Raw genomic sequence first — 72,089 nt, forward strand, 5'->3', positions numbered from 1 at the left:
CGCACCCTGTAATGTAGGTAAAAAAAATCTGTTCTATAAATGTACAGTAAAAAATTGGGATAACCCTGGATATTTCTTCTAGTTCCGCCACTAAGTACGGAACAGTACTGAGCAGTTTTGTTACATGTACCTATTTTTTGCGATTTTTTAGGCTGGTAGTTTCGGTACTGGTACGCTACCAAGCTGGTCCCTAGTTGACACCTCTTATGTGCTTAACAACCTTGTACTTGACATCTCTGATTGAGCTGAATACTTGGGTAGTTATCGTCATTTACAATGGCGATGACCCCCATTGTGAATGTTGATAAAAATAAGTCTCCCGTTGTGATTAAGGGTGTATTTCGAGCCTTTTTTTACTAACAATTCAACAAATATTGACATGTAATGAGAATATTTGATCAAATATAGTGAATACTCGAACATAAGAGCATTCATATCCTGTGTGTCAAATTCTGTTAGAGGCCCTTCATATTATACATAGTGGTTATGAGGGGTTGTGAGTGGAAAAAAGAGAAAATATTATTATTCATATGTAAATATGGAAAAACATTGTTCTCCCCTATAAATTTTTTAATATTTTTAGAATGTGGTTGTGAGTAGAGAAAAAGTAATGATAAAAGGTATAAAAAATGTATTATTTAATTGAAAATGAAAGAGAAAATTAGTGATTTCTAGTGTAATTAGAGAGATGAAGATGATGGATAGGATGTGAATGCTCTAAAAGCAAGTTGGTGAATACTAATTTTGAAAAACACTATGTACACCCTAATCTATCAACACCAGATAAAGGTACAATGCAAAGGGGCTTTCGTCAACGTGATGGTTTGTGCATTTATCCTCGAAGATGATGGTGGATGAAAATATACCAATATCTGGTGGGCGGTGGTGATGTTGAGGAGAGGGGTGAGCATGAATGGACCTACCATATAGGGTGTGGGGTCACCCGATCTCATGATATTTTATTATTATATATCTAATGTATATTATGGTTTTCTAGACTGACCCCCAAAATGTATGAACTTACCTATAAAAGATGATGTTGCATTAAGTTATAGACAAAGTCTTCATTATTTATGGTTTAAGGGTTAGAGTTTATCTAATGTATATCATGGTTTTCTGACCGACCCCGAGATTTATGAACTTACCTATAAAAGATCAAGTTATAGATGATGTATTTGAAAAACAAAGTTATCGACAAAGTTTTCATTATATACGTGATCCAACCTCGCTCAAACCGAAAAATTCAGATATCTATTAAAAAAACTACCACTGTGAAAATCAAGAAGACGAATTTTCTACATAGACTTTGAATTTGAATTTTGAATGAAGGTTTGAGAACAAAATAACATGTAATGTATTGAAGGTTAGAACGCATGGTTGTAAAAATATTGATTAGTCGCCGATTAATCACTAATCAGAGGTTCACCGATTAATGGCCGATCAATCTCAAGACGGTCAATAGCCATCCTATTCTGGTCAAATTTTGGCCAGATCCCGGCCAAATTTTGACCAAACCTTATAAATTTCCGCCAATTACTTAAAAAATGGGTCAATCAGGGGTTAAACATGCCTACTTAAAAAAATACATATAAAATGTGTGTATATATAACTAAAAAATACATATAAAAATCTCAATCCGATTAATTCGGATTAATCCATATTAATCTCAGATTAATCGATAACCGATACCCCACCTAGAGGTGCACAAGTTAGTGTATACTAATTTTGAAAAACACTACATACACTTTAATCTATCAACACTAAATGTTCATTGAATAAAGGTACAATGCAAAAGGGCTTTCGTCAACGTGATGATTTGTGCATTTATCCTCGAAGATGATGTTGGATGAAAATATACCAATATCCGGTGGTGATGTTGAGGAGAGGGGTGAGCATGGACATGCCTACCATATAGGATGTAGGGTTAACCGATCTCACGATATTTTATTATTATATATCTAAGAGTAAATTGTCATTTTTGTCCCTGAGGTTTGTCCCAAATTGTCATTTTAGTCAAAATATTTTTTTCTCCTCTAGGTCCCTGAGTTTTGCATTTTATTGCCATTTTGATCACATTGCCTAACTCCGTCTAAAAACCTCAATTAAGTAAAGGGAATTTTTGTCACTTACATATTTTTTAATTTTTCTATTTATTAATTTAAAAACCAACTAATTAAAAACATAAACAATAAAACATAAAACAATCTACATATAAAGACACATCATTTACTCCCCCCCCCCACCCTCTATCTCTCTGCATCACCAACCCACCACCATCAACACCTGCCACCGCCACCATCCACCGCCTGCCACATCTCTCTCTCTCCCTTTCTCTCTCTCTCTCTCTCTCTCTCTCTTTCTCTCTCTCTCTCTCTCTCTCTCTCTATATATATATATATATATATATATATATATACAACCCCCACAAAACCACCACCTGTTACCGCCTAGTTCTGTCACTTGTGTGGTACCCCACCACGACAGTCCTTGTGTGGTACCCCACCACGACCACCACCATTCCCACCACATCTGCCGGAAATCATCCACGCAAATTCGGCGGTGGCATGAAGGTTCAATTTCCAGTCAAATCACAACTTCACTAACGAAATTGATTCAATCAAAGAAATAACTAAACAAAACCTAATCAATCAAACTAAAAATCAACAAATAATAAACAATGATAACCGTGAGAAGGAATGTAGAAATTGACGTAACCGTAGCCTAGGGATTTGTGCGAGAACCGGTCTCTGCAAACACGAACTGAACTCACTGATCCGATCATGGAGAGAAGTTGAAAGAGGTCATTGTCGGTGATGTGAATGAATCGAGCGGTGAGTCGGTCAGACTTGGTACAATGGAGATCTTGGATTGTGATTTGGGGTGAGGTCTTGGATGGAAATGGTTTGTTCGTTATGCAAGTGATGGAAATGGGGCGAAGTCTTGGTGGAGACAGATGTTGAAATGGTTTTTGGGATGGTGATGCAGGTGTCTTATAATAAAAAAAAAATAATAATAATAATAATAAATAATAATAATTATAATAAATTATTTTTTTCTTTTATTTTTAATATAAAATAAGATTTGAACTAAAATAGCAAGTTGAAAAGTTTACAACGAAGATGCCAAAAATACCCATAGTTAAAACTGAGTTTTTAGACGGAGTTAGGCAATGTGATCAAAATGGCAACTCAGGGACCCAAAGGAGAAAAAAAACTATTTGAACTAAAATGACAATTTGGGACAAATCTTAGGTGCTAAAATGGCATTTTACTCTTTATGCTTTATGCTTTTTAATTAGTGTGTTTTTAAATTAACAAATAGAAAAATCAAAAAAAATATGTAAGTGACAAAAATGCCCTTTACTTAACTGGGTTTTTTGGATGGAGTTAGGCAATGTGATTAAAATAGCAAAAAACATTATATATATATATATATATATATATATATATATATATATATATATATATATATATATATATATAACTCAAGGACCCAAAGAAGAAAAAAAAACTATCTGGACTAAAATGAAAATTTAGGATAAAACTCAGGGACTAAAATGACAATTTACTCTATATCTAATGTACATCATGGTTTTCTAGACTAACCCCCAAAATAATGAACTTACCTATAAAAGATCAAGTTATCGATGTTGCATTTCAAAAACAAAGTTATAGACAAAGTTTTCATTATTTAGGGTTTTGAGTTTAGAGTTTATCTAATGTATATTATGGTTTTTTGACTGACCCAAAGATTTATGAACTTACCTATAAAAGATCAAGTTATAGATGATGTATTTGAAAAACTAAGCTATAGACAAAGTTTTCATTATTTACGTGATCCAACCTCGCTCAAACTGAAAAATTCAGACATATATTAAAAAAAAAAACAACCACCGTGAAAACGTAGAAGACGAATTTTCTATATAGATTTTGAATTTGAATTTTGATTGAAGGTTTGACAACAAAATAACATGTAATTAATTGAAGGTTAGACGCATGGTTGTAAAAATCTCGATTAATCGCCGATCAATCACTAATAGGAGGTACACTGATTAATGGCTGATTAATCTCTAGGCGGTCATTAGTCATCCTATTCTGGTCAAATTTTTTGGCCAGATCCTGGCCAAATTTTGACCCAACCTTATAAATTTCCGCCAATTACTTAAAAAATGAGTCAATCAGGGGTTAAAACATATCTACTTAAAAAATTACATATAAAATGTGTTTGTATATATAACTAAAAAATACATATAAAAATCTCAATCCGATTAATTCTGATTAATCTGGATTAATTGATAGTCGATACCCCACCTAGAGGTGCACAAATCGGGTTTTTTGGAATACCTGGTTCCAGGTATGGAACCGGGTTCGGGTACGACCGGGTTCTTAATTTTCGGGTATTGAGAATACCCAGGTTGGGTTCGGGTCCGGGTTCTGGCCAGGAATTCCATACCCTATGTACCTGGGTTCGGGTCGGGTTTTATAATACCCAAGTATTATAATACCCTATTTTCGGGTTTAGGTCGGGTTTGGGTATGGCTCGGGTAGGGTTTGGTTATGGCTCGGGTATTGAAAAACCCGCATAGGGTATTGATAAAACCCGATCGGGTATTTGAAAACCCAGTTAGCGAAATAAGCAACAAAATATGTGTAGCGAATTTTGTGGGCATTTTTTTCCAACATTTTGTTTTTTTCTCTTAAATATGATGAACATATTTTAAAACCTGTTCCTGGTATTTTAAAACCTGGTTACGGGTATTCGTTAAACCCGGGTATACCTAAAACCCGGGTAGAATACGGGTACGAAAAAACCTGGTTATGAGTTCGGGTTCTAATGACATTATGCATACCCGGTCCCTCGTGTCCGGGTTTTAAAAACCCGGTTATTACAATACCCGGTTCTGGGTTCGGATCCGGGTTTGGATTTTTTGTGCACCACTAACCCCGTCGACCGACTAACTCCTAAGGCTATAGGGTGTGGTCATGACCCTCATGCCCACCATAATCCTCCACATATGCACCATGTCATCCATTTTTAATTCATCATTTATAACCACTACCCTAAGGGTGTGGTTATGACCCAAACCACTATCCCCTTTATTTTTTAATTTATTTTTGTCTTAAATTTTTCAAATGGGAGGGTCATGGCAATTATGGTTTAATCCATGAGAATCACTGTTAATTAAAAGAGAGGATAGTATACCATTTAATTAACGATCTTATGTGGAAATAATGTTTTAATACCCACATCCCATATCCTAATGCTTTTTACAACTTTACTTACACGATAAAATAACATGTTACTCAAAAACTTTACAGATAATGAAATTAATAAAAGCCACACAAACAAAAAATTTAGAGAAACTGAAATGGGTAAATGAATGCATCGTTTACCGCCATCGATTTACTCTTCCACGCCTCTTTCTTCTTCTTCTCTCACAAGCAAACCCTTGATTATTTGATACTTATTAAACACCAAACTAAACTAAATGGAACGAGCTTCTGAAGAAGAAGCAGAAGCAGAAGCGATCAGGGTTTCTTATTTCATCCCCAAATTCATCTCCGGTGCTGTTTCCGGTGCCCTCACCGGTCTCTTCGCTCTCGGTAATTCACCACGAATTAATTGTTTTACAACATATAGATTGATTGATTTGATCTCCTGGGCTGCTGCAGCTGGGGCGTTTACGGGTGCCATAACTGGTGCTATAGCAGGTAGAGCTTCTGACAGTGGTGTTGTTCGTGGTGCTGGGATAGGTGCCATTGCTGGGGCTGTTTTATCTGTCGAGGTTTTGCAGGCTTCACGTGCTTATTGGTGTCAACACCCCTCTGCCACAACAAACTCATCTATGGTTTTTGTTTTTTATTATATATATATATACACACACACATATAGGGTTAGGTTCATTTGTGCACAACCCCTTGATTTAGAACACTAGTGAACTAATCGGCCTTTGATTATCAATTCACAAGTGTAAATCAATGGTCAGGATTTTGATGATGAAAATACACTAGTATATTTTACGAGCTGATGATGTAAATCAATGGCGAGGATTTGTTCACTCAGTTCACAAATACACTAGTGTTCACTCTAGAACCCCACCCTGTATATATATTAATAAAAAGTTTATATATTTCATGAATCGTGAATTTATGTGTCTTGCAGGCAGATTTTATGGAGGAGCTTCTTCGTGGAAGATTTGCGGAAGAACGGTTTCCTCCTGAACTTTTAACCGCTTATCATTGGCAGGTAGATATAACGCCACTGACAATATTATTCAGACACCACCATAGTTGTCGATTGCAAGCGTAGCGATCGCTGTAGCGCGCTACGTGGCGTATAGGTCCAGGCTAGCTATTAGAGTTGTGAGTGACGATAGATAGCGATAATAGCGACAGTTTATTATTATTATTACTTTTTTTTTCCGTTCTGTCATACTAAGGGGGGTGGTGTCTCTTTAGCAGCAGCTATAGCGAATGATGTAATAATGATAATATGTTACTAAACTTTTGTAGCTTATAATTTCCGACATGATTGAAGGTGAATGTTTCTGACTTGCATCCTGTCGAGGTACTTGATTGGAACGAAGAAGTAACGTACACAGGGTTGTCAAAGGATTCGCTAAGACGCTTGCCATGTCATCAATTTTCCCATGAAACTAAACTGTTTCAAAACATATTTTGCACAATTTGTTTACAGGTTCATGTTGCTCCGAAAACTTTACATGAGTTAGTTTTCATTCTTGTATTTGTTCACTAACAGAAGGTGTTTCTGTATGTCAGGATATTGAAGTAGGTGAAATTGCGCGGTGCTTGCCACGCTGTCGACACTCGTTTCACCAGACTTGTGTGGATACGTGGCTAACTCGACATGGGTCGTGCCCCATTTGCAGACAACATGTATAAGTTTTGCTAGAGGTCAGAGTGAATATGTATAAATATCCAGGTGTATACAGTGTGTAAATGTGTTGCATGTTGTAAATAGTTTGCTGTAACATAGTGCTTGTTATTACAATCTGTATATTTGAAATAAAATGTGTAACTGGATCTTGATTGAGCTAATAACTAATACTTCTTTGATACATTTTTAACATTACTCGTTGAGGCACTCATGACCGACTTACGAGACATTCAAACATTGAACTCGTCGCATTGATCCTGGCATGCCGCCTAAGCTCGAGCTTGGCTCTTTTAAGTTAAAGAGTCCCAAACTCAAACTTGTCTTTTCTTGAGCTTTTCCTCTAAATCTCTAGCTTAACTTGTAAGTGCAATTTCAAGCTTGAGCTTGACTTGTATGTCACTTATTAATTATTTTATTTATTTACATATGTAATTAGCTTCTAATTTTAATCCAATACATATTTTATTTATTGACAAAAAATTCTAATATATGTATATAGTTATGTTATCATAATCATGGGTGAGGATCCTAAGAGAACCACTTGTTATTTGAGAACTTGAAGAGAACCATTATCAACCAAGTAATATATATGAATTTTTTTTGTCAATTATTTATTAAAAGGTTATTATTGTAAAAATATAAAAAAAACAAAAAATATATATGCAGATTGGCGATATACATATATGTAGCATCGAATGTACACATGTGTAGATAAATATATGTAATTTACGATGTACCTACATGCGTTGATCTACGTATATTCTTTCACTTTTTTCTTTTCATGGTTGAGGAGTAGAACTCAGCTACGGGGAAAATTCTAGGTTTCGCATGGTCTTTTTTCTAATTTAATTTGCTTGCCTTTTAATAATAGCAGGTTCACTCAAGATTCTGAGTCTAGTCAAGCCGCATATATGAAAGCTCGAACTCAAGTTCGCTTACTAAATGAGCTTCAATTTAGGTCCAAGCTCAAATCCAGCTCATTTAAGCTCGCTTAAGTTCAAGCTTTTAACGAGTTGCTTTTAAGTAGCATAAGCACGACTCGATACAATGTGTTTGCAATGTAGCTCAGAAGGGAGTTTAATATACACCTCTAGTCTAAGCATATATTTACTAAATAAAAAAAAATAAATATCAACGATACCCGTAACACTATAGATATTTACCACTTACCTTTTAATTCAATAAAATTTATTAAATATAGTGTGGTCTATTTATGGCTGTCGATTATTACGTTAATATTCACATTAAGGTTATATTACAAAGTGCTTTCATAGCTCAGTTGGTTAGAGCACCCGTTTAGTAAGCGGGAGGTCTTGAGTTCGACTCTCAATGAAAGCATTTTTATTATATTCAACTTGTGGTATTCTCACTATTCTGTTTTTTCGACTCTCAATAAAAGCATTTTCATAAATTTTTATATTTGACTTGTGGGATTCAGTTTTTTCAACCGTCAAACTCGTTATTTAAGTTGGTTGACTGAAGGATACAAATTTTTCAACAAATTTAATAAATTTGTTGGAGAAATATCTTTAAAAGTTAAATCAATCGTCATATAACATTATTACTAGTAAAGTCATATAATATTAGTAAAAGCTTTGTATGGTTGGTCTGCTATGAAGATTGTTATAAATTAGTAAAGCCTTTGTATGGTTGGCCTGCTATGAAGATTGTTATAAAATTATTACCATATTATCATACTATAATTTAGTAACATTGTAAGGCTATGAGGTGTGGATGGAGCCCTTCTTGGGCTTTATCATGCCAAGTAGGATCCATGTCATCGTCATGTGAGCAAGAGGGCTTTATCATGCCCCTCTTTAATTTGGAAGGTGTGGATGGAGCCCCGTGCAATGATTAACTAATTATTTATTTAAATATTTATTTTTTAAATTAAATGGCAATTTTAATAACTACAAAATTAAAAATAAAAACATAATTTCATTAAAAAAAACACTACAAAGTCATTAAGAAAAACATAACATATTAGAAAAAAAAAGACAACATACTTAAAAAAACTACATATATTTGACCCGAATTTGTGCCTTGTGAGCCTCCAAAACGGATTGGTCGGATCCCATGGGTTGTTTGTGTTGTTGGGAAGTTTTAAAAAATATGAAGAGAATTGTATAAAAAGTGAGGTAGAAAGTGAGAGGAATGATTTAAAAAGGGCCCCCTTGTTCCCACACCCCCTATATCTTATTTTCACATCCCTAGTGTATACGGGCCGTATACAAAATATACGGCCCGTATAGAATGTTTTTGAATAGGAAAATGCGCAGAGAATGTTTTTTTATTTTACTATATACGGCCCGTATATAGTTATACGAGCCGTATACATGTTTATATGATTTGTAAAACGTATACGGCTCAATGGAATTATTTTGGTAGGTTTTTGATGTTACCAAATGTATACAGGCCGTATAACTGTATACGGGCCGTATATAAGGATGTTTTTTCAAGAGTATCACGTTTTTTTCCAGTAAAAACACCATCATTCTAGGGTTTCTAAACTCTTCATCACCTTTAACAACGTTGATCGGAACACGCCACTTAAATCGGAGCACAAGTAGAGTAACGTTACCGATCAGTCCGTTGATCGAGTAACTAGCAGAAGAACCCGACACAAACAAGTTCTCCACAGTATGTTATTCAGATCTCTATTCGGTCATCTTTCCAAACTACAACACACGATAACTTTAAACTTTATAGTGTGTGATTTGACCAGGAAATGATCGGAGGTGATTGCTACTTTTAATAAGTTGTCATAGTTGTCAAATTCGAATTCAACAAATCTTTTCCTTTTCCTTCAATTTCTAGAACATTCTCCGTAACATGAAGACGTGTCGGGTTCTTCTACTAGTGGTATTTTAATGAAGTATTGAAGATTGAATGTGCAAACCCAACCGTTTTTTACTACGGAAACGGTGGCTATGCGAAATACAAACCGCAACCGTTTTTTATTACGGAAACGGTGGCTATGCGAAATACAAACCGCAATCTTTTGTGACTATGGGAAACACAAGTTTTCTTTTTGAGCTTGATGGATGTCTGTTATCTCAGTTGAGGCGGGCATTGTTTAAATCTAAATATAACTAGATGTTACATGTAACTTCATTAAACCAAGAACAAAGCCCATTTCGAAACACATGTGTTCGTATCAGCGTTGTTTATCACCCTGTGTGAGCATTGGAAACCCGACAAACAGTCTTGACAACTGTGACAGCTTATCTATCTGTGTGTGTCACATCCATCCTGTTATAGCAATCGATATGATTAATTTTACAGATTTTTTTTCTAATTAGCGTTGTTAACTACCAAAAGAATGCATACACAGATAGTTCTAGTGGACGAAGCAAAGAGACCGTTGTGTATTTGAATCAGGTTCTCAAACAAACACTACTAAAGATGAGTTGGTGATAAATACCGGAGCTGTTATCTCGGTTGTTCAGTACTTTCGTGATAATAAAACAAGTAGGCATTGATTTTGCCAAGATTGAAGGAAAGAATCTGGCCATAAGCGTTGTGGATTCTCAACGTTATTCGAATGTAAGTGGATCGAGTGATACGCTTATCTATTCTGGTCAAGGTGGGCATGGTTTGTTCGGGAGTAAATCACCACCCAAAGATCAACAACTTGTGAGTGGGAATATGGCTATGAAGACGTGTCGGGTTCTGCTAGTTATTCGGAATGTTTTGAATCATCACAGAAGACGTGTCGGGTTCTGCTAGTTATTCGGAATGTTTCGAATCATAACAGAAGACGAATGCGGTTTGCATATTCAATCTTCATTGCTTCATTAAAATTACAACACACGATAAAATGCTTAGAAAATTGCATCAACTCTCCTATATCAACATACTCTTCTCCAGACGCTTAGCTGTTATGAATGACAACTTGAGGGGTCTAGTTAACTTTTTGATTCAGATTCAGGAAGCAGATGATTTGTTAAAAAACATGGTCAACGTAGTAAAATGTGAGCTTTTACACCAACCATATCAAACTTGGACATCAGACGTAAATCTTGATTCAGATCTCTATTCGGTCATCTTTCCAAACTACAACACACGATAAGTTTACACTTTATATAGTGTGTGATTTGACCGGTTGTATTCAGTTATTTCTGTTGATCCACAAATTCCAACAAATATTTCACTCCAGTACTTAAAACTTGAGCGCAGGAATCAATTCAAAACCCTCACCCTCAAAATCAACCAGAAAACCAAAGGAAAAAGGGCAGATAATGGCTGATGGTTCTTCGTTGAGGAAACCAAACATAGACGTAGATGATAGGCCTGGTAACCGGAAGAGAAAAAACCCCACTGACGTCGTCGACGATTATGAACGGATTATTGGCCATTATTCGACCGAGTAATCAATTGTATTTTTATAGTTGCTTCTCTTGTTAAGTTTCTGAACCAACCGAAATCCACAAATTCGAACAGTTTCTTCGTAGATTCCGTCCGGTTTCCAAACTCTTTCACTCAAAGTTAATATTCACTGTGGTGGATGCAAGCATAAAGTTAGAAAAATACTCAAGAAGATTGAAGGGTACACAACTGAAGGTTCAGTGCACGAAAAGTTTCTTACGAACGATATGTATCAACAACTTGTGAGTGGGAATATGGCTATGAAGAATAGTATGGATAAGCAATCACCGGTACGGGTTTTGGTGTTTTGGTAGGTTGAAAGAGGTGAATGGTCCTTGTTTTTCCATGTATGTGACAAAACAAGGATCGTTCTAATCATCACAGAAGACGTGTCGGGTTCTTCTGCTAGTTATTCGGAATGTTTCGAATCATCACAGAAGACGTGTCGAGTTCTTCTGCTAGTACTTCCGAGATCTGAACCAACAGAAATCAACAATTTCCAATAAATTGTCAGATCAGGAAGCTCAACTTGAACGGACGATATGTATCTTCTATCATGCGACGAACACAATTCTTGCAAGTTAAATCGACAATCAACATATACAGGTGCAAGAGAATGGCGAGTTATTTTCAGTTATTTCTGTTGATCCACAAATTCCATTGTTTAAATCAGAATCAGGTTCTCAAGACAAGGATCGTTCTAATAGATTAAAGAGAATAAACCATTTTTTACCATTTTTTACCCATAGTATACGAGCTGTATAACAATATACGGCCCGTATACGATCATCGTATACATTGTATACGATCGGTAAAATTTTTTTTACCGAGAGTATACGGCCGTATAAACCGTATACGGCCCATATACATGTGGTAAAAAATGGTAAAAACCTCTTTAATCTATTAGAACGATCCAATAAACGAAGAACAAAGCCTATTTTCAAAACACAGGTTCATACAGTGCTGTAATAGGTTGTGGTTCAGCCAAAATGACATCTAGCATTACTAACGTTTCAAGTAAGTGTCTAAAAATCTAAAAATTCAGGTTTACCTTGTTAGTTTCTCAAATAAACACTACAAAATCATCTGCTTCCTGAATCTGAATCTGAATGTTAACTTTGAGTCATAAACCCTTAATCCCAACGTTTCTCTAAAAAAAATTTGTTTCTTTCCTTTTCATGAGGTAAAACCGGTTTCAACATATGTATCTTGCTCAACTCTTGTGGGCCCGTATCGAAATCAGGCGTTGGAAGGATTGTAGTAGTAGGACATTGGTACCACTGTATACAGGTTCGTGCATTGTTTAAATCAGACTCAGGTTCTCAAGACAAGGATCGTTCTAATAGATTAAAGAGAATAAACCCTCGTTTCTTCATCTTCATCTTTAAGAACAATGATGAACAGATGATGTTTTTTTTTCGTAGAACATGGTGGATTGCAGTGGTTTGGGTCTAGGGTTGTCAGAGAGAGAAAGGAGGGGAGGGCCTGTATTAGAAACCATCCTATGTCTTTTACCAACCGAAATACTTCATTTGTCGAGAAACCATACTGTCAAGAAACTAACATCTTTTAATTCTTCATTTGTCAGATAATACTTCATTTGTCGAGAAACCATACTATCAAGAAACTAACATCTTTTAATACTTCATTTGTAACCGTAAGGATGATGCAAATTTGTACGTAAAGATCTCTACACAAACTCTTCTACATCTTTTAACCAATTGTCCATCACTTAAGACCTTGAAAAATTTGTTGAAATCTAAGAAAAGAGTAACTAACAGAAGACGTGTCGGGTTCTTCCAACAGATTATGTATGTGCTTGTGCTGTAGAAACCGGTGATGAATTTGTGTATCTAAATCAGGTTCTCTGCCTTAGATCGGTCATTCCTTGTGATATATGAACGTTGTATTCTTGTCTTTCAGAAGAGTTGGTATTGAACCAAGAATACATCAAAGATTCTAAACCCTACTTGGAAACAAACCAACAAAATCCTGATAGTCTTCTAGCAGAACCCGACACGTCTTCTATGATGATTCGAAACATTCACGAACCACAATGGACTCAGACTCATACTACTCACCCTCCCCTGAGGAAAAGTTTTCCCGACGACTCAAGAAAAAGGATTGTATAATAGTATACAACCATTTTTTCTTTTCCTTCAATTTCAAGAACATTCTCCCTGTGTATGTGATTGTGTTGTAGAAACCGGTGATGAATTTGTATACACAACTGAACGTTCATTACTGTTCTGAAATTGGAGAACCGTTGTGTATTTGCTTACTCTGGAATTGGAGAACCGTTGTTTATATTGAATCGGGTTGTAAACCCTACTTGGAAACCGGTGTATGTGCTTGTGCTGTAGAAACCGGTGGTGAATTTGCGTACACAACTGAAGGTTCAGTGCACGAAAAGTTTCTTACGAAATGTACGTGACAAAACAAGGATGTTGGGAATTAAACGCATGTACGTGACAAAACAAGGATTGTTCTAATAGATTAAAGAGAATAAACCAAGTACAAAATCATCTGCTTTCTGAATCTGAATCTGAATGTTAACTTTGACTCATAAACCCTTGAATCCCAACGCTTCTGTCACAACCCCCGATCCCTAGTTCCCGGGAACGGGCGGCCGCGAGCCAGTTTCGGTGGTATCATGTTTAATTTATCCAATTTGGCAGCGGAAATTTTCATCAGGACCGTAGTTAGGAAATATTAAATCAGAGTAAACCACCATATTTTTTAATATTATACACATGGGTAAAACCCAAGTTTTTATTACAACTGATTTACAGGGATAAATCCCACTTTATTGAAATAAACGCTTTCTTTTATTTAGGTAACTTTTATAGCCACTTTTCCAAGCCTTCAGTGTTGTCCAGCTGGCTTCTAATTGGCTTTCACATTGTGTTACCTGAAACGCGTTTAAACAAGTTTTTGCCAGTGGGAAATACTGGTGAGTGAACCTCAGTTTAATTAAGAAATGTTAATTTAATTTAAACAGTATTGAGGGCGATTACAATGTTTATATCTACCCAATTACTCATTCAGTACTGTCAATCCTGACTTATGGGTCATATTACACATTGGCTAACTCTTCGTCCAATGGTAACGTTACTCACATTTTGTATACAAAACCCCAACATACCGGCAGTAATCGTAGAATTACAAAGACTCAATCACTGCTAAATTGCATTGTAAAAAGGTTAAGGTTTTGTAAAAACTGTTAACAAAAAGGAGATTACTCACATTGCTATTTTAGGGTTTTCAGTAGTGAATTCCTGGGAATAATCTATAATTTACACAAATGCACGTGTGTTAGTATAATAACCCATTTTAACATTAGTAATACCCTCCCCGAGACGGCATTCCAACGACTACGTCGGGCAGAACCACGACAGCCGTTACGGAACCCTAGATCAATCGGGCAGCGTATCTAATACGTCTCCGGGGGTTATAATACTTACATCGTAGCAGAACTTCGCTATTTTAGGGGGTATAATGCCTGGGTATAGTAACGCCACTACAGAAATTTAGTGAGAAAGAAAGAAAGTGAACGAACAGACTGAAGGCCCGTTGCGTTCTATTTATAGTGCTGAAAGACTTCCAGGCGGCCCGCGTAAAGTAAGGCTAAGCCTTACGCGGCCCGTGTCAACATGCGGTCAACGTATAGCTTGGTCCGGTCATCTACTAGGTTCGACACGATGCTGACACGTGTCAGCTCAGAACTGTGCCACCATTTGGGACACTCGCGGCCCGCGTAAACTTAAACGAGATCATACACGGCCCGCATGAACTAATGATTTCAGCGGAGTCCATTTACACCTTAGTGCGGCCCGCGTTAAGTTGAGGTGAGGTCATACGCGGCCCGCCTCAACTTAAGATTTAGGGTTTTTAATTTATTTTATATGTTATATTGTATTTTGGGCTCGGTTTTCACATACGGGGTGCATATAAAAACATATTGAGACATTTTAAATATATTAGGGTGTCAAAATTATTATGAGGGTGTCGGTTTATATTTGGGTTGTTATAGCTTCTCTAAAAGAGCCTGTATTAGAAACCATCCTATGTCTTTTACCAACCGAAGTGGCAGCAAGGACAGATAATACTTCATTTGTCGAGAAACCATACTGTCAAGAAACTAACATCTTTTAATACTTCATTTCTCGAGAAACCATACTGTCAAGAAACTAACATCTTTTAATACTTCCACAATGGACTCAGACTCATACTACTCACCCTCCCCTGAGGAAAAGTTTTCCCGACGACTCAAGATAAAGCAGTTGGTTTGTGTTCATATCAGCGTTGTTTATCACCCCGTGTGAGCATTGGAAGCCCGACCACTAGCAGAAGAACCCGACACGTCTTCTATGATGATTCGAAACATTCACGAACAACAATGGACTCAGACTCATTGTTGCGAATTTGGTTTCTTCGGTACAGGCTGATGAAACCGAAGACTTAGACTCCTTACAACTCTCATCAAATGCCTCACCCTTCCTTTTATTCTGTAAATATTAAATAAAGAATAACACCATGTCCGTAATCCCGCGTTGATAGCTTCCGTTTTATTACAGTCATACGACACGTTTTTTTGTTCTTCAATCTTTGTTACTTGTTAATGTTTTATTTTTTTCTACTTTTAGAAAGGTTTGAGCACCTCACGACTGTAAAATGTCTCGTGTGATTAACACCTTAAATCCCTTAAATACTTTGAGAAAAATCTAATTTTCGAAGAATTCGGGCCGTATAAAGGTATACGGCCCGTATACACGTTCGTATACATTGTATACGACCAGGCAAATTATTTACACATGGTGTATACGGGCCGTATACTGTTATACGGCCCGTTTAGAATTTAAAGAACTAACAAAGTCTGTGCCAGCAGACTTTGTCAGTTTTTTTAATTCCATACGAGCCGTATAACAGTATACGGCTCGTATACACCATGTGTAAATAAGTTTTTGGCATGTGTTAATATTAGGACCCTTTAAAAAGTGAGGTAGAAAGTGGGTATTTATAGTGTTAATTTATAAATAAAATAAAAAGTAATTTTTTTTAATTTTTGACCGTTTTCAACGGTCCAAAACATTAAAGCACCTCGGTCAATGCGCGTTGCAGCTCGTTACCATCTTGGCGATGGTTCTATAGCACCCCGGCATAGCGCCGGGGGTGTGGACGATGGCGGGGGTGGGGCGCTATAGTGTGCCAGCTGGGTTGGGTGGCGCCCCCACACCCTCCAGCCTAAGGCTATATAGTGTTGTAATACATGCATAGGGAGTTTCAAAAAATTAAATTGATTTTTCAATTTAAACCCAAAAGGTTTTCATCTTTTCTGTTTTTACTCATTTGTTTTTTTTACCCAAAACTTTTTTATTTTTTGGCAATTTAACCACAACATTTTTTTATTTTCAACTTTGGTCACCATACCTTTCATCTTTCATCTTTTCTATTTTTACCCATTTGTTTTTTTTTACCTAAAGCTTTTTATTTTTTGGCAATTTAACCACAACATTTTTTTATTTTCAACTTTGGTCACTATACCTTTCATCTTTCGCAAGGATTTCTTTTTACGTTTCCTTTTAAATTTTGCGAGTTAACACGCTCATACTATAATTTAGTAACAATGTAAGGCTATATAGTGTTGTAATCCATGCATAGGGAGTTTTTAAAAAAAAATAAATTGATTTTTCACTACAAACCCAAAAGGTTTTTATCTTTTCTACTTTAACCCATCTGTTTTTTTTTTTTGACGTAAAGCTTTTCATTTTTGGCAATTTAACCACAACATTTTTTTTTATTTTAAACTTTGGTCACCAAACTTTTCATCTTTCGCAAGGATTTCTTTTTACGCTTCCTTTTAAATTTTGCGAGTTAACAAGCTACAACGTACGTGTGGAGTTCAACGTTTTTTTTTGTCTGGATACGTCGAACACGTGTTTTTATATGATTAGCGCATCGCATAACGTTTGGACTAATCAATTTGATGTTTACGAAGTACCCGCGCCGCAACGTGCGCGGGTGTTATTCCTATTTTATTACAAATACATTGATAGGTATTTTTTTATTACAAATACATTGATAGGTCATTTTGAAATTGAACTTATATGTTTTAATATGGTGTAGATATTTTTTTCGAACGATGAGCTTCATGTATAAAGTTATCACACTCTTTAAATCGGAGAGATTCGTATTGACTACTCTGACCAGACTATGTTGTCTTAACCGGGTCTACGCCGGCTTCAAAGTTTGATTTTTTTTTTGGCGTTCCCCCCGGAAACCATACCACCGACTACCACTTGACAGTCGTTGTGCCACCACAAGAGCAAAACTCTCTGGCGTGACACACGATGGGACGAAAACCCGGTTGGACTCAAGAATTGAACTGCAATCTCACACAAGGCCTACTGCAAATCATTTATTGCCTGTATCCACCATAATATGACACAAGTGAGAATTGAACTTTAGTTTCTATTGGAAAATCCAAACCTCTTACCACTAAGCCACAAGTGGGGAGACATGGTGTAAATATTTATATAATCGTTTGTGAATATACCACAATACAACATAATATGATAAAGAAAAAGATTGATACAAAACAAGCAAAAATACTACATGAGAAGAAAAAATATTTTGCCATTTTGGTCATTGGGTAAGATGTTTTAGAAATATTAAAATCATTTTAATACTCCAATAAAAAACCTATTAGTAGTGGGATTATGTTTTGATAGTGGTGATTAAAGTAATGCCTCAAATGTTCCATTAATCCATTCTACGAATTTATCCCATTGTTGTAATGGACAATAACTTAACACGTAACTCTAACTCAAGTAAGCTATTTTTCGTTTGGTATTTTAAAAAGGCAAATGCATGAAATGAGGACCAATAGCATGTGGTTATTGTATAAAAGAATATTTTTCTTTAATAAAAAATACATTTTTATTTCATCTTTTTAAGACAATGACATATTGCATAATATGTGCCGTGTACCATAAAGTCACAATGGTGTACCAATAATGAATAGAGGGAATATGATATCATAGAGGAAAGGCTAATGGTGCTCTATGCCACCAAGTGCTATGAAAATTCCTACTTTACTAATCAACCTATAAAGACTATAGAATTAAATACTCACAAGAGGACATGTATGTATTATATATAAGTTATATACAATATACAATGTTTTGAAAATCAAAACTATTTTTAATTAGAAGACCCGGTCTTATTAAACCGGTCAACCAGTAAAGGGAGAAGACGATATTGGTTGGTTTCCACAAGTATTGACCACTATTGATAGATTTGTCCTATTCACCGCCATGTCCATTAACTTATAACTAACACCGAATTATATAATATAATACTTTGCACCCCCTTGGAGGGATTATCATTTCTTTTCCTTTATAATTGTTTACATATATCATGTTGGATGATCTACTATGTTAAACACATTATCAACCCTTTTGAGCCCCACCAAGTTAGATTAATATAAACAAAAGCCAATATATTTGGTCACTCCACACTTGCCAAATTCTGATTGGGCCATCTTGTTATTTGCCACAAACCTATGGAAAGTTGATTGGTGTGTATTCCTAGCCAAAGATACTATACATTATATATAATTTACACAAACATATATAGTATATTATTATTATATAACAATGCTACATGATAGGTATGATTGGAAATGAAAGGCTTGGAGAGACATTAGGGTGATTAGGGTGGGCAGGGTGTAATCGGTACCCTTTTTGGGTATAGGTACCTGATCGAGTACACCATCACCGACTTCTCAGGTCTTTAAATCGACGAACCAATTCGGGTGATGATTACCAAAGAACGGAGTGTGATTGTGTTTGAATGCAACCACTACCCGCGGGGAGAGCGGGTTCCGCCCCTTCTACCAGCATCGGGAGTGGGTTCCGGTAAGGTGTCATTCCCAGATTTGGTGGTGAACGGATTGACACGGAGAAGTGAAAGAACTGAAGCGATATTAAGATCGTATGAGGGGTGAAAGTGTAATTTTGTGAAAATACATTGTTGTCAGTAGTTTGTTGGATCTGGAAGTGATGTTTTTTATATGTTTTAGAGTAAATTATAATTTTCCTCCTTGTGGTTTAGGTAACTTTTCACTTTGCCTTCTTATTTAAAAAATAATTTGTGTTGCGCCATGAAACTTGTATTTCCTTGCAATTTGACACCGTATGTTTTATTTTCCATCACTTTTGTTAACTTTCCGTCTATGATGAGTGTGAAATGATTTTTATACCATTTTTTTCTTGCAATATGCGCCTGATGTGTGCGTATATATCAAGGTTGGAGAACTCGCTAGTCGCTAGCGGGTCGGTGAGGTAGGGACTAGCGACTACTCGGGATTACTTGGGATTAATCGGGATTAATCGGATCGGACTTTTTATGTATAATTTTAAGTTTTTATACATATATACATATATTTATATACATAATTTTTTTTAAGTGGACAAGTTTTGACCGGAATCTGGGAGGTTTTGGCCGGAATATGTGTTTTTTTTCCGATTTTTCTGATTTTTTTCGATTTTTTCAGATTTTTTCCGTTTTTTTTGTTTTTTCCCGATTTTTTCCGATTTTTCCCAACCGACTAGTCGCGATTAGGGCCGACTAGCGATTTTTTTACTGATTAGCTGAAAATTACTCAGTTGATGGGCGACTAGCGACTAGTTAGCGATTAATCGCCGGCTAGTCGCGATTTTTGCAACCATGGTATATATACATAATTTTACAGTGAATTTTCCACACAAACTCAATTTTAATATTTATAAAAATGATTTATACCTTAAGATCAGAACACACACAAAAGGACAAGTGTACCCTATCATACGTGTAGTAAAGTATAGGTAAGAACCAGATGTCGATCCATGGATGCGGGCGGATGTATAAGTACTAAACCATTGTCACTAGTTTACCTATAAAAAGGTAGGTGAATGAAGTTTTTAATTAAATTAATCTAAAACTATATTTAAACATAAAAGACTCCAAATACAAAAATATATATTATCTTGTTTCGCAAACAACCTAAGCATGTTAACTAAGTCGGAAATGTCACAAAGACACTTAATCAATCTTCCAATTATATAGACAATTAGTATCCCTTTCGAGAATCCTAACATGACAATCATTCGGAAAGTTAATGTAGTAAACACACTTTAACCACCTAAAATCATTCATTAGCGAGCTATTGATATATTTTCATGCAAATCTTCTAAAGATAAGTTAGTCGTCCGTTAAGAGTTTTCTAGCCTCACTTAATCAAAGAAAGCAATACCGGATCACAATACAACCACCGAGACAAGCATAAAGTAGATCATATCACAAACTATTCCATTTTACAAACCATGAACATAAATCTACTAGTTGTGTACCATAGTCAGTAGCTAGATATGGATAAGGGGGCATGGCATACATATGGTGAGCTACAACAATGGTTAAAGAGCCTAACATAGTTAGGTTAAGAGATAATTAAGCATGCCACGATGTTGTTAGGATCTCATATAGGCCTTTATGGCCCTGGCCCGTAAAGGGACCTTTATGAGCTTCTAAAATATCTTTTAGACCATGACCAATGCCCCAGTTGGTCCTATACATGTGACCCGCTATAAGAAAAAGAATTGCAATAGCTAAATGATGGTGTGCAGTATCGGTTAGCTATAGATCTCCAGTTACGAGGTCTAATCCTCCACGAAAAGTAAGAAAGTCAGCATATTTGACCAATTCAAGGTGAAAAACGGGGTTACTCACTAAGATAGCAATTTCAACCAAAATCTCTAAACAAAGATCATAAACCATGTCAAGAACTTGTAATAACACAATCTAACCCGTTAGGATCCATACGTGTAAGAAAGTACTCTTGATTAACATTATATTTTTCTTTTATTAAACCAATACCCATTTCTAGTTTCATGGTGTAAACATATTAACAAGTTAATAGCCTACTAATAAGTGCTTAATCAAGGGTTTTTAAACATATCTCAACCAAATATTCATTAATAATCAAGAATTCAACAACAATGAAACATGTTTGCCATATGATCATCAAGATTTAAACATGAAAAGTACCAAAGTTTCATACAATCAAGATTAACATACCAATGTTTGTTCATAAAACAACTAGTGTTTTTGCCCTAAGGCTACAATAATACATAATACATCAGCTCAATGCTTGAAATGTGACCAAAAATATGGAATGAACAAGGATTCAAACCATAAGCAAGCAAGGATTTGATGGAATGGATGATGATTAGGCTTCTTTGCATCTTGAAGGCTTGAATTTGACCCAGGCGAGCTGTTTTCGGAGCCTAGAAGTCGTCCAGAAGATAGCAAAAATATCAAATAATTGATCAGAATGCATCTACTCCGTTTTATAGGGTTTTTAAAAGTGCACGCCCGTGCACTGACAAGTGTAATCATGACGTCAGCTGCAGGGTATGGGTCAGGCAAGTGGCTGATTGGGCAGCAAAGTCAAATCACGCGCATGGCCGTGCACTTCATGTGCACGGCCATGCGTATCTGGGAATATGACTGCTGGCTAATCGCACAGGGAGTGCTTCCGAGGAATAGAGGGTGCACGGGGGTGCGTTTGTGGCGCACGATCGTCCATGCTTGAGAAACCAACTGCACTGTCGGTGCTTCCGCTCGTCTTGAGTCTGCACGGTCGTGCACGTGGATCGCACGGCCGTGCGTGACCTGTATCTTCAGTAGAGTATGCAGTTTCCATCCAAAATGCTCGGAAACTCCTCGTTTTCTCCAACTTTGTCTTTGGCACGCCATTTAAGACCTGAAAAACCAAAAGTACATGATTAAGTACCTAAACATCGAAGTTTTAGACAAAAACGCATAAAACGGGAGTAAAATGGGGGACTAAAACATGTATAATTTAGTGTATATTAGCGTCCCTATGGTTTCGTTATTTTTACAATCGGCCACCACCCACCACCACCACCATCATCACCACCACCACAACCCACCACACACCACCGCCACTATTGTATAAGCAACATTAATAACAACCAATAATATGAATCTAAGTGATGAATATTGGAAAACAAAAACATTTAGCACCAGCAGGCAATGGGGTCTCGATTGTCACATATTTTGTAGTTAATCCAGGTAATAATCTGAATCCCACCGCTAATCCCCATGGTATCCAAGCGGCTGAAGTTTCTTCCCCCAACAGTTTGAGCCCGACTTTGTGATGAATTTGGATATAAACCTAACTTTGCGATAAATTTGTGATTGAGAACCTGAATTTGCGAAGAATTTGAGAAGAGGATGTACTGGTGTGACGGATTCATGGATGAGAAAGGGGAAAAGAGGGTTTGGGTGTTGAATTACGTTTTTACCCTTCATCATGGACGGTAGGATAACAGAAGTGATGGAAAATAAACCACGAAGTGACAAATTGCAAGGAAATACAAGTTTCATGGCGTAGTACAAAAAGTTTTTGAAATAATGAGACAAAGTAAAAAATGACGCAAATCACTGACAGACAAATTGTAATTTACTCTATGATTTATCAAAAGTGGTTTGAAGAAAAAAAATCACCTCTGGTTGTACTTTACTCAATGGGCATATAAAACTTTGAAAGAATTATTTAAGATACCCCCTGCACTTATAAAATATGCCACTTTTACGTCATCAAGAATGGATAGTATTGGTGATGTCTTAGTTCTAGAATCAATAATTTACAAATGTCTAACTTTATAGCGCCATAGACCTTGTTTTATATTTGGAAAAATAAAAATAAATTTATATATTTGTACGACACTGATCATTCCATGCTACCCTTATCATAACTTATATTCTAAATTCAACTTATTTAAATGTTTTAAGGCCAAAAAGTTAAATTAAATGTTTTACAGTTCATCAGAATTTATGAATATTGATCATCCCATGCTAATCAGTGTTCAATTAATCTTTTAGGTTAAGGTGTTGCTTGTTTTTTCAGAGGTAAAACGTCTGTCTGCGAACCACATCTACAGACATCTGTAGCTGAAGAGTTGGACCAAACCTTTGCAGTCTGCAAGAAGAAGACTGTTTGTTTTTTTAACTTTTGCAAGCTGCTGAAATATAAATAAACTGATTTTATTTAACTTAAAAGACTTTTTCAACATTGAAACATAAATAATAGTTATAATTCGAGTTGCTGAATTATAACTATTACGTGATTGAAAGAACTTGCATCGACCTTTACCACTTGATCAGGGGCGGACCTAGCATAGAACAAGGGGAGAACAAGGGGCAACCTTCGTTGCCCCTTGACACACCAGCGGTAGTGTAAAATTAGTGTAAATTTTGGAAAAATTTGACGTTTTTTCGATTTCGTTGCCCCTTTTTATAGAAACGTTGCCCCTTTAGGTTTTTTCTAGATCCGCCAGTACACTTGATTCGATATACCCCAAATCGACCCATTTATCCATAAAACAGTCGAAATTGGCACCTCTAGTATAGAGTTTGTTCAGAGACAGGATATGTGACTTTATTTATAGATTGAAAAAAAAAGAAACTGAAAATATAGAAACAATTAATATGGGGGTATTTGGGATTCCTTCTCAAAACAACTTATTAACTTATATAAGTCATAAGTTACAATTCCTAACTTCTCAAAAACAACTTATTCACACACAAAAACAACTTAAATAAGTTAAACCAAACACTATAAAAACAACTTATTAACTTTTATAAGTCAATAAGTTATAAGTTTCTCCTAAGCTAACCCAAACACCCACGAAGTTCACCTTGGCGACTATACTTGCTCCACTAACAACTGGATAAAGGCTATTAGCTTTCTTTGCAACCACAAACTTAATAGATGGGAATCTCTCCGTCAGCTTAATTCTGTATAATTGGTGTCCTCCAGTTAAGAGCCCATATGCATCAATAAATCCCATAGTGTATAATTGTAAGTTTTGTCCTTTATCTTTAGGCCATTTTGCAAGTTTTGTCCTTTATGTTTAAATTTGACGAGTTTTGTCCTTTATGTTTGAAAATCAAGCACGTTTTACCCTTTGGGGCAAAACGTGCTTGATTTTTAAGGACAAAACGTGCTTGATTTTTTAAACATAAAGGACAAAACGTGCTTGATTTTTCAACATAAAGGACAAAACGTGCTTGATTTTTAAGGCCCAAAGGGTAAAACGTGCTTGATTTTTAAACATAAAGGACAAAACTCGTCAAATTTAAACATAAAGGACAAAACTTGCAAAATGGCCTAAAGATAAAGGACAAAACTTGCAATTCACTCGTTTATAAAAGTAATTTGATTGATGACCATATCCCTAAAATACCCCTTCATAAGACAGAACTGATAAAAATTGTGTGCCACAATCAATCTCGAATACTAGATACTATCTTGTAATTTACACCTCAGTCAGAAGATATCCCATGTCCAGCACCCTGTTGACAAGTCCCATGGCAGATTCATGTGAAATCTCGTTCAGGTTAAATCTTATTTCTGTTAAGGGAGGAACGACGGCTGTGTGGAGGGGAGAAGATGGAGAAGGAGCTAGGGTTTTTTTTGGGTGATTGTGTTTGTAGTAGCTGGGCAACAAGAAAGAATAAGAAGATGTTTTGAAGACATGAGTCCACATCTGCCCCAAGAAGAGGACGCACAGACCCTTTTTAATGAAAGATCTTCGAGAAAACAAACAATCTTCAAACTCAAAGGTCTGCGTGTGGTCTGCGCGACGGAGACATAAGAGGATAGGAAGCTCTTCTTGAAAAAAAAACAAATAGCCCCTTAATCAATTTGATTAGAAAGTAGACAAAAGGTCAAATACAGATACTCTTATCATACAAAACGTACCAATAGAGTGAAAAGGTAAAAAATCCGGTGGCATTTTCGTAAAAAATCCTGAGCAACAAACGGTCTACTTTTACAAAAGTTGACATTTCACTATTTTTTTACGCTAACAATCTCCATAGCTTGTGTTAGTAAGTCTAAGCTTACCAACATTTGATCAACATTTACAAAAGCTAACATTTCATTAACCTTACAATAATAATAAACATATAGTTGATTTAACCAATAATTCACAAGTATAAAATAAAAACTTCATCATCAAATCCACATGGTATGGTTATAACTATAAAAGAAAACCAAATGCAGGCATGTTACCTAGTCAACAATTTAGTTATATATGAAAAAAAAAAGTTAAATCTTTTGTATCTTTTTATACGTATGTATGTCATTTCCATTTAATTTAGAGAAAATAAATAATTAATAAGCATACATTTAACAAACGTTCTAACGAGTATTATTGAGTAGTTTGGGACTGTAACATCTTTTGTGTCTTTTCATATTGTCCGCTTTGCCCTTAATGAATTGCCCATCCAGAAACTCACGGTTTTGTTTTCTTCCGACAAACTGCTCGCCCACGCAAAACGCATCTTGATAGAGAAGGTTTCTACCTTCCTTATTAGGAAGAATTCATTCCGCCCCTCAACTGATGTGGGACTTTATTTGGTCAGCTGCTGGCTGAATCGTTTGTGTACTGGTTTTTTATGAATGAAAGTTCCGTTGGCAATTCAAAAAAAAAAAAAAAAAAAAAAAAAAAAACTAACTGATGTGGGACTTACATCTACCAATTATAATAATACATAGAAGATTAACATAATTGTAACACCCTGGGAAAAGCCCACATTCGGTCGTGACCATGATAGATTCTTAGTTCATAAGAATGTCATGCATCTCAAAATCACCAACGCATTTTGGGTGCATTAACTGTGGAGCCATGATAGATTCTTAGTTCATAAGGAATGTCATGCATCTTAAAATCACTAACGCATTTTGGGTGCATTGACTATGGAGCAGATGAAAATTCCATAGTTAAGTGATATGCCATCAATTATACATATTTTTTATGCATATTTACCTTCATTTTTATGGCAATTTTATGACTTTATCATTAAAAAAACACTATCTAAATCATTCCTATTTGATAATTGCATGTTTCCAAAGGCATTGGAAGAAAAAAAAGTGAAACACGGGCAAAAATCCATAATTCTGAAGAAATCAACAAAGTACCAGATATGGGTGTTCAATATCGAATAACGAATTTTTCGATTTTTTTACTTTTATACATGAATTAATATTCGTTTTAAATTTTGATTTATTCGATTCAATTCGTATTTGAAACTTGAATTCGAATCGAATTTGAATATATTTGATTTAATTTAATTCAAATGCACCATAAACAGGCAGATTATTGTAATTGTGCTTTTTAAAACCACTGAAAACTAATTACTTTTAACATTAAAAATACTAATCTATAAAATGAATAACTATTAATATGTGAAAAGACAAAAATTTAGAAGTTAGGTTGGTTAGTAGTAGCGATGTAAGTTAGGTTAGAATTTAGAAATAAGTAGAATGAGCTATCTGGCTTGGTAATGTTATGAATTGACTTATCAATTATGGATGTAATTTATATTTTGGCCCACATTTAGAAGCTATATACATATATTAAATATATGTATAAACTGAATTCGAAATTTTGACCGAATCGAATTGAAAAATCATAAATCCGTATTTGATTCAAATTTGATTACTGGACTCGAATACAAACCGAATTCGAATTTTAACAAATCGCATTCAAACCATGATAATCGAATTCGAATCAAACTGAATTTCGATTTTTTCCAATCTGAATCGAATTCTGAACACCCCTAGTACCAGATAGGCACGACCGTGCATACTAGCCCAATAACAAGAAGTCAACAAGTTAACCTATTTTGGTCAACAAACGTCCATGATATGTAGGACACGATCGTACGCCACCTAGGCACGGCTGTGGAAGATAAAGACAAACCTCAGAAGCTTCGAGATCCAATAAAGCTGACACCATCTAAAGCTCTCATGCCTGGGTGATGTGTGTAAAATGCAACATATAAATTACATCAAATGAGGCATAAAACTAACCCCTTTTAAGTACTAATGTTGGAAAAAGTGTGCTTTTGTCTTCCTTTTGTATTTTCAGGATTAAATGAGCGTAAATGGACAAAAGAAGCAAAAATACAGCCAAATCTAACATAAATACAAGAAATGGAATAAATGTGGCATGCCCGACCCCTCGACAGCATCTTCCCAAGCAAAAACAAAGTGAACAGAAGGCTGAACGCGGCCTCGTGCCCAGCGGACACGGGGGCGTGGTCAGTGTCTGCAGAAAGGACAAAAGCATAGCTTCTATTTCCCTACACGGGAGCGTGGCCAGCTCAACACGACCATGGTCAACGCTAAGATTCGCAGAATCCAAGCAAATCTTGATAGTACAGATACGCTTCTGCACACGGGGTCGTGCCCAGCGGACACGGGGGCGTGTGGAGCTAATGCAGACATATTGCAATTAATGAAGAAAGAGAAAGTGGATGGACATGAGGCCGTGCTCAATGGACACGTGGCCATGTCCGGGCTTCTGTGCAGGCTATAAATAGGGGTGCTTGGTTCACTTCAAAGGCATCCCTTGGCAAACCACCTCTCTCCCACTTCACCCACACTCCACCACCATCACAACCCATATCCACCACCATCATCCATCATAGAGTGTGTGTAGTAGTCTTGGGATCCAAGATTGTTAGTAAGAGTTCTTGACAATCAAAGGCCATGTTTGCCTAAGTCTCTTACATCACTTGGTGAAGATAAACATTTAGTGTAATACTTTTGTTTTTTAATCTTTTCGCACTTTTTATTTGGTTTTGTATTAATGACTTTAATAACTAGTTTCTTATGTTGAAGGTGAAACTTCCTTATCATTTGTCCGTGGTGTCTTGGCATTATTTTATTGTCTATATAAATTAAAAGATTTACACAATTCATATCTCTACGGTCTATATAGAGATATGTTGGCTACCTAGTCCGGGGTTAAGGGAATGGTTTGGTAAGGTTCTTGCCTTGTTCAGTGTATAGATCCTGCAAGGACCTGGGTCAAGCATACTAGGACCTCCTTCAATACCCACTGGTATTGGATGGCGGGGGTGCGAATGGCTTGATCCCCTCATATGTAAACTACTATTAATACATTAACCCGGCTACTTGGGATTGTATCCCTGCTGACTCAAACCACTTAGCCGAGGGTAACGTCACCTTCAAAAGAGGGGCCTACCACATTACGCATTAATAACTTAATTAATTATATTTCAATAATCCAACCCTTTAGGATTGTATCCTTGCTGACTCAAACTACTGGGTTAAGGGTAACGTCACCTTCAAAATAGGGGCCTACTACTATAACTAAGATAATCTCTTAAAAAGTGAAAAAGTGCGGAAATCATCAAAGGTTACACTAAAGGCGAGTCGGATCCAAGTGATTCATCTTGTCTATCTGTTTTTATTTTATTTTATTTTTAAGCATTTTTAGTTTTTATTTTCATGTTTAAAACTCTTTCTAAACTTTTGATTTGATTAGACGTTGAGGATAAACCTGTACTAAAAGCTCTTGTGTCATTGGACGACCTCGGTATCTTACCAACGCTATACTACACTCACGATGGGTGCACTTGCCCATATGTGTGTTTAGTGTTAGTAGAATATCGTGTTTTATAAATTTAAAACTTGAATAAAGTGTTTAAAAAGGGCTTAAAATATAACTAAAAATATATAACGCTACACACGCATCAAGTATCCAGCACGTATCAGGGCCAAGTACAAGGCACTACCATGGGCACGCCGGTGCAGATACAAAAAGGACAACAAATTGTCAGGGCCAAGTACAAGGCACAATCGTGCCTACCTATGCACGGTCGTGCATACCAGCACGTATCCAGCATATAAATAGTAGCCTTTGCAGTCTATTTTCACTATCCCATTCCACATTATCCTCTCCCATTTTTAACACACATACGCTTTGATCTAGATAGGTCACTTGGAGTTTAGGATCACTCTACAAAATCACTTGTAATAACTAAGTTTGAGAGAGAAAGAGAACTTTTAATTAATAACCTTCAAGAAGTTATTAATTCTTATACTTGACCCATCATGATCCTTTCCGTGATCCTTGCTGGTGGACAAGTTTGTATGGTCATTCTTGGCTAAACTTCTTGTATTGTTTGGGTTGTAGATGAAGTTTGGTATGCATTGAATGTTTAATATTTGGCAAAGTGGTGTGTTATGTTTCTGACAATTCTTTCAACCCTTCTTCTTTGTTAATGGAATTTTTTCTTCAGTTTTGGTCTTTGATCTTGTGAGTATTCTTGATAAACTCAGTGGTGTGAAGCCTATTAGTACACTCATGGTGTGTAACAACCCATATAATAATAGGGGATCCAATTTTGGTAGTGGTTAACCCATTTGTGATTTTCACATCTTGTGATTAACCCTTACTTTTCAACAATTTCATTGGAGTATGTGCGGGCTATACACTCGGGATCAATGTTAAGCCAAAACTTAGTTAAGCGACTTGTCTAACACGATGGATATGTTAGGCTTTAGCGCGGAGCAAGAGTTGATAAACTCATGTTAAGATGTATACGTCCTTATATATATATATATATATATATATATATATATATATATATATATATATATATATATATATATATATATATATATATATATATTAGTGCCACCCATTAAATAAAGATCAATCACCCTAACAAAGAATACTACCAAGTATCTATGTCTTTATTGGTCCTAAAAAGGAACAATGATTACAAGGTCGCGAGGTGTAATGTTTTAGAAGAAGAAGAGTAGTTGGATGTCTTTAAACTAGACCTAGGTTGGTGGCTTTATAAACAAGTTTTTCTCTAGGCTAAGGGAATGAGGTAATCTTAACCGGAGCCATTCCGTTTTAACTTCAAAAATATAATTTGTAAATTTAATAAAAACCCACCGAGTAACCTTGAACTGAGTCCTTTCAGTTAAGTTCACCACACCATATGCCAATAACCTAACTACAATTCAACCAATGTGGATTCGAAAACCCAAAGCAATACTTATTGTGATCTTGATATTCTCCACTCAATTCTATTACTTGTCTTTATGTTTTGGTTTTATGTTTAGTTTATTAAACAAAACAAGCAAAAGATAATAAACTAACAAGTTAGAAATTTAAAAATTGAGTAGTAAAAGTCGTGTCATTTGGGTTCAACACTTGGTTCTTACAAAAACTTTATTACAAACAATAGGTACACTTGCCTATTGGTTTTGTTTAGTCTAAGTAATAATCATTTCTTATAAATTTAAAACGAGATAACCGTGTTCCAAAGTTATTAAATTAAGAGTAAATTACAAAACTCGTCCTTTATGTATGTATGTTATTGCAAATCATGTCCTTTGTCTTCAATAATTACATTAATCATACCTAATGTTTACAAATCCTAACATATTATATCCTTTACCCCAAACCCAGTTAATTTTCTCAGTTAATTATAGTCACATGAGGCCCACATGAGGGCATTAATGTCTTGTAACATATACCCATCTCTTTCATCTCATTTAAAACCCCAAATAACCCTAATTTGTTGTTGCACTGTTTCACCTTCATCTGCTACCAGAAAGCTCATCTAAATTTGGAGCTTCAATATCTAATAATAATCGATCTTTTCAAACAAACAATCTCAAATTCAATAGAAAATTTGAGAATGCTAGATAAACAAATCATGAATGAAGGTCATGTCCCTTTCCTCCCCTCCTCAATCTTCCTTTTCTTTTATGTCGGTTTCCCCAACCACTTTTCTTTTAATATACATATATATTCTGTTTCTATATATTTTCATATTACTTCTGCTGCTAATAATAATTATTTCATCTTTTCATTTTCATATTTCTCATGCAGATACCTTAATTCCGTTTATGCACACTCTCATCAACGCTTTGATCATCCAATTTCACCAAGTTTCGTCTTCTTTCATTGTCATCTTCATCATCATCATCATCATCATCATCATCATCATCGTTCATTTGTGGTGAAATTTGCTGTAATTATCTATTATCACATGAATATATTGATATATGTACGTATTACGTATAGGTTCTTAAATCAGGGTTTCCTCAACGCCTAATCTTTTAAAAATCAAAATTCGAGTTGATAGGCTCAAATTGCTTGCTTTTACTGTAATTTTCTGTTGAATTTGAGATTATTTGTTTGAAAAGATCGATTATGATTAATATTGAAGCTCCAAATCTAGATGAGCTTTCTGGTAGCAGATGAAGGTGAAACAGGGCAACAACAAATTAGGGTTATTTGGGGTTTTAAATGAGGGGAAAGAGATGGGTAGGTTAAAAGACATTAATGCCCTTACGTGGGCCCCACGCGATTATAATTAACTGAGAAAATTAACTGGGTTTGGGGTAAAGGATATAACATGTTAGGATTTGTAAACATTAGGTATGATTAATGTAATTATTGAAGACAAAGGACATTATTTGCAATAACGTACATACATAAAGGACGAGTTTTGTAATTTACTCTTAAATTAACTACTATTTAAAACACAACGCATCACTAAGCGTGCTAAGGTGAGAGTAGTACCAGGATAGGTGATCTCATGGGAAGTTCCACTGGGATAACAAAAAACCCAAATTCCTGAGTTCCTCAATGCGCAACCCATCGTGGGCAAAGTAGAAAGTACTGGTAGTACGAGATGCCAGATATGAGGGGAACCCTAGTTGAGATATGTTCGACATTTGAGACTTAAAATTCAGGGTTTAGTCATTAAATGGCTTTTGTTCTTAAACAATCTTTGCTTCCCTCTTAGTTATCTAACAAATTAAGAGTTTATAATTGATGGTGGGTATTCATTCTTTGATAGATTTTTTTTTCCTTTTCTTTTGTTACTCTTAGAGAAACACCTATGGAAGTATAGTTTGGAAAACATCATACTATAAACACCTAAGAGTTTTGGATGTGTAGTTTTTGCACATGTGAAGGTTAAACAAAAGACTTAAAAGTGTATCTTCTTAGGGTATCAAAAGGAGTATAAGCGTGTATCTTCATTATGACATATGATGGATTTATGTGGTATGCTCTTATTAATCTTTTCTTTTTTGTGTATAGTAGTTATGTGTTTGTTATTGGTTAGATGTATAGTGGATGTTTTGTGTTAAGAGTTAATTGCTGGGTTGGTCCGCGCGCTTTGCAGATATTGCACTAATAATCATCAACGTTTAATAATTACACATTTAATCCTAATCTTGATGGTTAAATTTTTATAGCATCTATGGTCCTTACTAACTAACGTCGTTAAATTTTTAGTTAAATATGCGTGAATCAACTTATTTACCCTTAAAGATAAAACAAAAGAATTAAAAAAAAAAAAAAAAGAAAATTACTAAATCCATGTGACCCCACCCCAACACCCACTTCTTCTTCAACCATGAATTACCACCATTATCATCATTCGGCTGGTTCAACATGTCTAAGCGATTTGTTTCTTGATTACTCATTGTTGAAGAGCATTTATGTTTCTCCTTTCAACTTGGTACTCTAAGATATTTTATAGATGGTAGTACGGCTGCTTTACATTCGAGCCTTGGCATTAATCATAGATTGTACTTTTGTTTCAGTCCCTAAAGTTGAGTGCTCTTTGGATGCCTGATTCATGATATGACCATAACATCAATCATAGACCTTCATTACAAACATTGTAGTTTTGAATTGACTTTTTGGACATGGATGTACGGCTCGACTAGATACCTTATTTTCATACTTGTGTAATTTCTAGATAGTTCATTGGCGAACGATCCACTATCGACTCTAACATCGACCATGAGCTTTCTATGCATTTTCTATAATCCATCTTTTTTAGGGTTTTGGTTGTCTCAAAGGATTTAAAGCAAGACTTATGATCATATAATTATTTTAAGGGTGTTTCTGGCTTATATGATCAAGTTTTATCATCACCAAAATAGACAACTGATATTGTGCATGCATTTACCAACAATTGGCATCATTTGTAGTGAATTATAAAGAACCAAATCGACGATTTACGAACGTAGAAACATCTACGTCACCTATCACATCTACGATTACCAACAATTGGCATCATTTGTAGTGAATTATAAAGAACCAAATTGACGATTTACGAACGTAGAAACATATACGTCACCTATCACATCTATGATTTACTTAGGTGCCTCTTGACGTGCGATTAGGGTTTATGATTTTTAATATATTTTTAAGCACTTTTACTCATTTATTAATCTTTAAATTTATAAAACACTGTATAACACTATCACTCTCTACAACACGCTGGGGCAAGTGCACTCATCGTTGGCGTGGTATAGTGATGGTAAGATACCGAGGTCGTGTAACACCCCGTGTTTTCGAATGTCAAAGTCAAAGTCAAAGTCCAAATCAACTTTGACTTCTTTGACTGTAATAAGTCTATTGTATGTTTTAATTGTATTATGTGGAGTAAGTGTTGTTAATCTAAGGAGTCGAAGTAATCAAATGTTTAATCAACGCGAACCGATTTACGACCGTGAATAGTAGGAAGTAACAATGCGATAAAGTTAACTAATCAGTAATCAAATCGATCTAACCATCATCGAACTCGAATCTCGAATTACACGAACTTTGGTTGTTATTATACGTGTGTGTGTGCCTTATGTGTTACCAGTGCGTGTTTACTTTACGTTTTGTGTGGTGATCAATCGAATCAATCGAAACTCGAATCGAAACTCAAGACTCAAATCGAATGCAATCGAAGTCGAATTACGACGAATGGTAAAGTAAGGATAGGGTGGAATATAGATGATTGTATGTTAGATATAATAGTTGGGACTGAAAGTAGTTTGGATAGGAAACTCTACCGTACTCGTATCGTCTTCAATCGAAATCGAAATATCGAAAATCGTCGCACGGAACACTCGAACCAGGCTGTTGATTGATCAGGCTATCAGCCGATCGAACAGCCCAGCCGATCGGCCATCCCTTTCCTCTTTTGGAGCCTATAAATAGGGCTGTCATTGTCATTCTTTCCACTTTTGGAAACTCTCTGACCGACCAGCTCGTGCTCCTCACCTTTTCTCAGATTTCTTCCAATTTTGGTAAGTTTTCATCCTTAATCTTGTACTTTCTTGATCAATACACACTCCCACACCTTTCTATCTTTCAAATCTTGATTTCTAACCGTGAAATCATCAAGATCTAAGCATTCTAGGACGATGTCATCATGGTGTTCTTCAAGAACATCATGCTTTGGCCTCAATCCACCATGAATAGCTCGGATCTAACCGATTTCCATATAAACAAGCTAAGATCTGTCAAAGATCTAAACATTTACTTGGTGTGAAGGATTTCCAACTTTCTTTCAACTCTTTTACACTCAATGCCGGTATAAACGGAGCTTGAGTCAACTCGCCGATCATTCTAGTGGATGGGTGGTTCAAGATTCGGATTCTACCTACGATGTTCACCGACTTCGGGATAAACATCAAACTACCGTTCCGAACAGTTTACCGGCCGGACTTGGGTGATTCCTGTCCGAGCAGGAGAAACAAGTAAGAATGAAAGTTCCATGGTTTAACTCGTTGACAAACTACCTCAATATAACGTCAAATAACCAAAACAGCCAAGTGTTAGACGAACAGGCCGACCAGGTCAGGATGCTGACTGAACGGTTAGGCTGTCCGAACGAACAGCCCAACCGATCGGACATATCAGCCGATCGACCAGGCCAGCCGATCGGCTAACGAGTGGCCCCACACTTTGACAATTTCATGAAGTATAGTATTGAACGAGGTGATGTTCGATCGAACGAGCCGTTTGGTAAACATTACTCATCGGATCATGAGATACTATGCTTCAACCCTTAATCGATTTTCAATTTGTTTGACGTATTGGAATGCCGCTAAGGACTACTACTGAAGTTCCTAACCGATCAGTTAAGCCGGCCGATCGAACAGACCGTTCGATCGATCGACCTGAAAGGTAAGAACATTTCAGTGTTCTCAAATACTACAACGAAAACTTCAAAAGGTCAAACCATCATACACAAACACATCCTATTCAAAGGAAGAAACAATCCACTCGAACAGTCCGGCCGATCGAGCCGACCGGCCGATCGAACAGACTGTCCGAACGAACAACCCATTCGATCGAACCTGCTGTTCGATCGACCAGGCTGTTCGACCCACTTACACTTGTTTCCTTTTTACGTGTATTCATCGTTATGCTATCGAACTATTCAGGCTAACCCTACTCTCAAGCGCTCCCTTCAATCCATCAATCAATTGCTGTGAGTATACTCGATCCCTTTTTTGCTTTAGCACTTTTGGGTGTTACATACGTTACTTATCAAAATCACAAATCGATCACACTACTCAATTATTTGAACGCTAACCAATATGCATGTATTACGTGACTAAATGAATGCTTGTTGATTGTGTTTACACGTGGAATGATGTCTACCTGCCTTAACGACGTAGTACTATAGTTTGGACTCAGCACCCGTTCACACGGGGGTTGTTAAGGACAATTACTTGCATGGATTACGGTGGTAATCATGTATTGCGAACTGTCTCGGACAGTCAACCCGCAGTCACTGGTATCGATAGGTCCATGTCGATAATTAACATGCTTCGTTTGCCTCTGTGTACGTGCTGGTTATGCGTAAACTATTCGAACTCTACATGTTATTATCAAACTTGTATGCTCACCTTTATATTATATGTATTGACTTTATTTTAACGTTTGTGACAGGTGTTTAAGATGTTTGCTTGCTAGGAAAACGAGGCTAGAATAAAGCTCTAGAGGCCCCCAACAAATAGTTGTCTGTTAGGGAAGAGCAACTAGAGCATAGTTGTTTGTAGATCTTGTCAGGCTGGGTCTTTAGGAGCCTTTGAACAATATTTATTTGTTTGATTAAAATCTGAGTTGTCTGAACAGAATACTTGACTGGTTGTTATCTGTAATAATTTGTTTGTTATTTGGGACACGGTATGGGACGTGTTATTTAAACTGGATAGTGATAATAATTGTTATGGAAACTTCTGGACAATTTGTTTCGCTCAGTGCCATGTCCCGATGATTCCGCCATCGGTTGGGGTGTGACAGATTGGTATCAGAGACATAACTATATGGAATTAGGCAGGACACGACCTAGTCCGGGTCGCTGTCTTAGAGACCCAGACTATAGTTAGGAACCAACAGACCAAGCTTATGTGCTATATTCTAATATCCTTCACTATCACTGCACTTGAATTTTCAAATAGAGTCAAGCGATTCAGTCGAGAATAGGTGTGAAAGCTTCAAACTCTCGACTAAATTGTTTGATCGATGCTGATTTTATCAATTTATCAATGATTTCCTCATTATTTTCGATAACGAACGGGGAGAATATAACAAATCAGGAGTGAAATCCTTAATTTGATGAATAATCTCCTCAAGTTTTACTAAAACAAGGAAGAAATTGCTAAGCCAGGGGTGAAACCCGAACCTTGGCAACTTATTTCAACTTTTACTCATCTCACCAAAGCCTCGACGGACTCCAACGACCTGAACTCACAAGTATGACATAGGGAATACGCGTTGAATGCTCAAGAATCGAGGCAGAAACGCGACCCCGAAAGTCGAAAAGTAACGACAAGTCTACTGCGAATAGTCGAATCGCTTTGGGTATTCGATGTCTAGTAGCCGCAGACAAACTATTTCCCGATTTTTATATGTTTCGATTCTGAGCCCGCAACTGCCAACTCTGATGATTCATCGATTTTATGTGTGTTTACCTGTTTATGTGTTTATTTTTGGTGTTCACTCGATTTTTACTATCACTTTGATCGACACACACGATTCGCATTGCTCTTCTACCTCAAAACGGTAACAAGTCGTTACGAATCTAGACGATACTATGCTACGATCATACTATACTATACTCGGCATGCTATACGATTTTACGATACTATTCGATATACTATACGCGATCGCTATATACGAACGACTCGCGAGCTTTGAATGATTGGTTTCTGTATTCTGACTACCTCTGTGATTAATTGTGTATGTGCTTCTGTGCTTAGGTGTCTCTGTGCTCTATGTGCTCTATGTGCTTCTGTGTTTCTGTGATTATGTGAATATGTGAATTTGTGTTTATGTGATGCGTGTTTCGACGTATTTCTAAGCTTTAGTAAGTAGTAGACGTGTGAGGTGAGAATTCGATTGTTGTGTCTGAGACCTACGGCGATGTCTATTGCAGACCATGTCGTCATCTGGACACCGAACCCCACTTACCCGCCAAGAGAAGAGAGACAGGCGTCTCGCTACTATCATTGCCAAGAGTGTGGCAAAAGCTGTGAGCAATGTCTTTGAAAACGCCAGCAAGTCGTCTGAGGAGTCGCGAATCGATGCTCCCAAAGATACCAACAAGACTGGTTTCAGCTTTAAACAATTCAAGGCATGCGGACCAAAGGAATTCACCGGAGAAGATGGCCCAACAGCTATGTTTCAATGGTTCGATTCTATCGAAGTCACTCTGCGCCAAAGCGGCTGTCCAGAAAATCTCCGCACCCTCAATGCTATAGGCGTCTTCCAGTCCCGAGCTCTAGACTGGTGGACGGCCGAGCGAAACAAACGCGGAAATGATGCTGCTTATGTGCTGAGATGGAAGGAGGTGAAAGCCATCATGATGGACGAATTCTGCCCTCCCCATGAACGCCAAAAGCTGGAGGACGAGTTTTGGAACATTAAGCAGAAGGATGGAGATAACGCTGCCTTGACTGCACGCTTTAAACAGCTCAGCATCATTTGTCCCGATCAGGTCAAGACGTCAGACATGGCCATCAAGAAGTATATTCGAGCTCTACCCGATTATGTTGCTGATTTCGTTCATGCTGCTAAGCCATCATCGATTGAAGAGACCTACCTGCTTGCCGCTGAGATCAATGACAAGCGGGTAAAGTCTGGTTTTTGGGATAAGCATACCAAGTCTCTGCATCAAGCCACCACCGCATCGACCGTCGACACCACCACTGCTCAACCCTCCAAGTCGTCAAGAAGAAAGAAGAAGAACAACAACAACAGCTCCAGCAACAAGAACTGTGCTGTGACAACGACTGCTGCCCCTCTGCAAGCCGTACAGGCTCAGCAGCAGTCTCACCACCGACAAGCTCCAGTGATCAATGCACCGCCAGCCAAGCGCGCTTACACAGGTCCCCACCCGCTCTGCCCGACATGTTCATACCATCATCCGGTGGGAATCTCCTGTCGTTTCTGCGCCCACTGCAACCTCTACGGGCATTTCACTGCGAACTGTCGCTATGGTCCCCGTCAAGCCCCAGTGCAAGCCGCCGCTCATCAAGCTCTACTCCCAGCCCCTCAAGGCCAACCTGCAGCTCAAGCACCCGCGGTCGATGCTCGAGTCTGCTTTGCATGTGGTGATCCTAACCACTTTGCAAACATGTGCCCGAACAGGGTTGTGAAACAAGAACCCCAGCAGCAGCAGCAACAGCAGCAGCCTCAGCAGCCCGTGCCAGAACTTTTAACATCAACGCCCGTCAAGCCCAGGCTAACAACAACGTGGTTAATGGTACGTTCCTTGTGAATGGTATTTATGCATCATGTTTGTTTGATACTGGAGCCGATAACTGCTTTGTGTCATTTGAATTCGAGAAGCTCCTTAGTCGTAAGCGTTCTTATCTCCCCTTGTCATTCGAAGTCGAAGTTGCTACTGGAAGAACCGTCGCAGTTAATTCTGTTCTTCGTGATTGTACCCTCGAGCTCAACAATCACCTCTTCCCAATTGATCTTATTCCTATGCAACTCGGAAGTTTTGACGTCATAGTAGGCATGGACTTTCTTCGCGAAAACCATGCTGAAGTTGTGTGTTTTGAAAAGATGATTCGATTCTCGCTTGCAAATGGTGATCTCTTATGTGTGTACGGTGAAACAGCTTCAAAAGGTCTCAAACTCATGTCGTGCGTCCAAGCTAGCAAGTATCTCCGCAAGGAATACAGCGCTTTCTTGGCTAACACTGTAGTAGCGGAGAAGGAAAAGAAAAAGAAGGTTGAAGTCAAAGATGTACCAGTGGTTCGTGAATTTCCTCAGGTGTTCCCTGATGATCTTCCCGGACTACCGCCAAGTCGTGATATCGACTTTCGTATCGACCTTATTCCTGGAGCTAACCCTGTTGCCAAAGCCCCTTTATCGACTCGCGCCATCCAAAATGAGGGAACTCTCAAACCAACTCCAGGAGCTACTTGAAAAAGGCTTTATTCGCCCGAGCACTTCTCCTTGGGGCGCACCAGTCCTTTTCGTCAAAAAGAAGGATGGGTCGTTCGGGATGTGCATCGACTATCGGGAATTGAATAAGCTTACCATCAAAAAGCCGTTACCCCCTACCTCGATTTGTTTGATCAGCTGCAAGGTGCATCGTGTTTCTCGAAGATCGATTTACGTTCAGGTTATCATCAGTTACACATATAAGAAGAAGATATACCCAAAACCGCCTTTCGCACTCGCTACGGCCACTATGAGTTCGTTGTTATGCCTTTTGGTTTAACCAACGCGCCCGCGGTTTTTATGGATCTGATGAATCGCGTGTATAAGCCTTACCTTGACCGTTTCGTCATCGTGTTCATCGACGATGTCTTGATTTATTCCAAGTCGAAAGCCGAACACGCGCAACGTCTACGTTTGGTTCTCGAGTTACTCCAGGGAACCAACTCTATGCCAAGTTCTCCAAGTGCGAATTCTGGTTGGAGGAGGTTCAGTTTCTGGGTCACATCGTGAATAGTCAGGGTATTCATGTCGATCCCGCGAAGATTGAAGCAGTTAAAAGCTGGATTACGCCAAAGAACCCGTCTGAAGTTCGTTCTTTTCTCGGACTAGCGGGCTATTATCGACGATTTATCGAAGGATTCTCTAAAATCGTTGTGCCGCTTACCGCTCTTACTCATAAAGACAGGTCTTTTGTTTGGGGAACTGAACAAGAATCTGCTTTTCAAACCCTTAAGCGCAAGCTCTGCAATGCTCCTGTTCTCACGTTTCCAGACGGAAACAACGATTTCATTGTCTATTGTGATGCTTCCAACCTTGGCCTTGGCTGTGTTCTCATGCAGCGAGACAAGGTTATATCTTACGCATCTCGTCAGCTCAAAATCCACGAGAAGAACTATACAACCCACGATCTCGAGCTAGGCGCAGTTGTTTTTGCATTGAAGATTTGGCGACACTACCTGTATGGTACCAAGTGTACGATCTTCACCGATCACAGGAGTTTACAACACATCTTTAATCAGAAAGAACTTAACATGCGTCAACGCTGATGGGTAGAACTTCTCAACGATTACGACTGCGAGATTCGTTATCACCCAGGCAAGGCAAATGTTGTAGCCGACGCACTCAGCAGACGAAGTTATTTGCTCAGTATTCGCAATACCAAAGCCCAGCACAATCTCGAAACTCTTATTCGTGAAGCCCAGCATGCCTGTTTTAACGAACGTACTTTAAAGAAGGAGAGAATCTATCACGATGGAGCTCAGCTTGTAAGCAAAGCAGATGGGATTTTCTATTATCTGGACCGAATTTGGATCCCTAAGCGGACCGATTTGCGAAAGATTATAATGAACGAAGCCCACAAATCCCGGTATTCTATTCATCCCGATGCTGATAAAATATACCAGGATCTTCGTTTCAAGAACTGGTGGCCGGGTATGAAACGGGATATCGCCCTCTATGTTGGAAGTTGCCTGACTTGTGCAAGAGATAAGGCTGAACATCAACGACCTTCTGGCTTACTCGAACAACCTACAATACCTATATGGAAGTGGGAGAGTATAGCTATGGATTTCATAACCAAACTTTTGCCCACGCCATCAGGTCACGACAGCATTTGGGTTATAGTTGATCGTCTGACCAAGTCAGCCCACTTTTTGCCAATACGGGAAGACTAACGACTAGCCCGAATCTACACCGACGAGATTATCTGTAATCATGGTATGCCTCGTGACATCATTTCAGACCGTGACGCTCGGTTTAATTCGCGATTGTGGGAAACGTTTCAAGCGGCTCTTGGTACGTTGCTTAACCTGAGTACTGCATTCCATCCTCAAACCGACGGACAGACTGAAAGAACGATCTGTACTCTTGAGGACATGCTCCGAGCGTGTGTTATAGACTTCGGTGGTAGTTGGAACAAATACCTGCCGTTAGTCGAATTCTCGTACAACAACAGCTATCATGCCAGCATACAAATGGCACCATTCGAGGCTTTATATGGAAGAAGATGTCGTTCGCCTATTGTATTGCACGAGATCGGTCATTCGCAATTAACCGGTCCCGAGTTATTACAAGAAACAACTGACAAAATCCTCCAGATTCGAGACAACTTGTCGAAAGCCAGGGATAGACAGAAAAGTTACGCCGATAGAAGACGCAAGCCCCTTGAATTTGACGTTGGCGACTACGTACTCCTAAAGGTGTCACCTTGGAAGGGTGTGGTCAGATTCGGCAAGAAAGGGAAACTAGCGCCTCGATATGTTGAACCTTTTAAGATTCTGGAAAGGATCGGAAAAGTCGCCTACAAACTCGAACTACCGGAGGAACTTAGTAACGTCCACCCAACTTTCAAATGGAACGAACCTCTGAAAATGCCTAGCTGATCATGATCTGATTGTACCCCTCGACGATCTTCAGGTCAACGAAACGCTACACTTTGTGGAAAAGCCTGTCGAAATCATGGATCGCCAAACCAAGCAGCTCAGGCGCTCACGCATCCCTATCATGAAAGTCCGATGGGAAGGCAAACGAGGCGCGGAGTTCACTTGGGAACTCGAAAGCGACATGAAGGCCAAGTACCCACAGTTGTTCAAATGAAGATCTGGAGCGTCAAATTGGTAATTCACGGTGCTGTGCAGCTTTCAGCCTAATTTCGGGACGAAATTCCCTAAACAAGGGGAGGCTGTAACACCCTGTGTTTTCGAATGTCAAAGTCAAAGTCCAAGACCAAGTCAACTTTGACTTCTTTGACTGTAATAAGTCTATTTTATATTTTAATTGTATTATGTGGAGTAAGTGTTGTTAATCTAAGGAATCGAAGTAATCAAATGTTTAATCAACGCGAACCGATTTACGACCGTGAATAGTAGGAAGTAACAATACGATAAAGTTAACTAATCAGTAATCAAATCGATCTAACCATCATCGAACTCGAATCTCGAATTACGCGAACTTTGGTTGTTATTATACGTGTGTGTGCGCCTTATGTGTTACCTGTGCATGTTTATTTTACGTTTTGTGTGGTGATCAATCGAATCAATCGAAACTCAAGACTCAAATCGAATGCAATCGAAGTCGAATTACGACGAATGGTAAAGTAAGGATAGGGTGGAATATAGATGATTGTATGTTAGATATAGTAGTTGGGACTGAAAGTAATTTGAATAGGAAACTCTACCGTACTCGTATCGTCTTCAGTCGAAATCGAAATATCGAAAATCGTCGCACCGAACACTCGAACCAGGCTGTTGATCGATCAGGCTATCAGCCGATCGAACAGCCCAGCCGATCGGACGGATTGTCCGATTGAGCATGTTGTCCGATCGGGATGCCTGGCCGATCGGCCAGCCCTTTCCTTTTTTGGAGCCTATAAATAGGGCTGTCATTGTCATTCTTTCCACTTTTGGAAACTCTCTGATCGACCAGCTCGTGCTCCTCACCTTTTCTCAGATTTCTTCCAATTTTGGTAAGTTTTCATCCTTAATCTTGTACTTTCTTGATCAATACACACTCCCACACCTTTCTATCATTCAAATCTTGATTTCTAACCGTGAAATCATCAAGATCTAAGCATTCTAGGATGATGTCATCATGGTGTTCTTCAAGAACATCATGCTTTGGCCTCAATCCACCATGAATAGCTCGGATCTAACCGATTTCCACATAAACAAGCTAAGATCTGTCAAAGATCTAAACATTTACTTGGTGTGAAGGATTGAAAGAAGGATTTCCAACTTTATTTAAACTATTTTACACTCAATGCCGGTATAAACGGAGCTTGAGTCAACTCACTGATCATTCTAGTGGATGGGTGGTTCAAGATTCGGATTCTACCTATGAGGTTCACCGACTTCGGGATAAACATCAAACTACCGTTCCGAACAGTTTACCGGCCAGACTTGGGTGATTCCTGTCCGAGCAGGAGAAACAAGTAAGAATGAAAGTTCCATGGTTTAACTTGTTGACAAACTACCTCAATATAACGTCAAATAACCAAAACAGCCAAGTGTTAGACGAACAGGCCGACCAGGTCAGGATGCTGACCGAACGGTTAGGCTGTCCGAACGAACAGCCCAACCGATCGGACATATCAGCCGATCGACCAGGCCAGCCGATCGGCTAACGAGTGGCCCCACACTTTGACAATTTCATGAAGTATAGTATTGAACGAGGTGATGTTCGATCGAACGAGCCGTTTGGTAAACATTTCTCATCGGATCATGAGATACTATGCTTCAACCCTTAATCGATTTTCAATTCGTTGGACGTATTGGAATGCCACCCGATCGAGCATGCTGTTCGATCGAGTGACATCCCGTGCTGAGAACTACTACTGAAGTTCCTAACCGATCGGTTAAGCCGACCGATTGAACAGACCGTTCGATCGATCGACCTGAAAGGTAAGAACATTTCAGTGTTCTCAAATACTACAACGAAAACTTCAAAAGGTCAAACCATCATACACAAACACATCATATTCAAAGGAAGAAACAATCCACTCGAACAGTCCAGCCGATCGAGCCGACCAACCGATCGAACGGACTGTCCGAACGGATTGTCTAGCCGAACGAACAACCCGTTCGATCGAACCTGCTGTTCGATCGACTAGGCTGTTCGACCCACTTACACTTGTTTCCTTTTTGCGTGTATTCATCGTTATGCTATCAAACTATTCAGGCTAACCCTACTCTCAAGCGCTCCCTTCAATCCATCAATCAATCGCTGTGAGTATACTCGATCCCTTTTTTGCTTTAGCACTTTTGGGTGTTACATACGTTACTTATCAAAATCACAAATCGATCACACTAATCAATTATTTGAACGCTAACCAATATGCATGTATTACGTGACTAAATGAATGCTTGTTGATTGTGTTTACACGTGGAATGCTGTCTACCTGCCTTAACGACGTAGTACTATAGTTTGGACTCAGCACCCGTTCACACGGGGGTTGTTAAGGACAATTACTTGCATGGATTACGGTGGTAATCATGTATTGCGAACTGTCTCGGACAGTCAACCCGCAGTCACTGGTATCGATAGGTCCATGTCGATAATTAACATGCTTCGTTTTCCTCTGTGTACGTGCTGGTTATGCGTAAACTATTCGAACTCTACATGCTATCATCAAACTTGTATGCTCACCTTTACATTATATGTATTGGACTTTATTTTAACGTATGTGACAGGTGTTTAAGATGTTTGCTTGCTAAGAAAGCGAGGCTAGAATAAAGCTCTAGAGGCCCCCAACAAATAGTTGTCTGTCAGGGAAGAGCAACTAGAGCATAGTTGTTTGTAGATCTTGTCAGGCTGGGTCTTTAGGAGCCTTTGAACAATATTTATTTGTTTTAATTAAAATCTGAGTTGTCGGAACAGAATACTTGACTGGTTGTTATCTGTAATAATTTGTTTGTTATTTGGGACACGGTATGAGACGTGTTATTTAAACTGGATAGTGATAATAATTGTTATGGAAACTTCTGGACAATTTGTTTCGCACAGTGCCATGCCCCGATGATTCCGCCATCGGTTGGGGTGTGACATGTCGTCCAAGGACACAAGAGCTTTTAATACCAGAATATCGTCAATGTCTAATCTAACCAAATTTTGAGAAAAGATTTTTAGTAAGTAAAATAAAGAAAAGAAACTAAAATAATAAAAGAAACAAATAGACAAGATAGAATCACTTGGTTCCGACTTATCTTTTACGTATCCTTTGATGATTTCCACACTTTGGGTTTCTTTAAGAGATTATCTTAGTTATAGTGACATGTCCCTCTTTTGGAGGCAACGGTACCCTCGGCCATATTGGTCAGAGTCAGCAGGGATACAGTCCCGTAATGTCGGATTATTAAATGATAATTAAGTAATTTATTAATGCAAAATGTGTCATGTCCCTCTTTTGGAGGCAACGCTACCATCAGCCATATTGGTCTGAGTCAGCAGGGATACAGTCCCGCAAGGCCAATTTAGAGTTTTAGTAGTAGTTTATTTATAAGGGATTCAAGCCGTTCTTACTTCCCCCGATTTGATGCTATCTGCCTTAAAATAAGTCCTAATAAGCTTGAATCAAGTCCTCGTAGGATCTATACACTGAACGAGGCATAAAATTTACCCAAACCACCCTTCTAATCCCCTTCCAGGCAGTTAACGCGCTTTATATAGACCGTAAAGACACGGATGAGTGAATCAACAAAACATGAAGAGATGATATAATAAAGTTCACTTTCAATATAAAAAACTAGTTATTAAAATCATTAATACAAACCCAATTAAAAGTTAACCAAAGCTTGGAAATCAAAAGTAATACATAAAAGACTTGTCTTGACCAAGTGATGTAAGAGATTGGCCAAGCATGGCCTTTGTTTGACAAAAACTCTTACGATCAATCTTAGATCCCGTGACTACTACACACACTCTAAAGATGGATGATGAAGGAATGCGGTGGATGATGGTGGTAATGTGGTGGTGAAGTGGTGGCAAGTGTGAGAGAAGTGGTTTGCCAAGGGATGGATTGCAATTGAACTAAGCCCCCTATTAATAGTTGGAAACAGACTGTTTACACGACCCTGTGTGTCAACGGCACGACCCGTGGAAAAAGGGCGGCGACGACACATTTAGGTCTTGGGGAAGAAGCTATTGTCAACGACGGATGGGTTACGGTGATGGTTGTTGTCAAAGCTTCGGTGACAGATTAGGTAGTTCCAAACCCACCACCACCACAACTAGTTTCGAGTTTAGATTTGGGATCGTTCCATCTAGTTAGGGTGGTGGTGGCTGTTGGTGGCAGGTTTTGGTAGCCGTTTGCGTTGGTGGTGGTTGGTTTGTGATGGTTGTTAGTGTTGGTGGCCGGTGTTGTTGGTAGGTGGTGGTGTCTGGTATAGAGAGGTAGAGAGAGGGGTAAGAAAGAAAGAGTGAGTGATTTTTTAGTGCTTATAAATATGAAAAGAGTAAACTACAATTTTACCCCCTGGGGTTTAGGCCAATTGGCACTCTGACCCCCTCTAACGAAATAATTGCAAATTTACCCCCCAACGTTTGGTGTGATGTCGCAAGTTTACCCCCTGGCGTCAATTTTGTTAACAGTCAACGTAAGTATGTAAAGGTCAAAGGGTAAAAAGGTAATTTCCAACAAACCATTATTATTATTATTATTATTATTATTATTATTATTTATAAGACACTGCATCTTCTTCTCCTTCATATTAGGTATAGAATACCCACCTCACCACCACCACAACCTACCCTTCTTCTCCATCCTCAACCTGAATAACCTCAACCTCCACAACCCACAACCATCCTTACACCACAATCGCTAACCACCTAGATCACCCTAACTCCACCCCATTTAGCCGTTGTTCACCTCAGATCCACCATCTACTCCACCGTAATCATCAACCAATAAATGGAGCTGACCTCATCCGCCATCATCTTCCACCAACCTGACAACCCACAAACGCCTATCGTCCACCATTGCCATCGGATTCCATCAACCACCACCTGTAATCTAACCCCCCAACTCCCTCCGACCTGAAACCCCAACCTCCTAAATACCGTTCATCACCGTTTACATTACCGGAAGCGAAATTACACACCAGAGATGAGTTCTGATTGATGAGTTCTTTGTCGACGGGATTGATTGCGGGTTTCATCTGAGAAGAGAACTAAAAGTTGGACAAAGATTGTTCTAAATCAGGTTTGAATTGAATTTGATGTTTTTTGGTGACAAGATTCAATTAAAAAGAGAAGAGAACTAAAAGTTGGACAGAGATTGTTCTAAATCAGATTTGAATTAAATTTGATGTTTTTTGGTGACGAGATTCAATTAAAAAGAAACGTTAATTGTTTGCTTGTTTGAGGAAAGCAGAGATGATTTATTTTATTTATGAGAAACGAAGATGAAGAAACAACGATTAAAAGGTTGGTGATTCCAATTTGCTTGGAGATTGTTGCAGGTTTTAATTTGATTAATGGTGTGATGTTGGTGGACAGTTGGTGGTAGTTGTCGACATATGGTGGCTGGAGGTGAGGAAAAATGGGTGCGGGGCCTACACTATTATATAAGTATGGACCTAATAAAATGGGTGGTGGCTGGAGGTGGTTGAGGGTGGTGGCTGGAGGTGGCAGTGGTGGTTGTGGTGGTGAATGGCGGTGGCAGTGGTGGCAGGGGGTAATGTTACAGAGTAGAACAAAACACATGGGGTAATATGAAAGGGCATTATAGTCATTTCACATTCCAGTTAACAGATCTGTTAACAAAATTGACGCGAGGGGGTAAACTTGCGACATAACACCAACGTTGGGGGATAAAATTGCAATTATTTCGTTAGAGGGGGTCAGAGTGCCAATTGGCCTAAACCCCAGGGGGTAAAATTGCGGTTTACTCATATGAAAAAGCTAAATGCTTATACTCTTATTTATAAAATTACCAAAATACCGATACTTTTAACAATTTTTTTGGACGAAGTTAGAAGTAGAGAGGAAAATGACAGTAAAATGGCAATCTTAAAGAATATTTCAGTCATTTTTTAACTATTGAAACAAAAGAATTAAAATCATAAAAACCATCTGAACAAAGAAGTTAACAAAAAAAATATATAACACTTCACATTTATATATTTTTAGAATAGAATTAGTCATTGCAACAAAGTTCTTCATCTCTACGTACCCAGAATCCAATTACAATTTAAAAAAAAATATAAATATTAAAACCGTATTCTGCAAATTGAGTAGAATAATATTATACTACAGCAGGCAGATACACATGGTGCTTAAAGCCAGAGCTCCTATTTGTCTATTTATAATTTATTGAAAGCTTTAACTTTTATTATAAATAACACCCACTCCCCACACCACACCACAAACTCCATCACAACAATTACAGCAAATTAAAATATTCTCAAAATTATTCCATTTACAGAAAAGGAAATCAACAACTGTGGGAGGGAGGGCCTCATTTCAAGAAAAAAAGGGATAGACAGGATGGAGAAAACATGAATTAAAGTGTCTCCATAACTAATTTTACAGCTGAATTTCATATCATATATATATATATATCTACGTTTTTGTGTATATATTATCAAAAAATCTCTCTGCTGCAATCTGTAAGCTTTCTATCTGTTTCTTGTTTTTTTTATTTTTATTTTTGTAAGATTTTGTAGATGGGTTTACATGATCTTAAGCTCAGTTAATTTATTAGATAAAACCCAAAATTTGTAAGTGTTTCTTGATTTTTGACAATTGATAAAAAGATTTGATTTTTAGTGGGTCTTTTGTTGTTTTAGTAGTTCCAACTTGTTTTAATTTTTTATTGGATTGCAAAGTTTATAGATTTTTAGTAGTATGTTTTCAAGATTATGTTTTATAGTGAAATTAGTGGAATACCCATTTGGGGAATTGTCTAATTTAGGAGTTTTTGCTGAATAATCTGGATGTTGTTTATGTTAATTGAAGTGATGCATGATTGTTTGGATTTTATTATGGGTACTTTTTTATTGAATTCAAGAACATCCCAAATTGGGATTTTTAGTTTAGGGCTTTCTGCAAATTGTTCTTTCATTTTATGGTATTAAATTTATGTGATTTATGTCAATTTTAGCCCATATTTTGCTTGTGATTTGAGGGTTTTCTTGTGGGTATTGGTTAAAGATTGTCTTTCTTGATGTTATTTGAATTTTGACCTATAAGATTCATTTGCCTTATTCAAATTGGATTTTTTCGAGCCGGGGGTCTCACTGGAAGCAGCAGCCTCTCTATTCCTACGGGGTAGAGGTAAGGCTGTTTACATCTTACCCTCCTCAGACCCTACCTTAGCTTTGCTATTGGTGGGATTTACTGAGTATGATGATGATGAAATTGGATTTTTATATAGTTTAAAGTATAACCCTTTATCCAAAACTGTTATTTTAACCTATTTAAAGTTTAATAATGTTTTAGGGCACATCAAGAGGTATGATAATGTTATAAATTTCTGAAAAACGATTGTCGATTCGTAGTTGTCGACTTGTTGGATGCATCTGTCTGTTCTTTGTACTTCTTGGTGTTGTTTGTTCTGCACATTATTTAGATTCGGTTCAGTTTGCACAAGTAAACTGGTCTTTTAACTATCTTTTTTTTTCTTTCGTGAAGTCTGTTCGTTTAGAATCATGTTGGAGGGTCCGGCTTTTCTTGTCTCGAGAGAATTACCAAGCGCTTGTGAACAAGAAAGCAAATGGGCTTACAACGCATTCTGCGTAACCGAATTTTCGAAAGGAAAACGTTGTCTTGAAGATGACGGAGAAACGACAACCAGGTTGAGAAAATCTCGGAAACCGTCTGAAAACGAGACACAAAAGGATAATTCAGTCATTTCACCTTCTGAATCCGGCCCATCAGATAACCAAGAACAAGAAGATCGATCAGATTCTAGCTCACTAATCAGTCAATTAGGTCGAGACCTCTCGATTAACTGCCTCTTGCACAGCTCGAGGTCGGATTACGGCTTGATCGCCTCACTGAACCGCACGTTTCGCACCCTGGTTCGCGATGGTGAGCTTTATAAGCTAAGAAGGAAAAAGGGTATCATAGAACACTGGATTTATTTCTCGTGTAACCTTTTTGAATGGGAGGCGTTTGACCCGATCCGCAATAGGTGGATGCGCCTGCCTACCATGGACTGCAACGAATGTTTCATGTGTTCCGATAAAGAATCTTTAGCCGTAGGCACTGAGCTGCTGGTGTTTGGTAAAGAAATAGACACACATGTAGTGTATAAATATAGTATCCTAACTAACTCATGGTCACCTGGGTCAAAAACCAACACACCTAGATGTTTGTTTGGGTCCGCAAGTCTCGGTGAGTTAGCGATTGTAGCCGGTGGTTGCGGTCCGTCGGGAAACATCTTGAGCTCGGCCGAGCTTTATAACTCAGAGACCGGGACTTGGGTTACGCTACCCGACATGAATAAACCTCGAAAAATGTGTTCAGGGGTGTTTATGGATTCGAAATTTTACGTTATTGGTGGAATAGGCGTAGAAAATAATAACGAACTGACTTGCGGGGAAGTTTACGATATGAAAACGCGTACGTGGACCGAGATTCCAAATATGTTTCCGGCGTTAACCGAGGCAGGTGGTCAAGACGCACCAGCAACCACCAAAGCACCTCCTTTATTGGCGGTTGTGAAGAATGAGTTATACGCAGCGTATTATGAAGAACAAGAAGTCAGAAAATATGATAAGGGTCGGAATGTATGGGTCAGGGCGGGCGGGCTGCCCGAAAGAGCAGGGTCTATGAACGGATGGGGACTTGCGTTTCGGGCTTGTGGCGATCAGCTCGTTGTCATTGGTGGCCCGCGGGTTTCTTATGGAGGGATGATAGAGTTGAATTCTTGGGTACCCGATGAAAACCCGCCTCAATGGAACCTGCTTGCTAGAAAGCGTTCGAGTGGTTTTGTTTATAATTGTGCTGTGATGGGATGCTGAGATGTTAAACAAGTTTAAACAGGTTAATTCCCTTCTGAACTAAATGTTGGCAATTTTGTCAAATTTCTATGTGTTTTTTTGGTTGTTTTATTATTGAAATTAAATTAAATTTGGGATAGTACTTATGTATGTTATCTTACAATTATACTTATAGTTTCTTTCCTTGTTTTAAGTCATTACTATTTGATATGCATGTATAAATAGATTAGGAAATTGAAGTTTGTAATCTGGTTAATGATTCTGTAACACCTGGCCCTTCATACCAACAAATATTGTCTGTTTTGCTCACTTCTCGAGAGGCCACCCTTCCTAGGATGGCTCCAAAAGACGGTTTGGGATTGACGTCATTCATTGTACACACCATGGGCGGACCTAAGGCTTTAGCAGCCGTAGCACGGGCTACGGCTCAAGTGCGTATTCGTAGTGTATTTTTTTTATTTATTTTTTTTCGGTTTTATACTAAGGATACCCCTAAAATAATACAAGGATACCCCTAACCAACCCAAACTTGTAGGAGCCTGATTGAAACAGTGGCCCAATTGCCGAAATTATTAATAATAATGATTGAAATTGTGGCCTAATTAGTTAGATATTTGTTTTACTTTATTTATTTATTGTCGTTTTTTTTATATTGTGTGATTGCACGATAAATTTTTCTTTTTGGGATACCCTTGAGTTAATGGGCTTGTTCCGCCACTGGTACACACCGTTATTTGTAGAACATAAAAAGAAACACCATATGGATATCATATTACATGCGAGTAGTAGAAATTTTTATAATTTATTACCAACATATTTATATAAAAAAAAGACAGTTTATTCTTGTAGAAGATTTGTGAGGATGTCTACCTCAAGACCATTGTTTTCCACATAATCCAATAGTTGTGATAGCCTTTCTCCTGCAGTCTTCACCTCTTTTTGCAGGCTCTTTATGTACTTGCATGTCTCTTTGATAATCTTTAGAGCTGCCACCTTTTCCTTCTTATGCAAGTAAACCACAAATCATTATATTTTGTTAGTACTTACTCTTTGAGCATTTTGTAAGCTTACTCATTTCTGACCAAAAAGTTCATGGTTTTAAGTCATGTAAACAACCTCTTTCATACGAGTGTTTATACATTTCATTATGCTAAAACTTGCGCTGCATCGAGAGCAGTCTGATTTACATAACTTTTTAATAGCCGAAAGACAAGGGGGTACAATGCACTAATCGGCGTTTTTCTCAATTGCTGAGTGTTATGTGTCTTATGTCCAAGGCTTGATGCAAAACTACTATTGAGCCGGGGTTCTCATTGGAAGCAGTCTCTCTATTCCTACGGGGTAGAGGTAAGACTGTCTACATCTCACCCTCCTCAGACCATACCTTAGCTTTGCTATCGGTGGGATATACTGAGTATGATGATGATGATGAACTTTTTGGAACAATTGGAATTCATCAAATTAACTAGAATCGAATTCGAGGGAAGTTGATTTGCGATGGAAATTAATTTGTCAAATGTGATGCATTTGGTTGACAAATGAATAGCTTTACGAATCCCAATTCCAAATTCGGTTCCTTCAAATTTCAATCCTTTTCGAAGAAAACATAAATTCATGTCTTTTTTTTTAAAGAGCGATGACAAAGATATACATTAAATTTTATTAAAACGTTTTCGTTATTAAGTGTTTATCAGTCAACAAAATACGAGTATATAAAAGAGACATACGAGTATATAAAAGGTGTTTGAAAAGAAAAATTACCACCCATGCCTTGCGGCGTGCATGGCTTAGAAATGCCGACTAGATCACAACGAATGTTTATGAATAAAAATTTTACGTTGAAAAATTGCAACCAAACGTACCCTTTGGTCGCCTTTGGAACTTGAATCCGGGAGCAATGCTTGTAACTTGTTAATAAGGTCATCGAGCTCATGATCACGATGAGTTTGATCCTTTCGGGCTCTCGTATTTGAGCTAGACATGACTTGACTTATGGTCTTTTGGGAAGTTGGACATGGGGCATGCTGGTTTATAAAGGGCACGTAAATGTGTGTTTTGTAGACAAATTATGTTGGAAATTTAATAATTAAACCGGAACTTGTTTGTTGTTAATTGTTAATGTTGGGCTAATTTGTCTCATATTTAACGTGCATGTCGTTCCCTTTAATAGTTTTTTTTTTTTCCACACATTAAACGAATCTAAATTTAAAGATATATTTAATTTAATTGACTCACTAATCAATCACGTTTAATTTTCATCCATGATTGGATGTTATATTGGCTTTATCCACCAACTAATCTTTTATTAACAAAAGACTAAAACATTTGTGTTTACACCTACGTTTGAGACAATTATGAATTATCCTTTCATTTAACAAAAATCCCGATCGCTTCCTTTAAAATTCGGTTAAACCCCCCGATTGCTCCTTCAGAAAATAAATCCTGGGTATGTCACTACCCTTAGTTCTCGTAAAATCCATGATTATAGGTCAAGTTAACCCTTTTAGTTGATAAATATTTAATGATTCTTGTTTACACTCAGCCAACACAAGAAAGTGAAGGGAGAGATCTACGATTGTCATAGTAGCTTTAGAGAAATGAAGCCGGTGTGCTTGTGAGCATGTGCAAGAAAACGCTTAGGTTAAGTTTGTGCGAGAGCTTATTAGACAATTTTATCTGATAAATGTCATGGATGAAGAGAAGAGTTGACTACACGTTCAGAATGGGAAAACTTGTTTTTACTTTCTCGGTGAGCCACACCATGAGTAAAGGAGAAGCTAAGAAGGCGAGGAGTGAAGAACCAAGCCACGACAATAGCAAAAGCGCTTATCGAGAGGATCTCACGTAAGTCCAAGGTTGAAGAGAGTGTTATCGGCATGATGGGCCACATTGAGCATGGGATTGTCCAAACAAAACCGGGTTTTTATATGCACCCTTCTATTGTGAAGTAATAAACCGTTTACAATATATGTGTATTGTTCAATTTTCATTTTTAAATCTTCATGATTTCTATTTTATTTAATTTAGTTTATCAAATAAATAACATATATATACAGGTATACTATTTCTAAGACATTATACACTTGATCATTTAAAAATATCCTCAATACTTTCAGGGTAAACAAGATTTTAATAATTTATTACGTAATTAATATAATATTACTATGCGTAATATATGTTTGAAAAATGTTGAATCATCATTATAAGTTTTTGAAGTAACATAAGCTCATAAAGTAATGTAATATTAAAACCAAACTATACAATTGGAACCCACTGCTATGGCTGTCTATTATTGCAGTAAGGTCCCTATCAAATACAAAACTCATAAGTTATTGGCTGGTTAAATATAAAAAGAATCTTGTAATGATAAGTACGTATACATTCACATATAATCCATTATATTCATACTTTCTATATAATATAGAGTAAAAAGTTAAAAAAAATAAATAAAATAAATACATTATTATATTGGAATCTCTATAATAATAAAGAAAACTTTTCCTTTAATAAATGAAAATATTTTTTGAACACGTGTCACTTGGTGCTTTCTCACCTTATTTTCCTATTTATTTTTCATATTAAATAATAATAATTTTAAATGTCGTTAGATAAAAATAAATATTTAGACAAGGATAACATTTGTTTTATTATGATCATATTAAACAATAATAATAATAACAATAATAATAATTTTAAACAAAAAATTAGATAAGAATAAATATTTGTTTTTCTATAAATAATGCTAAACAAAAATTTAGATAAACATAAACGTTTTTCTATAAATAATTCTAAACAAAAATTTAGATAAGTATAAACGTTTGTTTTTATTATGAGTAGATATATATACTTTGGAGTTCGGTGATTGAAATTATGGTAAATTAGGAATCAAAGGTTCCCGTTTGATATATACTTAATAATTATATTATTCTTCTTTTTCATTAGAATTAAATAATTATTCTAGGTCGGGCATATGCTTCTATCAAATTGTAAGTGTTTTTAGACGCTCGCTATAATGGTAGGCGCACTGTTATAATTGGTTTAAACCCATCATTTATCGCACATTGCATCAACATGTAGAAAGAACACCATTTTTAAAGATAACAATTACATACTCCATTCAAAGGGAATTTAATTCTCGATTTTACGGTATAATTCATAAAAATGATAAAACATATAAAAAATGGGGATCGATCTCCACCTTTTTGTACCTTAAACTCTCTTGAATACAAATTTAAGATGAGTGTAAAGCTTGAAGGTGCATAAAACTAACTAAAATAATTGTATTTCATAATTTGAATGTATCATAAAAATGATTCAACCTCATGTAATACATGTGTTTTTAACAGAATAAGTAAAAGAGTGAATTTCAAGGATTTTCCTTTATCTTTATATCAATTTTCAGGCGATGTACTTTATGTTCAAAATTGACGAGTTTTGTACTTTATGTTTTTAAATCATGCACATTTTATCCTTTAAGTCAAACTCAGTTAATTTTTTATGCTAAATCAAAGCACATGAGGGCATTTTTGTCAATTCATATTTACAGAGACTAATTGTGTAGATAATATAAATAACCAACCTTTTTAAAAAATAAAAAATACTTTAAAAAAAGATGGCCCACCTTCTTCATCAAACACTACCACCAACACCTGCCGACACCATCTCCAGCCACCGCCAACTCCGGCTACCGCCTACTCCGGCCACCGCTTACTCGGCAACCACCTACTCCGGCAACCACCAACTGAATCACTAAATCATTTCTACTTTCCTGCTTAACACCACCAAAATCATCTACCACTCGCAAACAATTTTCGAACAATTTTGTTTCTAACCTTTTCTGAAACAAGCTAGTCCACTCTATTCACTCAATCTCACACTCCACATGTCTTCCATCAAACGGCTACACATCCACCGTTGATTAAGATATATAACATCACCACTTCTCTGTTTATATAACTATATGTGAGAAAAACCGAGCAAGAAATCTTGAACCCTAAAAAGTGGTAAACATGAAATCTTTCTAGAAAAAAGGCCAAAGAAAGAAACTTTAGAGTAAAAGATCACAACAAAAAGTCAAAATCAAACTAGAAACCAAGTGGGGAAAACCCTTTTGAAAAAAAAAAATCAAATCTTGAAGTGATGGTATAGGGTGCTCCGATCATCGCAACTCCACCTCCATTGAAACCCCTGACACTGAGTCCGGCGACAGATCTGTGATCCATGAGTATCTGAACTGAGTTCGTTCCTTAGTCAGATCTGTGAGTCTCACCACGGTTTAAAAGTTACAAACTTTCCGGCAAGGTGGAAGGTGCTCCGGTGACAGTGATGATAGTTGGTGTTGTTTGGTTGGAAGTTATCATGGTGTCTAGAACTTTAGATGACGGTTGGAGTGGTTCAATGAAAATCAGTTCACTGTGGTAAACGATGGTGAAGGTATGGGGCTTTTGTGGTGGATGATAGTGGTGAAGATGTGGTGATGATGATTGAAGAGGTGGGGATTGGTTGTGTGCACTGGTGGTTGGATGAACGGGTAGAGAGAGAGGGGGGGGGGGTAAAAGAGTTTAAAGAGAGATGGTGTTATAGAGAGAGAATGAGGGGGTTATGAAGGTAATATATAAATTGTTTTTCTTTCTTTTAAATAATATGATGAAAAGACAATTATACCCTCATGTGATCTGCATATGACATAATTTAACAGAAAAAATTAACTGGGTTAGGTCTAAAGGACATAACATGCAGGATTTTAAAACATAAAGTATAAAACTTGTCAACTTTGAACATAAAGGACAACACCTGAAAATATGTTAAAGATAAAGGACAATCCTTGAAATTCACTCTAAGTAAAAAAAAACAAAGTAAAATGTTATAATAAGTAAATGGTACATTAAAGTTCATTTTTAAAAGATAAATCTTGATGACTGTATGTGTTAACATATAACATTATATTTTATTCAACACGTACAATATATGAATTTTTTTAAAGATATGTCTTTTTTATTATTTATTATATAAAATTACATTTATGCAAAATAAAAAACAAAGTTAAATGTTATAATAAGTAAATTGTACATCAATGTTCATTTTTAAAAGATAAATCTTGATTACTATTTGTTTTAACATATTACATTATATTTATTCATTATGTGCAATATACGATTTTTTTAAAGATATATGATATATCTTTTCTATTATATATAAAATTACATTTATGAAAAATAAAAAAAAACCAAAGTAAAATATTATAATAAGTAAATAGTACATCAATGTTCGTTTTAAAAAAAAATAAATCTTGATTACTATCTGTATTAACATATGACATTATATTTATTCAACACGTGCAATATACGAGTTTTTTAAAAGATATATCTTTTTTATTATTTATTATTGAAAATTACATTTATGCAACCCGTTACGAGGTTCAGACCTAGTTTTTAATAAACAAAGTACTACCTCTATATTTAGATGCTCATATCAACCCTCTATATTTTTATTGTGAGTGTATAGTAAAAAGAAAGAAGTAATAAAATAACTTCTTGTGAGTGATAGAGATGGAGAGTTGGATGTGAGATTTTTGAAAAATAAACCAAATATAGAAAAAAATGTATATTTTAATTGAATTATATAGATGGAGATAATGTGAATTCTCTTATAGAAAACATATATTCTTCTCTTTTTCTTTACCCTTGGTTATTTTATTTTCAATTTTGTATTTTATTTTCTATTTTGTATCCCTGTAATTTTGCTATTTAATTTGTAAACCATAAAAAGATTATTCGTTCAGAAATATAGACTCACAGTTTCATGGTATCAGAGCGGGTGACCTAAAACCTAACGGCTGCCACCATGAAAAAAAATACATAAATCATAAAATCCGATGGGAGCAATCCCGATCACAACTCACCATAATAGCTTCACCTATCAGACTATCCACGTCAAATGCATGTTAATGAAGTCTTGACAGATACAACTTCATCGACTGGGCAAAGGAGATGAAAATCTTCTTTTTGCAAAGAACAAGATAGGGGTTGTCGATGGAACCCTTAAGAAACCAGAAGAGACATATCCAACCTACATGCTATGGATGTGGTGTGATGCCATGATTAAGGGATGCCTCAATACCACCATGGAGAAAAAAACATCAGGAACAACGTTAAATATGTCGTCATTGCCGAAAAGTTGGTCAGACTTGCAGGAACGAATCGGTTAAGAAAGCGCACCAAGGGCCTAAGAATTAAAATAAACCCTTACTGCAACAAGACATGAGGGGCATCAGTTTTGGTGTATTATACGAGGCACAGGTCTCTATGGGACGAGGTCAATTCCTTCTTCCTACACCAAGATGCATTTGTAATGGTTGTTCATGCAACCTAGCAAAGAGCGGAGTGATCTAAAAGAAAAGGAAATATTGTATGAGTTTTTTATTGGACTCGACAATCAATTCTTAGTTGTAAGGACTCAAATTCTTGCCACCAAGCCAGTACCAACATCAGGGGCAGCCTATCATCTAGTCTCTGAAGATGAACAACAAAGGTTAATCACAATTGATAAGAAAAAAGAATTCTGATGCAGCAACTTTTCAAGCCTTCGTGCTGGCAAAACGTGACAATGGAATGTGTCAGGCACGGAACAAGGATGCACAAAAGGACTATAAGCTCAATGACGGTGAACAGGTGGAACATTGCATGTTTTGTAACAAAGACGGGCATAACCGAGATGGATGTTTCAAGAGAACTGGATATCCGGATTAGTGGCCCGGTAAGGGAAAACAAGAAAAAGGAAAACCCAAGGCGACATGTGTTAATGCCGAACGAGGCCCCATAGCAGGTTTGACATCTGAACAATACCAACAATTGTTGAAGATGTTCTCGGGAGCCAGTGTGACAACAAACAATGAAAACGAACCAAGTGCATATGCGACAGGTAAAAATGATCGTGGTGAGAAATGGATCGTTCATTCAGGGGCCACCAATCACATCACTTACAAGGGTGCTATGTTTTATATAACATAGTTAAATTTTTTTATGAACCACCTGTCACCATCCCTAACGGGGATGCCATAGCCGTCGAAGGGAAAGGGAAATATGTTTTGCCCAATGGGACCACAATAAAAGGAGTTTTACATGTTCCCAAATTCAAGTGCAATCTCTTATCGGTTAGCAAATTAGCGAAAGATCTTCATTGTGTTGTAATTTTTTTCAAGATCTTTTATGTCATGCAGGACTTGAACTCGAGGACATTGATTCGAACAGGTAGATGCAATGGTCAGCTTTTTGATATTGATATGGGGAATAATGGAGGGATGGCTTTGATGAGTTCTGATGTGTGTAAAATGCAACATATAAAACACATCAATTAAGGCATAAAACTAACCCTTTTTAAGTACTAATGTTGGAAAAAGAGTGTTTTTGTCTTCCTTTTGTATTTTCAGGATGAAATGAGCTCAAAATCACAAAAGAAGCAAAAAGACCACTAATTCTATCATAAATACAAGAAAAGGAACAAAAGTAGACTGCCCGGACCCTCAACGGCACCTCCCAAGACAAAGAGAAGAGAACAGAGCCTGAACACGCCCCGTGTCCAGTGAACACGGGGGCGTGCCCAGGAAGCAGCAGAAAAGACAAACCAGTAGAAGCTTCCATTGCTCACCACGGGGCCGTGCCCAGCGGACACGGGGGCGTGTTGAAAGTACAGCAGGCGCATTAATTGTAATTCGCAATTACAATTAATGAAGAGAGAGAATGTCAGACGGGCACGGGGCCGTGTCCAGCGGACACGGGGCCGTGTCCAGCGTTCTGTTCAGCCTATAAATAGAGGAGCTTGGCTTCATTCTCTCTCATCCCTTGGCACACCACCTCTCTCACACTTCATCCACCACCCACCACCACCATAACACCATCATCCACCACCATCATCCATTGTCCATCATAGAGTGTGTGAGTCGTCTCGGGATCCAAGATTGATCGTAAGAGTTCTTGACAATCAAGGCCATGTTTGCCTAAGTCTCTTACATCACTTGGTGAAGACAAGTGTTTAGTATAATACTTTTTATTTTTAATCTTTTGCACTTTTTATTTGGTTTTGTATTAATGACTTTAATAACTAGTTACTTATGTTGAAGGTGATCTTTCCTTATCGTTTGTCCGTGGTGTCTTGGCATTATTTTACTGTCTATATAAAATAAAAGATTTTCACCATTCATATCTCCACGGTCTATATGGAGGTATGTTGGCTACCTGGTCGGGGGTTAAGGGAACGGTTTGGTAAAGGTCTTGCCCTTGTTCAGCGTTTAGAGGTCCTGCTTGGGACCTGGGTCAAATTTAGTAGGATCTCCTTCAATGCCCATAGGTATTGGATGGCGGGGATCCAAACTCTTTGACCCCCTCATAAGCTAACTACTATTAATACTATAACCCGGCTATTTAGGACTGTATCCCTGCTGACTCAGACTACTTAGCCGAGGGTAACGTCACCGCCGAAAACGGGGCCTACCATAATTTGCATTAATAACTTAATTCATTATCTTTCAATAATCCGACCCTTTAGGATTGTATCCTTGCTGACTCAAACTACTGGGTTGAGGGTAACGTCGCCTTCGAAAAAGGGGCCTACTACAATAACTAAGATAATCTCTTAAACAAGTGCAAAAGTGCGAAAATAATCAAAGGTTATACTAATACACGTGTCGGATCCAAGTGATTCATCTTGTCTATCTATTTTTATTTTATTTTTATTTTTCAGCATTTAGTTAGTTTTTATTTTTCTTAGTTTAAAACATTTTTCTAACTTTTTGATTTGATTAGACGTTGAGGATAAACCGGTATTAAAAGCTCTTGTGTCCTTGGACGACCTCGGTATCTTACCAACACTATACTACGTCCACGATGGGTGCACTTGCCCATATGTGTGTTTAGTGTTAGTAAATATCGTGTTTTATAAATTTAAAACTTGGCTAAAAGTGTAAAAAGGGCTTAAATATATATCTAAAAATATAACACACTTCACGCACATCAAGTTTTTGGCGCCGCTGCCGGGGACACAAGGATTTTAAGAAAGTTAGGAATCAACGGCCTAATCATCTTTTTATTTTTCTTTAATTTTTAGGATTTTTTTTAGATTTTTCAGCTTCTGCAGAGCTCAGCACGGGGCGTGCCCGCTGAACACGCCCCCGTGCCCAATCATTGGAACTGGCAATCCTGTTTTATATCAGACAGTAGGCTGAACACGGGGCCGTGTCCACTCAACACGCCCCCGTGCCCAAGATTCAGTTGCTGAAAACAGAACCGTTTGATCCCGACGGTTGGTAACTTCTGATACAAACATGAGTAATAGTGATTCTTTTTACTTTCGGCACTCTTATGGTTTGTGGTGTCAAATATGTGGAGGCGAACACGAGGAATTAAAATGTTTCTTCCTCACTTATAGGCCACACTATATAGACCCACCAATTCCTTGTAGCCTTAAGAGGGGCGAAAGTAAAAATAAACACTATTTCTCCCTCGAATGCGCCCAACCGGATATTCTAGGAGATATGCTCCTTGACGAGCTATTTCAACTAGAAGAACTACTTCTAAATTGGTCAAAAGAACTTAGGAAGGATTTCTTAGATCCATCCCAAGATGATGACCATGAGGAAATGTTGGAACCGCATTCTGACAACCTCGTTGCTCCCGAAAATACCTTTCTTCCTAGACAAGACGTGGACGATAGTCGTCCCTGTGCCGATTGTGCCGTGAAGGACTCCCCATCGACCTCATTCGGTGCATACATAGACCTGAGCGATTCGGCATACACCTTCTTTAACGAGAGCCCGGGAAAGGGTTGGACTTGTCCACCTAGAATGAAAATAGGAATTACCCTCACCGACAACCTCTTGCGTTCTCACCTTAGTATAGGACAATTAAGGTATCTTAGGCACTTTGGGGTTGTTCCAACAAGTCAGGAGCCACCCGATAAGAATTAGCTCCTTAATAAAGACAAAACTTCATAAATCAGCTTTCCGACACGGGGCCGTGCTCGGCCAACACGCCCCCGTGTCCATCAAAAGATTCCCTTCTGATCATGACGTCAGAATACGGACAAACTGTGTCAGAATTTTCTCTGCACACGGGGCCGTGTCCAGCGGACACGGGGCCGTGTCCAGCAGGCTGTCGTTTTCTATAAATGCAGCCAAAAATCCTGCACATTTGGACCAACTTGGGGACAGAGATTTGAAGGAATCTTCTCTCAAACAATCCTAGGTAAGTCTAAAAGAAGTTTCCAACAACCCATCTTGTCCTTTCCTCTTCTAGACATTTCCTTCTTCTTCATCTTTCTTCAAGAACTACCATGAAAAGTTTGAATTTTCAATCTTTGTGGTAGGGAACAATGAGTTTTGATCATAGAATCTTGGTAAAAACATGTTATGTAACATTGTTTAAAGTTATTTGCTGACAAAAAGCTTGCATAAACCCAGAAAATAACTTAAAAACCCAAGATTCCTTGCTCCAAAATTCTGCAGAAAGATGAACACGGGGCCGTGCTCAATGAGCACGGGGCCGTGTCCAGAAACTGTTTAGTCTTATAAACTATTTTTGGTTTATTTTTCGTAGAATGGCGAGTGAAAACAGCGAAACATCATCCGTTCATTCCTCAAACAGCCGAAGGGGAAGGAGGCCCTCCGTTGAAGCCACACTTGTGCACTACGTGATAGCACTAAGAGAGGCTCTCGACGAAATGACGTCCGTAGAGGAGGTCCTCATTGACCGTATCAACGATCTTACGATGGGATTGGAAAGCAGCTTCCAAGAGATTAACCTTTTGCACCAAAGGTTAAACATTTTGGTGGCACCTCCCATGGAACCAGTCCTTCCACAACAAGACTGGAACTTAGCACTCGGTATTAACAACCCTACCGGGTGGGGAGACATCCCCGCGGAACCTCCTATGGAAATCCCACAAGAAGTCCCGGCGGAAGTTGAAACTCCTCAAACAAATGCAAACGAGCCTTCCTTCCTCCTTCCAAGGGAGGTAGAGGAGTGGCTTGCCGACATATGAGGAAAAACGTGTCCGAAAGATGGAGCTCTACAAAGCCTTATCTAACCAAGATCAGTAGATTCTTGGAAATTTTGCTAACATTAAAATAAAACATAGGGCTAGAACTCCATAAGCTTACTATCTATATAATTTTTTTTTATGTAATCTCTCTATTAGCAATGTTATGATGGTTTTTATGATTTATGGGCTCGTGGTGGTAATGGATGAAAAAGGGAACGAGAAAAAATGGAACCACGCAGAAGAACAGAATAAACCGACAAAAATCTCCATAACAGAAGGCTCCACACGGGCCGTGCCCAACCAACACGGCCCCGTGCTGAGCCCCCTGCAGGAAATCACCCAGTTCAGGTAACTGGACACGGGCCGTGTTCAGCGAACACGCCCCCGTGTCCAGGCTTCTGTCTCACTTCTATAATTTTTGTTACTGGCACTTGACCACGGGGCCGTGCCCGGTCAACACGGGGCCGTGTCCAGAGCGCCAGTAACACAAATCTTTGTTTTTAAACACACTTTTACATATTCTAATCAATCAAAAACTTTATTTTTGGACACATTGAGGACAATGTGTAATTTAAGTGTGGGGGGGATGCTAAAACCTTGGAATTTTGCAAAATCCTAAAACAAGCCTTACACAAAACTCTATTGGAACCGCTAAACACCCCAAATTTTTTCAAAAACTTTTTCAATTTTTTTATTTACTTGTCTTAGTTTAAGTTGGGAATAACAAGTTATAAAAGGGTTATATTTTTACAAACTTACAACCGATAGCGTCGTGATAAAAAGAACTAACATAAGAAAATTATGAAACGGTATAACAAGTCTAGCTAAAATTCGATTATATATGCTTGGTCACATTAAAAACCCATTCCCACAAAAAGTGAGTTTTGAGCCTTTATTGAGCATAAAAATACACATATTTAGATTAAATGCTCATTTTTCGTTTCTTGTGTGAATAGCCGCTCGGTCTTTACAAATCTAGAACTTGCCACGACGATACATTCCCGGTCCTTACCAACTTAAACCCAAGTAAGTAAATGATGGAGGCACTAGGACTAACTATTTTTCTTTCAAAACCATTATTTTTCATTTTTTTTACCTACCCAAAATCCCCCTAGAAAACCCCTTTGAGCCTAAACTTTTCATTTCATTACCCCCAAATCAATTTTTTTTACCCACCAAAAACCTTTTTCATTTTTTTTACCTTTATTTTAGTAACAAACTCGGTTTTTCATAAACATACCCTTTACGTGACGAAAAAAAAAAAAAAAAAATTTTGAATGAAGTCAAAAACAAACATAAGCTACAAAAAGCTTGTTTGGAGAAATACTTCAAAAATAAATGTCACCAAAAATAAGGTATTTCACGAAAAACCGACACTTGTTACGATTTTCGCCCTTTTTACTAACCACTAACCAACCACCCACCTTTAAACCCAAGCCTTCACCCCAAAAAGACCTCTTGATATCTACAAAGGTAAAAGTTAAAAAGGAGGAGGATTGATCGCTTGGCAAGCATATGGAGAATGTAAATCCGTGCCGCTCTCGAGCGATTCACTTAAATATACACCTTCGGCCGAGTGATTGAGTGATCTCCCGTGAGGTATGTGAACTTGTATATAAATGGAATTTTAATAAGGCATGCTATGCCCAAATAAGTAGTTTATCTCATGAAAAGTTCAAAATAAACCATGACGAATAAGATTGTAAATAAAATAAAAATAGAACCTATACAAACCTTGGATTCCCGACACTCTAGGACAAGTTAAAAAACTTCTCTTCTACCTATTCCATTTGGGAGTGTAAGCCACATTAAAAGAGTTTTGCTTGAGGACAAGCAAAAGTTCAAGTGTGGGGGTATTTGATGTGTGTAAAATGCAACATATAAAACACATCAATTAAGGCATAAAACTAACCCTTTTTAAGTACTAATGTTGGAAAAAGAGTGTTTTTGTCTTCCTTTTGTATTTTCAGGATGAAATGAGCTCAAAATCACAAAAGAAGCAAAAAGACCACTAATTCTATCATAAATACAAGAAAAGGAACAAAAGTAGACTGCCCGGACCCTCAACGGCACCTCCCAAGACAAAGAGAAGAGAACAGAGCCTGAACACGCCCCGTGTCCAGTGAACACGGGGGCGTGCCCAGGAAGCAGCAGAAAAGACAAACCAGTAGAAGCTTCCATTGCTCACCACGGGGCCGTGCCCAGCGGACACGGGGGCGTGTTGAAAGTACAGCAGGCGCATTAATTGTAATTCGCAATTACAATTAATGAAGAGAGAGAATGTCAGACGGGCACGGGGCCGTGTACAGCGGACACGGGGCCGTGTCCAGCGTTCTGTTCAGCCTATAAATAGAGGAGCTTGGCTTCATTCTCTCTCATCCCTTGGCACACCACCTCTCTCACACTTCATCCACCACCCACCACCACCATAACACCATCATCCACCACCATCATCCATTGTCCATCATAGAGTGTGTGAGTCGTCTCGGGATCCAAGATTGATCGTAAGAGTTCTTGACAATCAAGGCCATGTTTGCCTAAGTCTCTTACATCACTTGGTGAAGACAAGTGTTTAGTATAATACTTTTTATTTTTAATCTTTTGCACTTTTTATTTGGTTTTGTATTAATGACTTTAATAACTAGTTACTTATGTTGAAGGTGATCTTTCCTTATCGTTTGTCCGTGGTGTCTTGGCATTATTTTACTGTCTATATAAAATAAAAGATTTTCACCATTCATATCTCCACGGTCTATATGGAGGTATGTTGGCTACCTGGTCGGGGGTTAAGGGAACGGTTTGGTAAAGGTCTTGCCCTTGTTCAGCGTTTAGAGGTCCTGCTTGGGACCTGGGTCAAATTTAGTAGGATCTCCTTCAATGCCCATAGGTATTGGATGGCGGGGATCCAAACTCTTTGACCCCCTCATAAGCTAACTACTATTAATACTATAACCCGGCTATTTAGGACTGTATCCCTGCTGACTCAGACTACTTAGCCGAGGGTAACGTCACCGCCGAAAACGGGGCCTACCATAATTTGCATTAATAACTTAATTCATTATCTTTCAATAATCCGACCCTTTAGGATTGTATCCTTGCTGACTCAAACTACTGGGTTGAGGGTAACGTCGCCTTCGAAAAAGGGGCCTACTACAATAACTAAGATAATCTCTTAAACAAGTGCAAAAGTGCGAAAATAATCAAAGGTTATACTAATACACGTGTCGGATCCAAGTGATTCATCTTGTCTATCTATTTTTATTTTATTTTTATTTTTCAGCATTTAGTTAGTTTTTATTTTTCTTAGTTTAAAACATTTTTCTAACTTTTTGATTTGATTAGACGTTGAGGATAAACCGGTATTAAAAGCTCTTGTGTCCTTGGACGACCTCGGTATCTTACCAACACTATACTACGTCCACGATGGGTGCACTTGCCCATATGTGTGTTTAGTGTTAGTAAATATCGTGTTTTATAAATTTAAAACTTGGCTAAAAGTGTAAAAAGGGCTTAAATATATATCTAAAAATATAACACACTTCACGCACATCAAGTTCTGTTGATCTGTGGCATAAGAGACTGGGACACGCTTCGGATGACAAACTCGTACATGTTAAATTCCTCAAATCTTTTTTCATAAGGCCAGAAACAATGTTTGTGATTCCTGTGTGAAAGCAAAGCACAAAAGATTACCATTTCCAGTTAGTGCCACTAAACTACAAATGGTTTTGATTTGATACATTGTTATGTTTAGGGTAAATATCATACACCTTCTTTTTTCCAGGCATGGTATTTAACCATAGTTGACGACTTCAGTAGGGTCGTATGGGTTTTTCTTCTCAAACACAAATTTGAGGCGGGAGATTGTTTGATTATTTTCATAACTTTGTTAAAACACAACTTGAGAAAAATAGTAAACGTATAAGATGTAACAATGGTGGAGAATTCTTTCATAACTTTTTATAACGGCTATTAGTTCTATTGATGAGCCAAAATCTTTTAATCAAGTTATACATGATGCAAAGTGGAGAGAGGCTATGTAGAAAGAAATCAAAGCTTTAGAAAACAATGGAACATGGACGCATTTACAGAATTCCCAATTGGCAAACGAACCATTGACTCGAAGTGGGTGTACAAAGTTAAGTACAAGCCAAATGGAGAGGCTGAACAGTACACGGCTCGTCTCGTAGCAAAGGGGTTCTCGCAAATGGAAGGTATCGATTTCCATGACACGTTTTCCCCTGTTGCTAAACTCGTCACCATGAGAACTCTCCTTACAATTGCAACAAAATGGGTGGTCATTCTAATAGTTTGACATAAACAATGCCTTTCTTCATGGAGACTTAGATCAAGAAGTTTATATGAAGCTTTCGCTGGGTTTTGGAAAAGGAAATGAGAATAAAGTTTTCAAGCTAAAGAAGTCTCTATATGGTCTAAATCAAGCATCAAGAAATTGGTATAAAAAAATTACTACCGCTCTTCTTGAAATTGATTTCAAGCAATCTTATATTGACCATTCCCTTTTCGTGTACAAAACTAATACTTGTTATGTGGCGTGACTCATCTGTGTTGACAATGTCATCCTTGTTGGAATTGACTTGGATAAAATACAACAAACAAAGAATCATCTTGAGCGAAGGTTTAGCATAAAAGATCTTGGCCCCTTAAAATACTTCCTCGGGATAGAACTTGCTTGCACTCATGACGGTCTCGTTTTAAGTAAAAGAAAATACACTCTAGACATCTTGGAAGATTGTGGCATGCTAGGGTGTAGACCGAGTTCCTACCTAATGGAGCAAAACCTAAAGTTAGGAAGTGATAAAGAAGAACCACGAGTTGATGCTCGCCAATATCATCGGCTAGTTATGTTTATACCTGCAAGCCACGAGACCTGACATTGCTTATTCAGTTGATGTCTTATGTTAGTGTGTGAGTGATCCAAGACAAACTCACTTGGATGTTGCTAACCGAGTGTCGCGATATCTTAAAAGTACACCAGGTCAAGGAATTTTTCTCCCAAAGGCTGGTGGGACTAATCTGGTTACTTACTATGACTCCGATTGGCTCGGGTGCCCTTTCACTAGAAGGTCCCAAACAGGTTATGTTCTTTTACTCAGATGAGGATTAGTTTCTTGGAAATCAAAGAAGCAAAGCAACGTTTCCCATTCATCAGCAGAAGCTGAATACCGAGGTATGGTATCCATAGTTAGTGAAGTTTTATGGATGAGGTGGCTCTTAAAACAACCTTGGGATTCCTCAAGATAGCCCGACCACACTGTTTTGTGACAACCTCGCAATCCATCACATCGCTAATAATGTCATGTTTCATGAAAGAATAAAACAAGTTGAAATGGATTGCTACTTTGTGAAAGAAAGAGTGGAGTCCAAAGAAGTCAAACCTATACATATTCACACGAAAATGCAAGTTACTGATCTCTTAACAAAAGCCCTTGGAACGCAACAACTTCAAGCCTTACTTGACAAGCTAGGCACCTGTGACCTTCATGCTCCAACTTAAGGGAGAGTATAGAAACCATAAATTCTTTCCTTTTTATTTTTTCCTCAGTTATCATATTTCCTTTATTTGCAAACCATGATAGGATTATTCATTCAGATATATAGAATCATTGTTTTGTTCAAGTCTTTGATATAACTCTTCATTTAACTTTAGTATTGTTAAATTATACATCATTTTTTTATTACTATAATTGTAAATTGTAAAGTACTGATAATCAGGGTCATCTCCGAGAATTTAAAGACAATATGGAATTAGAAAAATTGCGTCATCGAGAATGCAATCGCTACTACCATAAAAAAGGATTTTCTAATTTAATTAAGCTTAAAATGTTTAGTTTTCAACTTGGTTACTTAGGGTTAGTGGATTAAATAAGAAATGGGTTTAAATAGGCAAAGACTAAATAGGTTTTCAAAATCGTATTTAGTTTTAAGTTTTATAAGTTATTCTAATAGGGTGGTGGTCTATTGATAAAGACAAAACTTTTAAACACCTGAGTTTCAGAGTGAGATATTTTGGGTTCAAGTCTCACCAACGACAGAGATTAAAAGAAATTAACCGTTCAAACAAAAAGCTATACACGTGGTTCTCGGGTCAACATGGAAGGCTCGTGGACTGACCATGTTTGTTTTATTATTTTTATAGTATGTAATTAGGCATGTTGGATACTTTAAGTTAAAATTTAAAAATAAAAGAAAAGGTTGTGCCATATTCTATAGCTTAAGTGCATTTGTTATATATTATGGTTTTTACTATAAGTTTGTAATTTTAGAATAGTTATATTGATTTTTTTTCTAAAATCTTAGGTAAGCATATCCTTATATAATAATCATTTTTCTTAGATAGTTTATTATATACAGCTTTTAATTATACATCTTATAAATTCTATATTTAAATAATTTCTCTTATATAATTTGGGTCATATGTTATTATGTTGTATTTTGTAACCTCTGTTGGACTCCAGAAGAATGCAGTGAGAATCTAGGTTGGCCCAACGGAAGCCATGTTTTGGTTATAACGGTATGCAACTATGCATATATTATTTCCACATTATTTCAAATAAATAATAAACTTTATTTTAGATCATTTTAACGAGTATATATTTCTAAAATATATTTGATATTTTAACGGTATTTTGGAATTATTCTACCAAATAAACAAAGTTCACCTAAAAATAATTGTTTTTTAAAGACAAAAATTATAAGAAAAGGCAAACTTAAAATATTAAATGTGAGAATACGTTATATATCGAAGGTATTGTGTGAGATTAAATATATTATTACTATAATATTTAATCTTGTAGCCATTATAATCATTTATATTATATAGATCAAAATATATTAATAACCTATTAATAATTAGTTGGTAATTGTTGATGGACCATATTACCCTTATTAACTAATTAGGTTTCCTCTTGGGTGTATATATAAGGAGATTATTAGAGAGTTTAAGGGTTACACAATTTAGTGAATCAACCAACCCTCATAACATCACATTCGACTCTCTCTCCCAACCGAAACCTCCCTTGTTTCGGTTCATCACCATCATAACTTTACACCTTAAGGAGGAATCAGATCATCCTGACAAGTATGTCGAACTCAATGGCTGCATCTCTGACTGGATTCTCTGCTGGCCTGTCTGCTGTAACAGGTATGTAATTCATGTTTTCCATAATGTTTAAACAGAACTGATCAACATGTGGTATCAGAGCGTATGTTGATAAATCAGTTCTGTTTTCGTATCCATTATTCTGGGATCAAAATCTGGAAAACAGAATTTTGAAAGTTTATAAAAAATCATGGCTGTTTTCGGTTTTTCATTGTGCCGAAATCGCTGTTTTTAAAGTAAAGGGTGATTAATCATGTCACCCGAAACTAATATGGGTTAATTTTATGTCCGAGACCAGTTTGAATCATTAAAATTAAGGTTTCGGATCCCAGAATTATATTTTATTTTTTTTTAGGGTTCACCATATTGTTCTAAGAAAACTCGAAAATTCATTAAGTTTTGGAATATAATCCGGATTAGTGGGTGTTTTACTGTTTGATCTGAATTTTATCTATTAAAAATTTCGAAAACTGTTAAAAGATAATCAGTTATAATTTTCGAAATCTTTGATAAGTTTAGATCAGCAACAAAATAGGAAACATTATCCCACAATCCCTAAAAGTTCGAGTTTTCAGTTATTATCACAATGATAGCTATTAACAGTGGGCTCGAGACCATCAGATTACAACTCGAGACCATCAGTCTTGACTCCAGACCATAAGGTCTCGACTCGAAATCATCAGGTTCTTAAAACTTTATAACTCGAGACAACAGTCTCGACTCTAGACCACTGAGATCTCGACAAAGGGCCTAAAATCTTTACAACTCGAGACCAAGGTTGCGACTCGAGACCATAAGGTCTCGACTCGAGACCATAAGGTCTCGACTCGAGACCAAGGTTGCGACTCGAGACCTCATAACTGACTCGAGATCTCATAACGCAGTCGAGACCTAACTCGAGACCTGACTCGAGACCTCACTCGAGACCCCATTACCTTAGGCTGTTTCATGTGAACTAAATTTCAGCTCGGGGCTCCGCCCCGAACCCCGTGCTAACAGGTGGTTTGCTATTAAATACTTGGTTTTGTTAACACTTAATTAACTAATCAGAATCAGATAATTTTTTACAAAACCAAAATAACTTAACTTGAATGAGCTTCTGATGTATTAATTCTGGCCAAAGCTGATTTAATACATCCATTTATTGTTCAAGTATTATAAAAGCTATGTTGAGTATGCATTACAAACGTGAAATGTCTTAATTCTGGCCAAAGCTGATTTAATTCATTTATGTTTAGCATGCTTGACAAGTGCATAACTAAAGTGATTGTCTCATTTCTGGCCAAAGCTGATTTGTCATGATTACTTTGCACACATACTTAAATGATTACACTTCTGGCCAAAGCTGATTTGTCTTCGTTTAAGTAGAATTTTTTTTAACTAAGTCTATTATTTTGATGTTAGTAATAGACATTATCACAGCTTCATTATTAAAATGGTCATTATTTATGCCTGCCTTAGTATAACATGCCCTTAGATCACATTAGGCCTTCTTTCTTAGTATCATAACTTGCTCATCTTATTTCCACTATCAGCGCCCAATTGCGGGATTCCACCTTTGGCTGGTGATAACTTTGCTGAATGGAAGGATGCCCTCATGCTTACACTAGGATTGCTAGACTTCGATTATGCTCTTAGAGAGAATAAGCCAGCGGACCTTACTACTCAAAGTACTGCTGCTGAGCAGATAGTTCATGAAAAACGGACTAGGTGTAACCGCATGTCTCTCATGTTCATGAAGCAGTCCATTCATAATGCAATTAGAGGAGCTATTCCTGATTCTGAGGATGCTAAAACCTACCTGGCTTCTGTGGAGGCTCAATTCAAAGGAACATCAAAAGCACACACTAGCACTCTTATCCTCAAGCTGGTAACGACTAAGTATGATGGGAGGAGCGGCATTCGCGAACACATCATGATGATGCATGACATGGCCAATAAGCTGAAAGGGCTAGAGATGGAAATCAGTGATGGTTTTCTTGTTCACTTCATCATCACTTCGCTTCCTTCATCCTATGAAGCATTCAAGATCAATTACAACACTCAGAAGGACAA

At 37.4% G+C, this 72,089-nt stretch overlaps 2 protein-coding genes, 1 long non-coding RNA gene and 1 other non-coding gene across 5 annotated transcripts; 3 read left to right on the top strand and 1 right to left on the bottom strand.

Annotated features, from left to right (window-relative positions):
* The first annotated feature begins 5,350 nt into the window (after nt 1-5,350).
* Nucleotides 5,351-7,087, top strand: LOC110916213 (NEP1-interacting protein-like 2). The gene is made up of 5 exons (XM_022160969.2): nt 5,351-5,603; nt 5,673-5,848; nt 6,163-6,246; nt 6,538-6,696; nt 6,780-7,087. Exons 1-5 carry the CDS (start codon nt 5,489-5,491, stop codon nt 6,900-6,902), a joined length of 657 nt encoding a protein of 218 aa, XP_022016661.1. The 5' UTR covers nt 5,351-5,488; the 3' UTR covers nt 6,903-7,087.
* A 1,074-nt stretch (nt 7,088-8,161) lies between these two features.
* On the top strand, nt 8,162-8,235 carry TRNAT-AGU. Its single transcript has one exon. It is a non-coding gene; the product is annotated as a tRNA-Thr (tRNA).
* Nucleotides 8,236-21,372: 13,137 nt separating this feature from the next.
* LOC118488458 lies at nt 21,373-24,818 on the bottom strand. Its single transcript, XR_004884895.1, has 2 exons — nt 24,657-24,818; nt 21,373-22,069 (listed from the first exon to the last, which is right to left on the bottom strand). It is a non-coding gene; the product is annotated as an uncharacterized LOC118488458 (long non-coding RNA).
* Nucleotides 24,819-48,263: 23,445 nt separating this feature from the next.
* LOC110918491 (F-box/kelch-repeat protein At1g74510) lies at nt 48,264-51,075 on the top strand. Of its 2 annotated transcripts, none has more exons than XM_022162796.2 (2): nt 48,264-48,541; nt 49,566-51,075. In XM_022162796.2, the coding sequence occupies exon 2, from the start codon at nt 49,583-49,585 to the stop codon at nt 50,897-50,899; it is 1,317 nt and encodes a 438-aa protein (XP_022018488.1). In that variant the 5' UTR covers nt 48,264-48,541; nt 49,566-49,582; the 3' UTR covers nt 50,900-51,075. The 2 variants fall into 2 exon arrangements, with proteins under 2 accessions (XP_022018488.1, XP_035841966.1); XM_035986073.1 differs by having other exon boundaries at nt 48,541-48,652.
* Nucleotides 51,076-72,089: the final 21,014 nt, after the last annotated feature.

The sequence above is a fragment of the Helianthus annuus genome, chromosome 16 (genome assembly GCF_002127325.2).
Source record: "Helianthus annuus cultivar XRQ/B chromosome 16, HanXRQr2.0-SUNRISE, whole genome shotgun sequence".
NCBI lineage: Eukaryota > Viridiplantae > Streptophyta > Magnoliopsida > Asterales > Asteraceae > Helianthus > Helianthus annuus.

Bases quoted from the DNA above. Each gene is read 5' to 3' on its own strand.
- LOC110916213 (XM_022160969.2), top strand. From the start codon at position 5,489: ATGGAACGAGCTTCTGAAGAAGAAGCAGAAGCAGAAGCGATCAGGGTT. The intron at 5,849-6,162 runs GTTTTTGTTTTT...TGTGTCTTGCAG, and splicing joins CCACAACAAACTCATCTATG to GCAGATTTTATGGAGGAGCT. The intron at 6,697-6,779 runs GTTCATGTTGCT...TCTGTATGTCAG, and splicing joins TTTGCACAATTTGTTTACAG to GATATTGAAGTAGGTGAAAT.
- LOC110918491 (XM_022162796.2), top strand. From the start codon at position 49,583: ATGTTGGAGGGTCCGGCTTTTCTTGTCTCGAGAGAATTACCAAGCGCT.